The 71,303-nt window shown below is 49.6% G+C and overlaps 1 protein-coding gene across 1 annotated transcript; it reads left to right on the top strand.

The window, feature by feature from the left end:
• Positions 1-16,611: 16,611 nt before the first annotated feature.
• On the top strand, positions 16,612-55,706 carry RSPO4 (R-spondin 4). The gene is made up of 5 exons (XM_059898667.1): positions 16,612-16,690; positions 48,365-48,553; positions 49,256-49,396; positions 52,035-52,220; positions 55,603-55,706. Exons 1-5 carry the CDS (start codon positions 16,612-16,614, stop codon positions 55,704-55,706), a joined length of 699 nt encoding a protein of 232 aa, XP_059754650.1.
• Positions 55,707-71,303: the final 15,597 nt, after the last annotated feature.

The raw sequence follows: 71,303 nt of genomic DNA, 5'->3' as shown, positions 1-71,303 counted from the left end.
CCGCCTGGAATGCTCTTCTCCAAAGTTGTCACAAGGGCTCGCTTCCTCACTTCCTTCAGACTTCCTCTGCTCAAGTGTCACCTTGTCAGAGAGGACTTCCCTGACCTCCATCTTGCCTTAGTTACTCCCAACATTGCTCCCCGGCTTTACTTTTCTTTGCAGCACTTATGCCTCATGTACAGTGTGTATTGATTTGTTTGTTGTCTGCCTCTCACCACCAGAATATGAGCTCCAAGGGGGCAGGATTTTGTCTAGCTCCAAGTCAACCTAGAACAGTGATTGCGGGATGGTAGGCTCTCAGGAACTATCAAATAAATAGGGATTATCGGGTGGATTGGTGGATGGGAGGAGGGATGGATGAGAGAATGGTAGTGTAGGAAGATGGGTGATTATAGTTTGGCGGATGGGAGGGTGGGTTGATTGATTGATAGGTGGCTGGGGAAATGGATGGATGAGAGGATGGGAAGGTGGGTTGATGAGCTGATGGGTCAATAAGTAGATTGGAAAGAGCACTGGGTTTGGAATAAGACAGACCTGGGTTTTTGTTCCAATCCTCTCCCCACTCCTTATATTACCTTAGCTGAGTTACTCATGCTCGCTGACCCTCTGTTTCCGTATCTGCAAAATACACAGAATGAATCCTGCCTTATGGGGTCATCCTTTGCACCTCTATCTTCTAACAGAATGGGCAGAGGAGAGCTGAGGGTGGATCGGGTGGGTAAAAGCAAGGAACATCGGCAGAAAGTATTGCCTCTTCTGACTTTGTCTCCACGTGGGAGACCAGATGACCCACGATAAGAATGAAGTTGTGGGGCTGGAAAAGAGAAGAAGTATATGGCAAAAATATTGGGAAGGAAGGATGGGTAGGACCAGCGATTCACTTAACAGAGGGTCTGATAAAGGGTGGAGCCCACAACGGAACTGGAAACTGGAGGGAGAGTGGGACCATGCTCCCAGCAAGGGGAGATCTAAATCAAACCAAAATGATCCTGGATCCCCAGCCATGGACTATTTGTTGGAACTCTGTGATGATTCAGACAGGCAGCCCAGTAGTTAGGAGTAGCACTTGGAGCCAGAGGGACCTGAAGTTGAGTCCTAGCTCTGTCCCTGACTTGAGCAAGTTGCTTCCTCTCTCTGAACTCTGGTTTCCTCATCTGAGAAATGTAGATAATAATCATTTTTGGCCCTTAAGGATGTTGTGGGGATTAAATGAGACTGTGTGTAAAGTGCTTAGCATGGAACCCTTCACTGGGGAAATCAGTTGCCATGTAGTGAGGAGACTCAAGCAGCCCTGAAGAGGGGCCCACGTGGAGAGGAACTGAGATGCCCAGCCGACAGCCAGCACCAGCTTGATGGCCATGTGAGTGAGCCACCTTGGAGGCAGACCCTCTGGTCCCAGCCAAATCTTCAGGTGAGTGCTGTCCCAGCTGACATCTGGACAACAACCTCCTGAGAGACCCTGAGCCAGAACCACCCAGCCAAGCCATTTGCAAGTTCCTGGCCCTTAGGAACTGTGTGAAATAATAAATAATTATTGGTGTTTTAAGTCAGGGGTCAGTGAACTTTCTCCATAAAAGTCCAGATAGTAAATATTTTAGTCTTTGTGGGCCACGTGGTCACTGCCATAACTACTCTGTCATTCGAGAGCAAAATCAGCCATAGATAAATGCGGCTGTTTTCCAATAAAACTTTATTCATAATAACAAGTGGTGGGTCGGTTTCAGTCTCTGATCCATAGTTTGCCAACCCCTGCTTTAAGCCACTAAAATAAACGATTCATGCATTTCTCACGGTGTATAAAAATGGTCCCTTTCTTCTTAGAGATGATGGTCTTACCTGGAATGCCATCTCCTGTACGTCCTCTCCACGGGATTGCTCAGACCTCAAGGGAGGGTCTGTGCTGATTCACTTCCATGTCTTGACTCTCCCAGCTCTCAGAGAAAGTGCTAACCTAACTATTTGCCGGAGAAACAAACCACATAAAACTCAAGACACTATTTGTGCCACAAGTAGGAAGCAGACACTTAGGGCTGTGGGAACACTCCAAGGATTAATGTAGTCTGCAAGGCTTCCTGGAGGAGGTGACTTGAGCTGAATCTTGAGGGTAGGTACAACTCATTAAGCAAAGGACAATCATTTCAGACCAAAGGGAACAGCATGAGCAAAGCGTGGAAGGGCAGACACATGTGGTGGGGTCAGTGCACTGAGGGCCTTAAAGGCCAGGCTTGGATGTCATCCTGGAGACCAGGGCTTCTCAAATAGGGGCTTCACAGATGGGCTCTGGGGAGAGACGCTGTCACTTTCATAAAATTCTGTGACCCAGAGACAATGGGTCCACTGGGGTAAGCCACTGAAGCCACTGAAGATTTGTGTTTTATTTTTAAACAGAAGAGGGTGAGTTGTTTTGGGTTCCCCGTGAAGCAGACACGGAGATGAGGAACCAAGCAAATGGTTAATCTGGGAGGTGATTTCAGGAAACACTGTAAAGAGAGGGAAGTGAGGCCTGGAAGGAAAGGCAACCAAAATAATCAAGCAGGTTGCTGATGTGGGCTATGACAGCTCAACCCCAACTGGACCTCAGCCGGGGACCTCTGGGAGACAGTGAGAGACATGACAAAGAGGCATCCCAACTGAGGGCTGGGAGCTGGGTATTCACCCATCAAATCCTATTAGTCATTGGCCAAAGGTGCTGGGGGACCCTTGATTCCCCAGCACCTCTGGCCTCGGGCAGAGAGTTGCAGATGTTTTGGGAAGGCTCCTTGGGCATGGAAAGGTGAGCACCAAGGGGACACTGACACCAAAGGGACAATGACAGCATGTGATATGGGTAGGGTGACACACGCAAAGCAGTGTGTTAGAAGGAGTAATTGAGCAGCTGTGGAAGGCAGGCGGCCACTGACAGGAGGAAGTCAGAGACTGAGACCCAGGGAAGTGGCCGCAGCAGACACTGCAGCCCAACCCTGCCGGGGCCGGGGGTGGAGGAGGGGGTACCGAGGACCAGGCCTGGCCCCACAGACCCAGTGAAGAGGTGGATGGGCCCTTCCCAGGGTCAGAAGCCAGGAGGGGAGGAGGCTGAGTCAGGTTCCAGACAACCCAGGTTTGACATGCCCACAGGGCTTCAAGTGGAGAGGACCAGCCAGGCGGATGGAGCCTCATGTCAGAGCTGGGGAAGGGGTTTGGGAGCCCCCCGGAGGTGGAGATAGGAGAACAGAGCTGAAAACTGACCCAGGAATGTAGCTAGGGGAGGAAAGAGCAAGAGGAGTTAGAAAAGAAGGAGAAAAGAGTACAGAAGGGCCATGGGAAGGGCAGCATTTCTGAGCTGATGCATGGCAAGAGCTTGGTCCCTGAGTAAACAGAGAGTGGAGAGGCCAGACCTCCAGAGAGGGTGAAGGGAGAAGGGGATGAGAAAGCAGCCCCCACACAGGTGGGCAGAACTTCTAAGATGTTTCATGACAAGAGGGAGAAGTGAAGTGAAGATCAGAGCAAAGGGGGGTGGAGAGGACAGAGACCAGAGACAGGCAGGTGGAGGGTGGGGAGGGGGAGGGCCCAGCTGGAAACGCTGAGAAAGGACCAAGGGAAGGAGGGAACTAGCAGAGGGGTTGGGATCCCAGAGGTGGGATTCAGGCTCGTTCAGGACCATGAGCAGCCATCCTTCCCTCCTCCTCACACAAAGAAGGACCAAGAAACAGACATGCAGAAAACAGGCAAGCAAGGGCTGGTGGCTTCCTGCCGGTGCCTGAGGCAAGGACCACCAGGCAGCCCCCATTCCCAATCTCCCTTTCTCTTAGAGAAAAATATTTCCCCTGATTTTTAGCTGAGCGCATGTCTGCCCTTCATGATACCACATTTGCCAGCCTCCCTTGTGACTGGACATAGCCATGTGGTTGTGGGCTGACCAGTCCCACAAGCTGGAGGATAGATGTGTTGGGGGCTATCTCGGGCAGCCCCCGGGGAGCCGCGCACCATGCAGACCCTGCACCAGGCTGCGCTGCTCACATCCAGGCTGCTGTGGGAGGAGTTACACTTGCACCTTATTTAAATCATTCTTATCCCAGCTCTCTGTTCTTACACGGGATCTAGGCACCCACTGCTCCCCCAGCTGTCTACTTTCTCTCTCCAAGTTCTTTTCCTCTGTGGCATTTTCCACAACTGGTGCATCATCTGCCTTCCTCCCCCAGCCCCTGTCCAACCAGATTATCAACTCCAAGAGGGCAGGGACATCACCAGACTCACAGCTAAACAAGGAAGCTGGCCAAGGGCCTGGGGCAAGAAGCCCAATGTGTGCAGACAAGGTCCCTGCTTTGGGGGGCACAGTCAGCATGACAACAGATCAACAAGATCAGTTCAGATGGTGGGAAAGGCATACAGGGAATGAAGCAGGCTAAGAGGATGGAGCATGGTGATGGGGGACCGGGTGTATTTGCTTGCGTGGTCAGGGAAGGCCTCCCTGGAGAGGTGGCATTCAAGAGGAGCCAGGGAGGACCAGGATGAGCTCATCATTGGAGATTTGGGGAGTGTTCCAGGCAGAGGGAACAGCAAGAGCAAAGGCCCTGAGATGGTAATGAACCGGTGTGCTTGAAGAGCAGGAAGGCAACCAGTGTGGCTTGGGGCAGAGAGATAGAGAAGCGGTCAGCGGGGCTGGATCCTGTGGGCCTTGTGGGCCGTGATAAGGGGAGAACCAGGCGCAGCCATGGCAGGTGTTAAGCAGGAGAAGAAGATGAGCTGGTTTTCTTTATATCAGATCCCTTTGGCTTCTTGGGGCAGGGTGGGAGTGGGGGTCGGGGTAGAGGGCAGGGGTAAAACCAGAAGACCACCTGGGAGGCCTTTACATGTATGCAGTCAGGGGTGCTGGATGCCTGCACGAAGCAGGCCGTCCCAGAGGTGATGGACAGAAAGGGCTGGTTTGAGAGCTATTTCACAGGCAAAACTGACGAGTCATGGTGATCATCTTAGCAGACCTGGAAATAAGAATTCAAGTGCAAATTGGTTACTTGGGAGTGGACTCCAGAAAGCAAGGAAGTGAAGGAAGACAGGGAAGGAAAGGAAGTGAATGTAAGGAGTGAAGATCAAGTTGGGCAACCTGGCTTCAATCCCACTGGGAAGTCTGGAGACAGAGTCATCCCCCCTAAGGGGCGAGGAAGCTGTGGGCTTATCCACAGCTCCCAGTATCATCTTGGGGCGGGGCGAGGAGGAGGTGTGTTAACTTACCAGCACTCCCAGCCTGCCCGGTGTGTGGCTGGAGCCCTGGGTTCTGGACAGCAAGTACCTGAATGATGAACACCAAATGGTATGGGCAGGGCACCCACTGACAGAGCCGGAGAGATGGCAGGACAGAGAGACTTGCGACTGGATGCCTTTGCCAAGAATTCTCAGGAGCTGAACTGGTCAGAAGTCATGAGGGATTGGAGGGGGACCATTCAGGTCCAGGTAAGGACTGGGATTAAGGGGCTGAGGAAGAGCAGAAGGTTGGTGCCTATCATTTCCTCCTCAGCCCAATTTTGGCTGAGCTGGCTGAGAAGCAGGTGGCTGAGGACTCTGTAGGCTGGGGGAGGCTGTGGGTCCTGAGGATCCTTAGGGCTGGGAGTCAGACGCCAGAGAAGACAATGGGGAGCTCTGGGAACCAGGGCTCGGAAGCTAGAGGCAGCCAGATCTGTGTTCTCTCCGTGTGACTCTCTGGGGCCTCCATTTCCCCACCTGTGAAATGGGTCGTTATGAGAACTAAGGACAGAGTGTGGAAGGACCCAGAACTCCAGGCTTTCTAAGGCCAGTGTCTGACCTTGTCCCTCCCCAGTCCTCCTCAAGGGCGGCAGCTCCTACTTCCTCTCTTCCCACTCACCCCCAGCCACCCACCCCCTCCCCATCTCCTTGGGAATACACTCAGACAAGGCCACGCCTGCCCCAATCCAACCACCCTTGCCACTGCTCCGCTCCCCTTCCTGCACACCCCCTCGCTCCCTCCATCCTAGCCACTCTACCTCCCTTCACTGCCTTGACCCCAAGTTCATTCCCACCTCCGAGCCTTTGCATCTGCTGTTCCCTCTGCCTGGAATGCTCTCTCCAGATCTCCACACAACTCGCTCCCTCACTTCATTCAGGTCTCCGGCCAGTGTCACCTCTCAGAGAAGCTCTCCCTGACCACCCCTTGTCACTCTCTGCCTCCTCACCCCACTTGTTTTCTTCACAGCACTCGCCCTCACCCCTGCTGGGCTGTAAGCCCCAGGAGGGCGGGATCTGGACCTGTCGTGTTGTTGGTTGAGTCCTCAGCGTGTGGACCAGTGCTCAGTAAATATTTGTTGAATAAATGAATGTTTAACTTCTGGGAGCCCTTTAAGACTCAGTTCAGATATCAGCTCTTGCAGGCCTCCTTCCAGCACCTTCCCCGGGGTCTCCACCACCCCTCCGACACGCCTGTATTTTAGAATTTATCCAACTTTGTTGTAATTGCCTGATTTCCCTCTCTGCTCCCCACCAGGCCGTGAGGACCTTGTGTCTTTAACTCTCACCGCTCCCTGGCACACAGTTGGTGCTAGGTAATGAATGAATGAATCAATCAATCAATCAATTATCCGATTCCTAAAGGTTGGAATCGAGACAGGGGATATGGGTCAAGAAAACTTGGGGGCCCAGTGTCCCTCACTGCACTTCATGTGAAGTAATTTTTCTATCCCTGAAAGCGGCACATAATAGGGCTGCATGAAATATTTTTTGAACAAATAGTAATAGCTAACACTTATTAGGCACTTACAATGTGCCAGGCACAGTTCATTAACTCATTTAATCTTCACAATAACTTGATTACCATCCCCACTTTACAGATGAGGAAACTGAGGCACAGAGGAGTTCAGCAACTTGCCCAAGGTTACATAAGTAGTAAGTAATAGAACCAGGACTTGAACCCAGGCAGTTGGATGCCAGGCTCCATGTATCACCAAGCTCTACTGCCTCTCAGCTGACAAACAATGGATATAAATAATAATGATGGCACCAACTGCTATAATTTGCACCTTCCCAGGGTCAGCACTTGTCTGGGTGCTCTGCAGTTATCTTTTGATCTCCAGAGTGCTCCGTGGGCATGTATTATCTCCATTTCATAGATGAGAAAAGTGAGGCTCAGATTTAAGGGTGCACAGAAAAGTAAGAGGCTCTGGCTCTCAGCTCCTTCCAGAGTGGGAAAGTTCAGAGGCCTGAACCTTGGCTTTTTCCTCCACCTTTCTGCACTCAGTTCTCCCCCATCTTCCCAGAGCCAAGGCTGGTCCCAGCACCCCTGCCCCCAGCCCACCAGAGACCTGCCGTCCCCAACTATGCAAAACTTCTCTTCATCCTTCCCTTCTCTCCCCCAGCCAATTACTGACAGATGAACTTGATTGTGAACATGTTTTAGAAATATTTTCACTATTGTTTGAAACATTTTCCCTTTGTTTGAAAAAGTGTTACAACTTCAACAGCAGGAACAAGAAAAACCCTATCCTAGCGGACAAGGGCTGTGAGTGTAAAACCAGGAACAACTGTATTAAATAATCAGAACTGAAAACCACCCAAACAATAGAACTCCTCAGAGTTCTGGCATCAGGAGGACTTGGGTCTTTGAGGCTGCCCCCAGGCGGGGTTACGGGGTTTGCAAACACAGGAGAGGATATGGGGGTCTTGCCTCCAGTAATAGGTTGTAAATCCTGCTCTAATGCCTGCACCTTCTCCAAAGGGTGCTGAGAGCAGTTTTCTTTTCCACCCTTTTCTGGGAGATGGACTGAAGCCTGGGGAAGATGGGAAATTGGATTCATACAGCAGATCCAGGATGAGGCTAGAGCTGGAGTCCCAGGTTAGAGACCCCACTGGGGGCTCTGTCTGGGGCCAAAGCAGGGGCTCAGTATGAAACCAAGATCATAAGTCACTATGGGGCCCAGGGTATGACTCAGTCTATAAGAAGGATCAGGGCTCAGTGTGTCACAGGATCAGGGCTCAGTCAGAGTCTGGAGTCAGGGTCTACTGTGAAACAACATTCAAGGTTCTGACCGAAAGCAAGATGGTAGCTTAGTCTGGGACTCAGTCCATGATCAAGAATGGGGTCAAAGCCCCATCTGGGACCAGGATTATGATTCAGTCTAAGATCAGGGTCAAGTGTCGGTGTGTGATGAAGGATCAAGGCTCACTCTATGATGAGAGAATCAGGGTTCAATGTTACGACCAGGATCAGGATTCATCTTGGGTCCCTGAACCACCAAATAGGAGTCTATCACTTCCTGAGACCTTGGGTGAGTCAGTCCACCTACGAGGCCTCACTTTCCTCTTCTGTAAGCTGGGCTAACCATAATCCGTTTCCTGAATCCTTCCATAGTTAAATGTCAGGCCAGATGAAATAGCAGATGTCAGTAAGCTTTGCAAACTGTAGGGCACTGGGCAGATGTTTATATAAACACCCCAGAGGAAACCCCAAACAAGGCTTATTGTGGAAAAATCTAAATGTCACTAAGCCTCCTACTCCATCTTCTATCCCACTTTCTCTTCTGTCTGTAAAACTAATAATAGCTAACAGTTACACAGCATGGCCTTGTGCCAGGCACTGTTTTAAGAGCTTCATGTATTTTTAATCTAATCCTCAAACAACTCTATGAAGTAGGTATTAATATCATCCCATTTTCAGAGGAGGAAGCTGAGGCAGAAATAAGTAATTTGCTTAAAGTCACACTTAATACATAGGAAATCTCTGGTTCAAACCCAGGCAGTTTGGCTCCCAAGTCTATGCTGTGTATAGGAACTAGGGTGGGGGATGAGTCTGGGGGATTCTTCATGGAGCAGAGAGACAGGGGTAAGAGATGCAGGTCAGCAAAAGGCCTAAGGATGACCCATGGCCCCCAGCAGCCTGCCTGTGCCCAGGAGGCTGAGTGTCTCAGCAGACCCCACTCCTACACAGGGACATAAAAGGCTGGGGGGAGGAGCTGGCAGGTGGCATTAAGTCATCTCTTTAAACCTGTTTGTTTATGGAAAGAAATTTCGGGCCAGCTGCTGAAAACCTGTATTTTATGGGTAATTTTTCAATTTATTTCACACTGGTATTAAAAACAACAACCCAACCTACCATGGAGGCTGTGATTCCACTGGGGTTGGTGAGGGAGGGGTGGCTGACTTGAAGCAGCTCCTTTGTTTGCCTGAGCATCCCAGGGCCAAGGCTGCTTGCCTTCCCTCGGGAAAAACCAGACAAAGTGAAGAACGAAGACAGGGGTTGCAGAGGTTGTGATTTAAGAGGAGAACAAGATGAAGTCCGGTGGAGGAAGGTGGGGGGTTCAATGCCTCTCTTTTACGGATGATGAAACTGAGGTATAGACAATGGAAATTATTAGTGAAGATTTACTCTGGATTAGGCATTGCTTTTACCTGCACTACCTCAGAAGCAGTCAGGATAGAATTAGTAAAATACTGTCTTGGTTTGGGGTTGCTGAGAAGCAGACCCTGAGATACAGATTGGAGTTCAGGAAGTTCATCTGGGAATTGATCTTGAGAAACACAGGGCTGAGAATAAGGAGTGAAACAGGACCGAAAGGCAGCCCACAAAGGATGGGTCATCAAGATAGTTACCGCTGGGCACAATTGGAGCTCAACCGTGCTGGGGAGTTCTGGGAGACAGCATAGAACATGCCTCAGGCTCTCTCACTTACTGAAGGAGGGAGTGGGGGTATTTGTCCATCACTGGGTATCTCCACTCTGCTACTGAGTCTATTAGCAAAGTTTTTGGTTCAATTATTGTATTTTTCAGTTTTATAATTTCTTTTGGGTTCTTTTTTGTAACTTCTATTTCTTTGTTGAGATTTTCTGCTTCCATTTTTTTCAAAAGACTGTATAATTTCTTCTCAAAAGGTTTTTTTTTTTTGATGGCTGCTTTAAAATCCTTGTCAGATAATTCCAATATCAGAATCATCATGGTATTAGCATTGGCTGATTGTCTTTTCTCATTCAAACTATGGTTTTCTGGTTCTTCGTATGACAGGTAATTTTCTATATATCCTGGACATTTGGGCTATTATATTAGAAAACTCCAGGTCCTATTTAAATGTTTCATTTTAGCATGCAGTCTCACTGTTTAGGTATAGCATATAGGTTCTCACCTACTTTGGGGGCTGTAGTTGCAATGACCATTTGGTTTCCAGAGCCCTTGCAATTCTCTTCTGGCCTGCTTTGTTCTTCTGGTGTTACTGGGGTAGTATTATCCTAATACCAAAACCAGACAAAGACAGTACACAAAAATATATAGAGATCAATATCCTTCATGAATATAGCTGCAATAATCCTTAATAAAATATTGTTCAGTAGAATTCAGTAATATATTAAAAGAATCATAAACCATGGCCAAGTCGGGTTTATTCCAGGGTGGAAAAAGGCTGATTCAACATTCAAAAATCAATGAATGTACCATATCAACAGGCTAAAGAAAAATCACATGATTATATCAATAGATGCAAAGAAAGCATTTGACAAAATCCAACACCAATTCATGATAAAAACTCCCAGAAAAAATAGCAATAGCAATAGCAGTAATAGAGAGGAACTGCCTCAACTTGATAAAGAGCATCTACAGAAAATCTACAGCTAACATCATACTTAATGGTGAAAGACTGAATGCTTTCCCACTAAGATTGGGAACAAGGCAAGGATCACTCTTGTTCAGCCAGTGCTGGAAGTTCTAGCCAATGCAATAAGGCAGGAAAAGGAAATAAAAGGAACATAAATCAGAAAGAAAGAAATAATAACTTTTATTTTATTTGCAAGTGACATGATTGTCTATTTTGAAAAGCCCTAAAAATCTTTTTAAAAGTACTCCTAGAATTAATAAGTGAGTTCAGAAATGTGGCAGGATAAAAGAGCAACACATAAAAATCAGTTGTATTAACCCAATCAAAAATGGGCAGAAGACCTAAACAGACATTTCTCCAAAGAAGACATACAGATGGCCAATAGGCACATGAAAAGATGCTTAACATCGCTAATTATCAGAGACATGCAAATCAAAACTACAATGAGGTATCACCCCACACCAGTCAGAATGGCCATCATTAAAAAGTCTACAAACAATAAATGCTGGAGAGAGTGTGGAGAAAAGAGAACCTTCCTACACTGTTGATGGGAATGTAAGTTGGTGCAGCCACTATGGAAAACAGTATGGAGGTTCCTTAAAAAAATGAAAATAGAGTTACCATATGACCCAGCAGTTCCACTCCTGGGCATATGTCCAGAGAAAACTCTAATTCGAAAAGATACATGCACCCCAATGTTCATAGCAGCACTATTTACAATATCCAAGACATGGAAACAACCTACATGTCCATCAACAGATGAATGGATAAAGAATATGTCATATATATATCTGAATTTGCCATAAAAAAGAATGAAATAATGCCATTTGCAGCAACATGGATGGACCTAGATTTTATCATACTAAGTGAAGTAAGTCAGACAGAGAAAGAGAAACATCATATGATATCACTTATATGTGAAATCTAAAATATGGTACAAATGAACTTATTTACAAAACAGAAACAGACTCACAGACATAGAAAACAAAAATTATGGGTACCAAAGGGGAAATGGGGGTGGGAGGGATAAATTAGGAGTTTGGGATTAGCAGATACAAACTACTATATATAAAACAGATAAACAACAAGGTCCTACTGTATAGCACAGGAAACTAAATTCAATATCTTGTAATAACCTATAATAAAAAAGAATATGAAAAAGAATACATATATATAACTGAATCACTTTGCTGTACATCAGAAACTAACACAACATTGTAAGTCAACTATACTTCAGTTTTTAAAAAATCAGTTGCATTTCTATATGCTAGGAATGAACACATGGGGCAGCAAAACTAAAAATACAGTACCAATCACAATTGCTTCTAAAAAAAGGAAAAGAAATACTTAGGTGTAAATCTAATAAAACATATGCATATGCTGAAAATGACCAAACATTGATTTTTTAAAAAATCAAAGAAGATCTTAATAAATGGAGAGACATATCATGTTCATGGATTGGAAGACGCAACATAGTCAAGATGTCAATTCTCCCCAAATAGATATACATACTTAAGGCAATTCTGATCAAATTCCCAACAAGATTTTTTGAAGATATAGACAAAATTACTATAGTATTTATATTGAAAGGCAAAGAAACTAGAATAGCTAAAACAGTTTTGAAAAAGAATAAAATGGGTAGGATCAGTCTACCCAATTTCAAGATTTCTTATGAAACTACCAAAATCAAGACAACGTGGTATTGGCAGCCAGAACAACACATAGTTCATGGAATAAAATGGATAACCTAGAAACAGATCCATACAAATATACCCAGTTAATTTTTAACAGAAGAGCAAAAGCAATTCAATAGAGGTAATACAGCCTTTTCAACAAATAATACTGGAGTAACTGGACATCCACAGGCAAAAAAGGAACCTTGACTTACACCTCACCCTTTATACAAAAATTAATTTGAAATAGATCATGGACTTAAATGTAAAACAATATAACTTCTAGAAAAAAATAGGAGAAAATATTTGAGACTTGGGACCAGGCAAATGTCCTTAGATTTAACACCAAAATCATGATCCATAAAAGGAAAAATTGATAAAGTAGACCTCATCAAAAGTAAAACCTCTGCTCTATGAAAGACATTGGTAAGAGAATGAAAAGACAAATTATGGACTAGGAGAAAATATTAGCAAATAACATATAGAATAAAGAAGTCTTAAAATGCAACAATAAAAAAATCTAATTAAAAATGTGCAGAAAGACATGCACAGACATTTTTGCCAAAGAGGATACACAGAAACTTGTATACAAATGTCCACAGTAGCTTTAGATTTAATAACCAAAAACTTGAAATTATTCAAATGTCTTTTGGTGGATGAATGGTTAAACAAACTATAATACATCCATATCATGGAATACTACTCAGCAATAAAAAGCAACTATTAATACATGCAATAACTTGGACAAATCTCAAGGAAATTATGCTAAGTGAAGAAAGACAGTCTCAAAAGGACACATACTGCATGATTCTGTTATATAACATAAGTGTAACAACATAATTATAGAAATGGAGAACAGATTAGTGGTTGTTAGGGGTTAGGGTGGAAGGGAGGGAGTGGGTGGGATCCTAAAGGAAAGCATGAGAGAGCGAGTCTTGTGATGGTCCAGTTAGGCATCTTGATGTGGTAGTGGCTACGTGAAACTATACATGAGATAAAATTGCATCCCAGGAAACTCTTCAATCCCTGGCAAACCAGGAAAGTTGGTCACTCTAGCAGGGGTCATCCAGCAGCCCTTGTAGCTCTGAGGAGGAGTTTGGGCTTCACCTGGAAGAAAAGCCAGGTCCTCTGGCTGCTTAGGAAGAAGAGCTTGTAGGGGCCAGAACTGACACGGCCAGAAGCTACTACATCAATGCGGCCAGAGTGGCAGACTGGCCAGATGTTCACCAAATGTTTGTTTTCCCCCTGAGCACATGGCTAGACTACATTTCCCAGCCACCTTTGCAGACAGATGTGGCACGTGACTGAGTTCTGGCCAATGAGATGTGGGGGGACATGATCTTCGCCTCCAATATGTGGTCCTCCATGCCCTGCCCCTTCCTCAGTGAGCTTTAAGCCATGTACCAGAGAGCAGAGCACAAGCTGGAAGGAACCTCGGTCCTGGCTATCCCACAGAGAAGGATTTGCTGATCAGGAACACGCACTGCGAGCATAATGCATTGCAGCCATTATACCCATCTTCATTTATTTGTGACGGTGTCCAGTAGTTCCTTAACTGATGGCCCCTGGTGTGTACACCTCCTATTCTGCCATCAGCACCACTGGTCTTGATGTCCTCCCTGTGCACCTATGTTGGGGGAAGGCAAATGGATGGCAGGCTGGGATTCCCAGACAGCCCTCTACAGCTACAGAGAACCCAAGACCCTCTGAGCAGCTCAAGGTTGGGTGGGGGCCTGAGTTCTGGCTCTTAGAACCCTGGAAATACCAAATTCTGAAAGGATTGGAAGGGCTCTCGGAGGACACAAAATCCCATCTGTACCACTGAATGAATGGGGAAACTGAGGCCCTGAGAGAGAATAGGAGGTAGTTGACGTCCCACAATGAATGAAGGGATGAGTGAACATTCATTCATTCTTTTATTCATTCCACAGATATTTATTTAGCACTTTATGTGTCAGGCACAAGGATAAAACAGAAGATTCCTGCCCTCATGGAATTCACAAACAAGCAAATTACAAACATGAACAGGCCTGGTGGTGCTCGGTACTACGGACAATAAAGCAGGACCAGGGGATAAAGGGCACAGGCATCTATCTTGTCTGGAGTGATCAGAGAGGGCCCCTCAGGGGAGGTAACCTTGAGTGGAGACAGGCCCTGAGGATATCTGAGGAAGAATTTTCCAAGCAGAGGTAACAGCAAAAAGCCCTACTGGGGACACATGGCAGAGTTTGAGAAGCAGAAGAAGGCGGGGGGCGGGGGCGCGGTGTAGGTGGAGCAGAGGGGGTTGGGGGAGAAGAGGCGAGAGGCTACAGGCTGCAGAGCTCTGTGGCTACTAAGTGGCCCCAGCCTCTGCCTGACGCCCATGCACCCTGCCCTTCCCCAGCCCTGCTCACCTGGGGGATGGCCTGCTCTGGACTCTGGAAACTTCAGGGCCGGTGCTGGCTGGGTAGGGGCTGACTTTCAAACTTCTTAAAGTTTGAACTTCTAGGGTCACCTCATTTCTCCAAGTACCCAAATTCCATGTATAAGCTGGGAGACTCCTGCATCTGGAGAACTCATTCATTCGTTCATTCTACAAACATGTTGCATACCTGCTCTGTGTCCAGCATGAGCTAGGTTCCAGGCATCCCAATATGACCTCATCTCTGTCCTGAAAGAGTTGACAGTTCAGAGGAAGGGACAGACACATCCATAGTTACCACCTGGTGTGATGCAAGCTGTAATAAAGAGATTGTGGGAGCCCAGAGGAGGCACTGGACCTGGCCTGAGAATCAGGGAAGGCTTCCTGGATGAGGGGCATATTCAGGACTGGGTCCTGAATGAGTCAGTGGGGATGGGGGATGGGATGTAGACCAACATTCCATGGAGAGGCCACTCATGAAAGGCTCAGAGGTGTGAGAGGCTTGGAGGTGTCTGTGAAATACTGCAAGGAGTTGAGATCTGGGATTAAAGGGGTGAAAGGTGGGGTAGAGGGGAAGACGGAGATCAAAGAAGTCAGAACAAGAGGGCTTTGTAGGGTCTGGTGGATGGGGACCAATCTGGGACACCTGGGTGCCCATCCCACCTCTGCCTTAGACTTGCTGGGCTTCCTGAGCTAGGCACCTCCAATCCCGAGGCCTCAGTGGCCCCATCTGTGGAATGGAGCCATTTTGGGGAGGTGGCTCTGACATCCCACCAAGACCCCTAGGATGTTGTTTGTCAGTGTTCGTGGAGCCCTACAGAAGAAGAACAGCCAGGGCAGAGTTGCCTCACTCTCTGTGTTTCCCTCCCCCGACATGCCCTCAAATGTCCTCATTATACTGGGGGCCTCACTAAGGATGAGGACAAGGGGCTGGAGAAGGAGATGCCGGCATTTACCTTCCTTTTTTTTAAATCAAACTACACACACAGGATAAAGGAAGGATAATTGGTCATCAAGAGACTGTCAAGGGTAAGTTCCTCTGTGCCCCAAGCAGTAGCTAAAAGGGTGGACACTGGACCCAGAGAAACCACTGACCTGCTGTGTGGCCTTAGGCAAGTCACTTGGCCTCTCTGAGCTTTCCTTTCCTCCCCTGTAAAGTGGAGCTAATCAGAATAGAACCTCGCTGGGTTGTTTTGAAGATTATATTATGTGTAAAAGTGCTTAGAACAACGCCAAGCACATAGGCCTCAAAGTGATAGGCAGTATTATTCTTACTCTTACTGTTTTTAGTGGGCAAGGTGGCCAGAGGCAGGAGTGTACCGTTTGTTGGGGAGAAGGAGGGATTTGGCTCTGAAAGGGTTAAAATTGTACCAGCTGCTCCCATCCTGTAGACAAGGCTGGAGGAAACACAGTCCAGGTCCTGGGCCCCTTCACTGGCTAATTTATCAGGTGCTGGTCACTTTGGGGCTTAGGAGAAAGAGGAAACAGAGAAAGCGGAAAAAGAAAATCCGAGGCGGAGAGTGGGGTGGAGGGAGATGCTGAGAGGACGGGGTCACCTGGCGTCCGCGCGTCTGTACCTCTGTGTGTGGCGTGGAGGACCGTACCTGTGTATGCCGCGGGACAGTGCCGGGCGCGGGAACGACGCCAGAGCGCGCACGACGTGACAGACCAACCTGGCCGGGCGACCCCCTCCACCCCCAGTGCGCGCCTTCCCCAAGCGGGTTAATGCACCGCCCCCGCCTCGCTGGCTCCTCCCTGCCCGCCCCTCCCAGCCCCGCCGACGCCCTCACTAGACCTGGAGGCCGGCCCCTGGGCGGACTGCGGGTCCCTGGCTGCGGGATCTACCCCGCACTCGCTGATGCGCCCGGCGCGCCCTGAGCTGCCCCCGCGCCCGCTGTGCCGCCGCCGCCGGTAGCCGCTGGGCCGTCGGGCCTCCCAGGGAGCCCCGCGCGCCCGCCCAGACCAGGCTGCCCAGATGCGGGCGCCACTCTGCCTGTTGCTGCTCGTCGCCCACGCCGTGGACATGCTCCCCCTGAACCGAAGGAAGAAGCAAGGTACGAGGGGCAGCCGGCAGGGTGGCCGGAAAGGCGCAGCAGGATAGTCAGGGGGATCGCCCTTGGGGCATCTGCCTGCTGCCTGAAGCCCTGGGCTGTTAACTCTTCCAGACTGCTGTCAATCCCACTTTACAGATGGGGAAACTGAGGCCCCAGGGCACCCGTGGGGCAAGCTGGACCAAGAGGCTCTCCAGGGAGGGAAGGAGCTGGCAGGGCTCTCTCATTGCCCCCGCTCCCTATAATCACAGAATTGCTGGGGGGAGGGCAGTGACTTTTGCAGAGACAGGAAGCCTCAGGTGGCAGGCTAGAGGTCGCAGGGCCTAGGGGACAGAGTTAGTGGCTCAGAAATCATCCCAAGCATCCATACTGAGCCAGGAGGTGACATAAAGAGCCCCGAGCTGGGAGTCCAGATGCCCCAGTCTCAGCCCCATTATAGACCCTGATCCCCCGCATCACTTTCAAGAAGCCAGTAATATTTGGTGGGTTCCCCTCTGGTGAGGGCATGAGCTGCATGAGCTCAGAGAGACCTGAGTTTGAAGACATTTATTCTGGGATGACCTGGAAGATGTCCAGCCCCTCTAAGAGCCTCAGTTTTGCCATCTTGACCTCCTAGGGCCACTAGGAGGATGAACCAAGGTTCAGACCATAAATGTACCTGGGGCACAAAGCCAGGGGCCCCTTGCACTCTCACTTCGGGGTCCTGTGCCCCAGCCCTTCCCCGAAGGAGTCAAAACATCCTCAGGAGGTGGGTTTGAGGCTGTCCCTGCAGAGCCAGGATTGGCAGAGCCTGGGGGGCTGAGGAAGGTGAGCGAGTCCCATACCCGAGCTGGCAGCCCTTTGGCCTCTGGATGGCAGTCTGAGAATCAACAACCAGCCACTGTGCCCAGGGTTTTCTAGTCAAGGAGGGAATCCCCACTACATCCTCGTGGCATAGGGCTTATCCCATTCTAAAAGCCAGGTGCCAAGGCTCAGACAGGCTAAGTAACTTTGCTCGGTTGACCAGCAGGTGAATGAAGACCCTGTGTCTTCTTTCTTTGCAGCTCTGGTGTGAGGTCTGAGCTTGGCTACATGGGAAAGAGAACGAGAGTCTGCCCTCTGGGGGTTTCTAGTCCACCTGAGTGAAAAAGCCCTAAATAGACACAGTCACTCCTCGAGTGAAACAGGAGGCAGAGAGAGGCTGTGGGAGAATTGGGGGTGGGATTGGGTGGGACAGAGAGACTGTGGCCTGAAGGACTCCAGCTCCAGGTGTGACTGGACAGAGGGATCCAGGAAGGGGAGAGGTGGGTGGGCTTCACATGAGCTGGGGGGCATCTGGGACCTCATGGGGACACTGCTCTGTGAATGGCCCTTGTATAGTAGTTACGGTCATGGACTCTGGAGTCAGCCTGCCTTGTTCAAATCCCTGCTTCCCCAGTTACCAGCTGAGTGACCTTGGGGAAGTCACTTTGCCTCTCTGAGCCTCAGTTTACCCATCTGACGGTCTTTTAGAAGCTCTCTAAGATCTTTCTCAGTTCTTAAAAAGACCAAAAAAATAGATAAATAAAAACTGTCTCCTCAGCGACTCCTCTTTAAAATAGGAATAATAATCCTCTGTATCCAACTCACAGGGCAGATGTGGGGAAGACTGAATGAGTTAGTGTGTACGTTACATGAGTAGCCAAGTACAATAGTCATTCTCCTTTCCTGTCCATTGCGTCCTTTGCCTCTCATAACAGCCTAGTGGGGCTGGGGGGATGCTTATTTTCTAGACGAGGAAACTGAGATTCAGAGAGGAAAACTGATTTGTCCAACGTTGCACAGAGGGTTAGTAGCAAAGCAGGCTTGAATCTCAATCCGTCTGACATGACGCTGAGAAGATATCTCCTGAGCTGTGTTGGTCTTCTCTTCTCAGAGCCTCACTTTCCCCATCTGAAGAGGAGCTGGTTTAGAAGATCTTTAAGATGCTTCTCAGTCAGTTCTAAAAGACACACACACACAAAGAATAAAGAAAAAGAAAACTTCCAGTCCCTCCCCCCATCCCCAGTTGCTCAGTGAGGAGGTCAGGCGTGGCTGCGTCTTACATAGCCACCATCTGGTGAAGGGGCTATTGGCACCCCTCCCCACGGTAGGTGATCTCTTGCGTCTGGGACACGTGCATGTCCAGCGCAGCATCTTCAGAAAGAGGCTTGTGGCTCCATTTATCAGTCAGGGGCAATGGAGATAGCCTTGGATTTCAGTTCAACCGCCAACCCCTTTGGGTAAGTGGATTCCCCCCCCCCCACCCCACCTGCCTGCTGCCCACAGCCTTGGTTTCCCCATTGGCACTGGGGTGGAGGTGGGGGGGGGGTAGCAGAAGGCTTCCTGTAGCATCTTCTGCAAGGTGACCATAGGAGTCCTGGCCAAATAGGTATGAGAGATGCTGGCTTTAGCAAATTTCTTAACTGTGGGACTTATCAGAGCATTCATAGAGAAGAGGCTGAGGATAGAGAGCAGGACCTTTCCCAAACCAGTTACATATTAGAGACCATTTTTCGTAAGACAGCTGCTTGGAAAATTTCACATGAGATCCCTGAGGGTCTTACCAGCTTTGACATTCTGGTCTAACTTTGGCAGGAGAATGTGTCCTGAAGGCACCTAGGTATTGGCAGTGTCTTTTCTTTCCTTTCCTTTCCTTTTCTTTTTTCTCCCTCCCTTCCCCCTTCCTTCCTTCCTTCCTTCCTCCCTTCCTCCCTTCCTCTCTCTCTCTCTCTTCCCCTTGTTCATTCAACAAGCATTACAGGGCAGACCGTGCGCCGGGCTCTGTGCTGGGAACTTTGGGAGTGCCGAGGTGAACAGACCTGGGGCCTGCCCTTGAGGAGCTGCCGGTGTCGAGGGATGCCCTTCCCTGGCCCTCTCCTACCTCCCCTCCATGCCCGAGTGCTTGGCCCAGCCTTTGGCCTACTCTGCAAGGTCAAGAGGAACACTCGGTGGGCCCAGCAGCCGCCCAGGCTGAGCTGTCACCCTTGGGGCCTGGTTCCCACAGACCCATGCTTCCTCAAGCTCCAGCATCACTGTTTTTTGATGAAACCTAGTTTTTCTGTTTCCAAGACAAAGACTAAAAGAAAAGGCTTGAGAACGGTTCTTGGATCTCAAGTGACTCTTACAAAACATGTTGATTAATTAAATATAAATGAATCAGAACCAGATGGGGATGTTTCTCTTGAAACATGCTGGGGTGTCCCGGCAATAGGACAGTCGGGCAGGGTGAGGGGGCCCCGGTCTGTACCCGTACGTCAATACGGAGCTTCATTTAGGCAATGAGGAGAGGACAGGCCATGACTGACTTTCCCCAGCGTCCAAGGCCTGCTGGGGAAGGGGCTTGGTGGAGGCAATTGTCACCCACATTCACATGGTGCCTTTAGATCCTTCTAGACCTGAGGCAGCAAAGGGCAGAGGGAGGAGCTCGGAAATTCAGGGCCCTCTCCTTCCCTGGATGTGTGATTTGGGGCAGGCCATGTACCTTCTGCATTGGTTCCACATCTGTGAAATGGGAACAGTTGTACCTACCTGTTTGGTGTTTGGGACGATTCACCACAGTCCCAGAGGGAAGGTGTCCAAAGGCATAGAGTAGGTGCTTCATGAGGACTCAACCACTTCCCCCTCCCATTTTACAGCAGAGCTGGATGCTCCCTGGGCTGGGGGAGGGGAGTTTCATGCAGGTTGAATCTCACCTCTGCCCTTCTCCCCTCTCTGAGCCTCTTTTTCTTTATCTGTAAAAGGACTGTGGCAGCGCCCCCTCCAGAGGCCTGTTAGGTGGACTGAATATAATAATTCTCTGTAAACTGAAAAGCCCTATGTGGATGGCCAGGCCGGCAGCACTGTCCCCTGTACACAGACAGAGAAGCTGAGACACAGCAAGCAAGTACCCGAGGCAGGGGTGGCGATCGGGGAGGACCCAGGTTTCTAGTCTCCAGGTCAGGGCCATGGCTGGGCACAGAACAAGGTGTATCCCACCTCCCTCTCCCATGGATGGAGACCACCCCACCCCTGCCCAGCCACCAAAGGAGACCCTTGAGGCCACTTGGGGCCAGCCACGTGCCGGGAGCTCTGCACGTGGGTTTCGACATCTGACTGACTATGGCGCTGCCTGTGTTACACCTATTTCCTAGACGAGGGGTCTGAGGCTCCGAAAGGGGCAGGGACCTGCCCAGGACCTCCCAGCAGCTGAGCTGGTACGTGGACCCAGAGTTTTGGAGGCTCCAAAACCTGTGCATAGAAAAAGAAATGAATTCTGCTGGAGGCGTGCCCAGGGCTGCAAGGAGGAGGCATCTGAGAAGAGCCCCATCAGAGGGCTGCAGAGGTGGCAGCAGCATAGGAGCTGGGGACTCTGGCAGGAGGAGGGGAGGGTCTGGCCGGATGGGAAGGGCCGAAGGGGCTGTGTGGCAGAGGGGGTGGAGGTCCGATGGCAGACAGGGCCAGAGCCCAGCATCTCCTAGGGATGTCAGGAATGGATCCATCAGAAAAAATGACATGGACAGGATCCCGCTGCTCCTCAGTGCAGCCTAGCGAGGCTGGTCGGCGGCAGTCCTAGTCTCAGCTGAGGAATCTGAGACTCAGAGGTGGGACGTTACTTGGCTGAAGTGTCACAGGACAAGGGGACCTTCTTCCCTTTGTTCCCCTGCCTCCTCTAGTCCATCTGTCAGTCCACTGTCTCTTCATCCATCTTTCCATCCTTTCATCTAGTGAAAAAACTGAAGCTCACGTTGATGCAGTTTTTCCATCAGCAAATGAGGGAGATAAATTTAGTAAATGCAGCTAGCATTTAGAATGCCGAAATGAAGTAGAATGGATAAAACAGAACAGAATAGTATAGAGTAGAATAAAATAGAGTGGGGTCGGCAAACTGTTTTTGCAAAAGGCCGTATAGTTACTATTCTAGACTTCATGGGACCTATTCTTCCTGTTTTGTTTTGCTTTTTTACAAGCCTTTAAAAACATTAAACCATTCTTAACCTACAGGCCATACAAAAAGAGGCCATAGCCCAAAGTTAGCCCATGGGCCATAGTTTGCCAGCCCCCTTTTTAGAAAATATCAGAGTGCATTGCAAGTGTTAAGGTTAATTATCATTTTGAGAAATGGGTTTCGGCTTACATATGTATGTGAATGTGTGAGTGGGTGCATGTGTGTGCACATGGATGTGGGTGTGTGTGGGAGTGTGTGAATGAGTGTGTGTGTACTCTGTGTACTGTGTGTGTACTGATGTAAAAATGTAATTTTTACCATTCCCCAAAAAGTGTGGAGCTTTTGGCTGAGCCCAGTGCAGTGCTCCTGACAGCTCTGAGAGGCGGGTTCTAGGGGATCTCCCAGTATTGCAGATGGGGAGACAAAGGCCCCATGGGTCACACAGCCGTAGGCGTGTGAACCCAGAGAGTCTGGCTCTGGAGCCCCAAACAGGACACCGAACTGCCTTTATAAGTAGCAACTGCCCTCGACACATTTTGCAAACCTCTATTTCTTATGCTTGTTTCTAACGGCTCAGAATCTGGCGGCCACGTCCTTCCCAAGGTGTTTTCTTTTCCCAAGGTGGATTTTAGCCCTAGGACCCATTGGAGGCCTAAATATCCCTCCTGCATTAGACACCCTCAAGCAGCCAGTGAGCGCCGGACACTGCATGTTCCTTTCTCATCGACCCTCCCCCAACCCTGCCAGGTGGATATGGTTGCCCCTCTTCGTTTACAGAAGAAGCAGGCTGGTTCAGAGAGAGAAACTGGCTTGTCCAAGGTCACATAGCCAATGTTCCTGATTCCAGAACCACAGGAGCAAATCCCGCCTACTATAGACCACTCCAGAAAGTCCATCTAATGCTGCCATTAACCACCCTGTCATTTATATAGCACTTTATTGTTTGCAGAGCAGTTCAACTTTCATTTTCTCTCTGGAGTTCTGGAGAAGGTAGAATAATGGAATGTTAGGACTGAAAAGGCCAGTTGAGACCTTTGAGACCCACGCTTGTAAAAATGGAGCCTCAAGTGAGGAAGTACCTCACCCAGGATCATCCAGCCAGGAGTGGAGGTGAGGATGCAGGAAAGCGAACGGGGGTGGTGAGGGTGGCCTTGGATAGGCAGAGGAAGGCAGCTTGCTCCAGGGCCTGAAATCTGGTTTAGAGCTTCTCAGAAACTGAGTCTCTCAGTTTCCCCTGTGTGACTTGGCAATGCTCAGTCTGCTTTGCCTTTCTCCCAGGCCTAGAAGAAATGTTAGATGAGAGGATGGAACCAAGAGGGCTTTCAGAGCTTGAAGGCTGTCTGCAGAGGTTTCTTAATAACCAGAGGCCAGCCTGGGGTCCTGGAGCCTCATAAGGGCCTCCGGAGTTACCTGAGTGCCACATGGGGTCTGTGGCCTGGCTGTGTGGTTCCATAAGAGGGACCTGGTGGAGGCCTGGGCCCCACACAGAACTACCATGGCCTGGAGGGCAATCCTTCCATCAGAGCCCCAGGCTGTGGACACTGTCAGGACGTAGAACAGCCCCAGACTCTGTGGACACCCAGGAGCACACGCCTCACGTATATATCCACACACATATATGTTCCTAAAAACATCTATTTGTTTTTTTTAAAGTACTTAATTTTCACTGGCACCAAAGGTTTAGAAAAGTCTCTTTTTGATTTGGTTTTATGGTTGAGCATTTACTCTATGCCAGATGTTACCTGTGTTGTTTTATTTTATTTTTCAATGTCAGGTACTATGCATATAAACTGACTAAATTCTCCTAATAAACCTGTGATGTGGGTACTATTATTATCCCTATTTTACATATGAGAAAACCGAGGCACAGAGGGGTTAAGTGACTTTCCCCAGGACACACAGCCAAGTTCAAATCCTTCCTAGTCCCAGAGCCAAGCTCCAACTACTGAGCTCAGTTGCCTCCCACCCTTATTTAGTCCTCACATCAACTTGCAAAGGGACTGTTACTATCCACATTTTACAGAAGAGGAAACTGAATTAAGAAGAGAGGAGCATTAGTTGAAGTATGTGAAACTGCCATTTTTGTAGGTTGAAAACAGCCAAATATTAACGATTTCATATGTTCCAGTCCAATAGCTTGGCAAGTAAGTTTGGCAAAGCCAGGATCTAAACCCAGACAATTGATTCCAAAGGTTGGGTGCATAGCCATCCTGCCTGGCCTTCTCCCAATTCATCCAGATAATATCCCACGAGGTGATTTGATCCTATTATTCTCCAGAGGCCCTCCAAGCACAGAGAGGGCAATCGACTTGCCAGGGTCACACAGCCAGGATGGGGAGAGGTTGGAATGTGACCCCCAGGTCTCCATAGCCAGAACCTCCTCTTCTCAGCCCTGTGCAGCAGTCAGCGCCACTCGGGACACATGAGCCCTCGGCCCCACCCCTGGGGATTCCTCCAGGGTCCTGAAGGGAATGGTCTGGTTCCCATTGCCTGGGTGAAGCTCACTCGTCTTGAGCACTGCTGCCTCAGGCTAGGCCATTACTGCCTGCCCCTGGGATGATTTCTTGTAATGCCGCGTGACTCATAGGGCCCCTGCTCTGTGGCCCGTGGTGGGGACTCCTCTGTGCTGCTGTGAGTGAGGGGTTCTGTTTCAGCAGCTGAGAAGAAAGGCATTCTCAAGCCTGGGGGACCCAGACTACATAGGGAAACCACTCCCTTTCCCTGCAGCCTGACTGCTGTACCCACATCCGCAGGGGTGGAGACACCCAGAAAGGAATGTCACAACTGCCCTTCTGCAGCCTGCTCTGGTGTTGGCAGGCAGGCACAGCTGTCTCTAGCAAGTGCCAGATGAGCAGTGGGAGACTGGCTGTCTGTCACGAAGGCCACGGGCTCTACTGCTCACCAGCTGAGTGACCTTGAGCAGGTCACCTCTCCCCTCTGGGCCTCAGTTGGCTAATTTGCAAAATGGGGCATGAAACGCATCCCTAGCACATAGTGAGTGCTCAGTTAGTGACTATGAAGAGTGTCCAGTGCCAGGCAGTGGGTGTGGGATTTGGGCTGTGACAGGCCTGGGCTCAGCTCCCAGCTCTGCTACTGCCGTGCTTGGGTGAAAATATTTCACTCCTGAATCTCATTGTTGTCTATCAATACAATGGGGACGATAATAGCATCTACATCATAGGATTGCCTTGAAGGTCAAAATTGTGCATGTAACCCACCTGGGAGACAGTAGGTGCTAATAAATGGTGGTCACAGTCATGCGTCATGGGAAGGTTGGCTCCTTCTAGCATCCAGGACTTTCCAGCCTGATGTCAGACATGCCCCTGCCTGTGTTTGAAAGTCCTCTGTAGACCTAACTCTCCAAAAGAAGGTTATCTTGGGGAGCCCAGATTCAGAGGATAGGGAGGTCCTAGGTGTTCTGTGTCTATGGCACAGTGACTCACCCTCTCTGAGCCTCTGTTCACTCCTCTGTGAAAGGGAACCTCAGAGAACAGCAGTGAGGATGGAAGGATGTGTGTGTGTGTGTGTGTGTGTGTGTGTGTGTGTGTGTGTGTGCTGCTGGCACATTATAAATGTATAAATGATGTGATGGCTATTTGTGGATGAGGCCATGATGGGGCCTGACATCCTGCCCTCTGCCCATGGCAGGCTGGAAAAACCCAGTCAAATGCTGCCTTTCAGACCTGATTTTCCTTCCTCCTCCCCTGTTGCCCCACTTCTGACAGGCATTTGAGTCAATCAGACTTAATTCATAGCACATTATCAGCATCAGTCGAGCTGATAGTGCTCTTGTTTTGTATTATTTTATTTCTCTTTCCTTATTTTTTAAATGGTTACAAATTGCCAATTTTTAATTTTACTCAAAATTTATTTCACTTATTTAAAATTTTTTCATTTTTATTTTTTTTAAACATTTTAATTTTATTTTTAAAGTTTTAATTTTATTAATTTTAATTTATTTAAATTTACTTTAATAATGTATTTTAATTTTATTCTTACATTTTATTTTTCTAAGTTTTTTATTTTATCATTTAGTTTTAAAATGCCATTTTATTTTAAATTTTTTATTAATTTTAGTTATTTTTTATTTTAAATCTTTTAATTTTACTTTTTGGTTTTTTTCATTTTAAAATTTTTATTGTATTTTTATGTGCCCACTTTTTTATTAGGTTTTCTGAATTTTTCTTGTCAGTTTATAGTACTTCTTTGTATTACCTACATATTAATCCCCTGTTGGTTTTGACATGGAAGACATGTTTCTTCAGTCTGATACCCAGCTACTAACTTTGTATGTCCTTTGGAGAAGAGAAATCGTTACTTATAATACTGTTCATGTGATCAATCCCTTGAAGGTTTTTTAGGTAGGAGGGCGTTGTTTCTGCCATATGTTCTGGGCTTTTTGATTTTACAAAAAGTCCTCATAAGGTGGTCTCATGAGAAGGGTGTGAGCCCCCGATTCTCTGTCCCTTGAGCGGATCACCCTTCCCGCAAGTGATTCTTCCCTGACAAGTGTTGACAGTCCTGATGCAGCAGCCCTCAGCCCTTCCTGAGTACATTCCTCGAACTCAAATTCAGGTGACGCTTCTCTGTCCACCCTCATTCCTGGATGTCCCCTGAGTCATCGCATTTCAGCCAGCACATGTCTGTTGAACACTTGCTGTCAGCTGGCGCCTGTCCTTGGGGGCCCCAGACTGATGAAGGTAGCAGGCCCAACAGAGTGAATAGGAGAGGTGTCAGCTGGAGACCCCCGCCCCTGGGACCGGGGACGTTGGCTTGACGTCCTCCCTGCGAGCGGAGCATCCCCACAATGGCTGACGTTCTCCCAGGGCTGCTTTGGCTGAATAGCTTCAGTTCGTAGACCATCTTATTCCCTTGCATCAATAACCCTCCCTCCAACCACCTCCCCCATTAAAAGAAAAAGAAAAAAACCAAGCACTCAGGACATCTCTGGATAACACAGACTTTATTGAAGGTCTGGGGATGCTGCTAAGGGCTCCATGGTTTCCGACTTAAGACCACTGGGTTGTTCCTGCAGCATCCCCTCTTCTCCTCCTGTCTGACCCTGCACACAGCTCAGGGCCCCTCTTTGGCCCTGAGAGACGTATGACTTTCAGTGGCACTTCTCTACCTTTGGAGAGCCACTGGGCATTAGTCAGCAGGGAGGGGCTGACAGGCCATCAGGGAGGCATGGCTCCCAGCAGTCAGGAGCTAGGATTCTGGTTTGCATCCCACCTGACTCTTCACTGTGGGTTCTTGGGTCAACCACTAACCCTAACCCTAACCCTAACATCTCTGAGCCTTAGTTTTCTCATCCATGAAAATGTGTAAATGTAGCCCAGCTTTGCAGGGCTGTGATGGGTTTGCAGTGATTTAACACAGGACCTGGTAGCACAGGATCCTGCATGCTGCAGACGGCATCAGCCTGATTCTCCCCATCTGCAGACCTGGTCCCTCAGAGGATCTACAGGAGCTCACAGAGACCAGCACCTCTGGCTGTGGCTGCTCATCTTGGTTCCAGCCCTTAATCCTGGTTTTACCTGGGCAAGAAGGATTATGGTTCCCATTTTGCACATGAGGAAACTGGGACCCACTGACAGTGGTTGTAGAATTTCCAGGCCCTGCAAGCCTAGGTCCCTCCAACTGGCTGGGTTTTGGTGTGTTGGAGACAGTGCCCCAGGACCACGAGAGGTTTCCAAGGTAGAGCCCCACCATATACTGTGCCTGTGTCCCCTTCTTCCATTCAGCTCCTCCCTACTGGCTTCACACCATTTCTTGAGAGCCTACTATGTGCCGGGTGATTTTTGTGCGCATTAGTTACCCACAACCCTAGAAGATAGGACCCATTTTACAGAAGAGGAAAGTAGAATCCAGATAGGTGAAGCCACTTGCCCAGGTTTCCACAGCCCCCATACAGTCTGGGTTGGAAGCCAAGGTGGGGCTCCGAAACCAGAGCTCTTTTTCACTGTGCCAGGAATTGGTGAGCAGAACCCAGGGCAGAGCATAAGGACAAAGTTGGCTCCCATGTGATGAGTCCTTGGCATATGAGCTGGGCACAGAGCCAGGAGCTCTGCAGGTTATTACCTCCCTTTATCCTCCGGGCACCCCTTCGATAGCATCATTCTCAATTTGCAGCTGAAGTGTGAGGCTCAGAGAGGTGAAAGGGACTTCCCAGAGTCAAGGTGGCAGAGCTGGGATTCATACCCAAATGTGTGTGACCTGGACTCCCGCCTGCCCAGCACTGCCTCCCTCCCATCTCCCATTTCCTGGGCAGTTGGTCTGGGGGCCTGGCCCGGGGAGATGTCACTGTGACTCACCACCTATTCTCACCTTCGAGAATGACTTAGGGAACCATCCAGACAGGGCCTCGGGTTTCAGTCCAGCTTGGGGGCGGCGGTATACAGCTGGTTTAGGGAGCAACTGAACAGCAGAGCGGCTTAAAACAACCAGAGGGAAGCTTGAATGAGACCTTGTCCCGGTGGCCTGCGAAAGTCCAGAGGCCACAGCAGGTCAAAGAGGCACAACCCGAGCCAGTGACAAGGAGGAGCAGAAGCGATTCAGGCATCTCTGGAGGAGGCTGCGGGGCAGACACAGTCATGGGATTCTTGGATTAGGTCCCTTTAGAGCTGAGGACGGGCAGCTGAGATCTGCTCACACCAGCTACCTGCTGCCCCATGGACTAGGCCACTCACCTTTTCATTCTCATAATAGCCCACAAGCAAGACTTGTCCATCTGCTGCTCACAGCCGGCAGCCTGGTCCAGACCCCCTAGATGACCACAGGCCTCCGCCCCGGGCTCCCAGCTCCCACTCCTGCCCCCTACTGTTCATTCTGCTCAGCCCCAGAGGGAGCTTTCGAGATGGCAGACGCTCCTTGGCCTGCACCACGCAGGGCCTTCCCATCTTGCTTCCAGGAAAACCCAGCGCCATCCACACTCCTGCTGAGCCTACCACCCAGGTCTGGGCTGATCCGCCATTCTGACCAGTCCCTGTGCTCTGGCCTCACTGCACTCTTGCATGCTAAACCCCTGGACCTTTGTACCTGCTGGTCCCTCTGCCAAGAATGCTTTCCTTATATGTCTCAGGGGGTCCTGTCTTGTGGCCGGGACCCTCCTCTCCTCTCCTCACTCTGTTTACTGTCATTCACTCACTGTCACTATCTCAAATGAACTCTCTCTCCTTTAGGATGCAAACTCCCTGAGGGGAAGGGCTGTCTTGTCCACTGATGTATCCCCTGTGCCTACAACAGTTCTTGGCACATAGTAGGCCCTCGAGCACATTTGTGAAAGGAACAAGCTTTCCAGTGAGTGGGTGATTGCCTCTATCTTACATATGAGCAAACCGAGGTTCAATAACGGGCCCAGGGAGTGAAGTGTGGAGCTGGGATTTGAAGGGGGGGTTGTCTGATCCCAAGCCTTGGGTTCCCACCTCCACTCTTTATGCCTCACTGCTGAGCAAGACTGATTGGGAGCCTCATCTATTGTGGGGAAGGGGTGACAATAGATGTGTCACCTGGAACAGCAAGGGCCCAGCCTCCTCAGTCCCAAAGCAGGTGCAGCAGTGGGTATAGCAGGCCTGGCCTCCCCAGTTAGAGGCCAGGGACCAGGCTGTTCACAAGGCCAGACAGGGAGAGCCAGCTGGCTGGAGATAAAAAGCCAAAGGCACCCGTCCAGAGACCAGGGTTCCAGCCCTGCCTTCCAGTGACCCACTGTGTGGCTCTGAACAAGTGCCTGCCCCTCTCTGAGCCTCAGGGCACCATTTGTAAAATAATACTACTATCCATATACTACAGAGTTCAAACTCTAATAGACACTGCCCAAATCCTTTTTTAAAGTGAGCACTGGATGTTGTCAGTCTTTTAGTTTGCCTTTCTGGTAGGTCACAAGCAATATTTTGTTCTTATTCTAAACATCATTTTGAAAATTATTAGTGCAATGTAATAGCTCTTCCTGAGGTTACTGGCCCATTTGTCTTTCTTTTTTGAATTACTTGTAATATTTTTGCCCATTTCACACCTTGGGTTGTTGCTGTTTTTCTTCTTCTTGATTTCTAAGAGCTCTTTGTATATTAAGGATGGTAATCCTTGGCCTTCTTTCGTGAGGCATAATGATCAGAGTGGACATGTAACAGAGGATCACAAACATGACATTTGCTTTTTTTTCTCTCTCTCTCTAATTCTGTTATATCTCTAAAACCCAATCCTTAATAACTTTGGGTAGATCTCAGAGTTTCTGGTATTAAAAAGCTCAGTTCGGTGCTAAATTTTTAAAAACACAGGTCTAATTCAAAGCTGTCTCCTTCCCCATCACTTGCCTCCTGACGCCATTGATCTGCCCTGTCGGGAGATGTGTCATCCTCCCTCCCTTCCTCCCCTGTGTGCTGGGGAGCAGAAGAGGGATGGGGACAGGGACAGCTGTGTCTTACTCCTCTGGTGCTGCTGTGGCCTCACAAGTCCCAGCAGTGAGAAAACTCAGGGCCGCATCACCAGTGAGCACAGGGAAGCGGTTGGGTCTAAACGTTCCTATACCTCCCTCCATACCCTCTGTGTGTGGCAGGTGCCCTACCTGTGGCATGGCTGTGACTTATTGGGGGGGGGAGCATGGCCTCGACCTCTTCGTATATTCCCAGCTCCCTCACTACCCCATGGTACCCCTACAGCCCCTTTGGGTTGGAAATTTTGGATCAGGTTCAACAGCCTCCTTCAGTGTCCACGTGATCTGGACAGAGAATTGGACAAATGGTGGCAGCGCAGGCTTCTGAGAGACTGACCCCTCCCCTTCTGCATCTCTCATTCATTCTCCCCCCTCCCCCAATAGACATGGGAAGGATCAGCAAGTGTGTGTTCAGTCAGGGGATGAAATGCCCATTTCCATGTCTTATCGGGTTCCCTCCAAACTGTGAGTGATTCTCTTGCCACCCCACCTGGGTTTAGGGAATTGGGGAAGTGCCCTGCCCCACCGCAGCCCCTGCTAGACAATCCTTCCTGGATCCTCTTCAGACATCGGTTTACACCAGCTAGTAGGCAGTGGAGGGGGAGAGGATGGAGGGTGCAAAGATATCTGGCCTCCCCCTTGCTAAGTTCTGAAGGGGGTGTCTGGCTCCAATTCCATACTCATGAGGCAGATTTCTTTAGAACACAGTGGTAAGGGGAGGGGAGGACTCAGACTTTGTTTCCACCCTTAGTCACAAGTTTTGGAGCAGCAAGATACATCTTGTTCCTTCGTTCACCCAATGGACATTTACAGAGCACCCAGTGTACCCCGGCACTGTGCATGGCACTGGGAGGCGTGGGTGAACAAGACAAGGTGCCTGGGAAATTTCCCTTCCTGATCTAGTATCATTTTGCGCATCTTTCTAAAATGTTTCCACAGGTCTGTGATTTGTCTTTTAACTTTGTCCAATAAATCAAATAAAAGAAAAAGGTTTTTGTTTCTTGTTTTCACTGGAGTCTAGACAAGGGCCTGGTATATTGTAGGCATTCAAGAAACACCTACTGAATAGATGGACGGATGGGTGGATGGATGGCTATTGGGCCCTTAGAAACACTGAGTTTAACCATCCATTTGACAGATGGAGAAACTGAGGCCCAAAGACAGGGAGGAACTTGCCTGAGGACCCACAGAACCGGGATAAGAGTCCATATCTGGTGCTCTCTCCCTTCTACAAGGTTTTGAGAGGGGGAGGGAGCCTATGGGGAGAGACCAGACCCAGAATAGGGTCCCTAAAGATGCTCACCCCATGTCTGGAGGTCCAAACTGGATTCCCAACTCTTTGTCACCTCTCGGAACCTCCAGTTACCCCGGGTGCTGGATGAGAGGGGCTGGGGCTGTCCCTGGAACACCAAGAGGGTCCAGTGCTGAGGCCCAGCCCCATTCCCTGATGCTCACTGGCGGCAGAGCCCCAGGTTTTCTCTGCACTGGGAGCTGATGCTATATCCAAAGCTTCCTTAGGGCTTAATTGTAAGAGGCAATGAGGGTGTTTACATAGGACATATTCTAGGGGCTAGGTTCTCCACAATACTTAATAATAGCTACCAGTTACTAAGACTCCCTGGCGTTAAATCCCAGCTTGCCACTATGTGATCCTCAGCAAATTACTTACCTTCTCTGTGCCTTAACTTCCTTGTCTGTAAGAGGAGATAATAATACCTCGTAGGGTTGTTGCAACAGAGTCTGGCCTTGTAAGAGCTCCACACTGCTCACAGCTACCCCATTGCTGTGCACCTAACATCTGCCAAACCCTGTTCTGAGCATGTCAGACACATCAACATACTGAACCTTCTCAGCAATGCATGAGGACAATGATTATGCCCATTTTACAGATGGGGAAACTGAGGCTTAGTTTGCGATTTAGACCCAGGCTGTCAGCCAGCAGAGACCAACTTAACTGCTACACCATGCTGCACTGCCTCTCCTGCCATTAGTGCTGAGGGACTTCAGGGCTTGAAAGTCTTTAGAGATTATCCATGCCCTTAGGGGATGCCCCCGGAAGTGAGCAGAGGAAACCAAGAGGACTGGCTCGAGATCCTCCCCCTCACCCTATGCAGGCCTCAGCCAAAGCAGCTCAACTCTTAGCTGACCTATTAATCGAGCTCCCAGATCACATCCTATCTTGGGAAAAAGAAAGCTTCCTTGGCTGAAAAAAGTTTGAAAGTCCTCTGTCAAGACCAATCCCTTGTTTTTCTGCTGGGGAAACTGAGGCTGCCAAGGTCACGCAGTGAGCCTGAGTCCCAGCTGAGACGGGAAGCACGGTCCTGGCTCCTAGCCCCGAGCTCTGTTCACTGCGGGTCTTCAGCATGATGGGGTGAAGGGGTCATTTGTGGAGCAAACTGCGAGACCGGGTACCTCTCAGTCGAGTGCATGTTAGGAATCACGTGCTCTCAGTTCCTCTTAGGAAGTTCCCCCACCTTTCCTGGAATCCTGGCACTCATCCTCCCCACGGCTCATGGGGGGCTCCTGGACTGGATTAGTGGGCACCATCCCCCCTACCCCCGGCCTGTGGCATCAGGTCTCCAGATTGGCTGGACGTGTCCCACCAGGTCCTGACTGCTGCAGCATCCTCCCACTCAGCCAAAGCTGAAGCTTTCACAGCCTCCCAAAGAGCCACAGGAGGCCTCCACAGCCCTAAAGAGCCCAGGAACCGTGAACTCCCCACAGAGGGAAAGGGAATTAGCAGCTAGTGTTTCCTGCCCCCAGTGTTGCCAGGTGCTTTATACACAGCTCTTGGGGCGCTTTATAGCACCCAAGGCAGGCTCAGAGAGAATCAGAGAAGCAAGAGACCTGTCCGACGCCACACGGCAAGGCAGCCCCACCATAGGCAAAGCCAGAACCTGTCTGAGTCCACTCCCCAGCCCACAAGTTCTCACTGAGCACCCACTGTGTACCAGGTACCGGTGCTACAGACGTGAACAAGTCAGAAACACCTGCCTCAGAGAGATTCCATTTGTGTGTGTGTGTGTGTGTGTGTGTGTGTGTGTGTGTGTGTGTGGTGTAGCAGGGCCTCTTGAGCACCTACTATGTGCCAGGCACTGTTTCGAGCATAATGCATTTTATCTGCAAAATAGCCCTGTAAAAGTCAGTAGAAGAAGAAACTGAGGCACAGAGTATTTCAGCAACTTGTTCAAGGTCATGCACACAGCAAACCTAGCCTTCTAACACAAAAAGAAAAGGAACTGTCCTCTCCGTATTTTTTCAGAAGAATAGCAACTGCGCGTACCCAACACTTCATGACAGTTGTACATGTAGGACAATAGCAAGACAATTCCTTACATAATTTCACATACTTGACACTTTCACACGCAAGAGAGTTTTGTGACAGTTCCACAGACAGATGGATTTTGCAACAGGTTCGCACTCCGGGCAGATTCGTGACAATTCTGTTCATGGATAACGGCGTGCCGAGCTCTGGGGACATGGATGCAGCGGAAGCCAGCTGGGGGTTGTGACTGCCTCCCCGGTCCTGGTCTCAGCCGCTGCTCCTACCCGCCCCCTCACCCGCCGTGCAGCTTGCCGAATGATGAGGAATCCAGTAACAGTTCTTTTTTTTTTTTTGAATTTTATTTTATTTATTTTTTTATACAGCAGGTTCTTATTAGTCATCAATTTTATACACATCAGTGTATACATGTCAATCCCATTCGCCCAATTCATCACACCACCACCCCCACACCCCCGCGGCTTTACCCCCTTGGTGTCCATACATTTGTTCTCTACATCTGTGTCTCAATTTCTGCCCTGCAAACCGGTTCATCTGTACCATTTTTCTAGGTTCCACATATATGCATTAATATATGATATTTGTTTTTCTCTTTCTGACTTACTTCACTCTGTATGACAGTCTCTAGATCCATCCACATCTCAACAAATGACCCAATTTCGTTCCTTTTTATGGCTGAGTAATATTCCATTGTATATATGTACTATATCTTCTTTATCCATTCATCTGTCAATGGGCATTTAGGTTGCTTCCATGACCTGGCTATTGTAAATGGTGCTGCAATGAACATTGGGGTGCATGTGCCTTTTCGAATCGTGGTTTTCTCTGGGTATATGCCCAGTACTGGGATTGCTGGGTCATATGGTAATTCTATTTTTACTTTTTTAAGGAACCTCCATACTGTTCTCCATAGTGGCTGTATCAGTTTACATTCCCACCAACAGTGCAAGAGGGTTCCCTTTTCTCCACACCCTCTGCAGCATTTGTTGTTCATGGATTTTCTGATGAAGCCCATTCTAACTGGTGTGATGTGATACCTCATTGTAGTTTTTTTTTTAGAATGCAGTTTTTAATTTTATTTATTTATTTATTTATTTATTTATCTATGGCTGTGTTGGGTCCTCATTTCTGTGCGAGGGCTTTCTCTAGCTGCGGCAAGCGGGGGCCACTCTTCATCGCGGTGCGCGGGCATCTCACCATCGCGGCCTCTCCCGTTGCGGAGCACAGGCTCCCGATGCGCAGGCTCAGTAATTGTGGCTCACGGGCCCAGCTGCTCCACGGCATGTGGGATCCTCCCAGACCAGGGCCCGAACCCGTGTCCCCAGCATTGGCAGGCAGATTCTCAACCACTGTGCCACCAGGGAAGCCCCCCTCATTGTAGTTTTGATTTGCATTTCTCTAATAATTAGTGATGTTGAGCAGCTTTTCATGTGCTTCTTGGCCATCTGTATGTCTTCTTTGGAGAAATGTCTATTTAGGTCATCTGCCCATTTTTGGATGGGGTTGTTTGTTTTTTTAATATTGAGCTGCATGAGCTGTTTATATATTTTGGAGATTAATCCTTTGTCCGTTGATTCGTTTGCAAATATTTTCTCCCATTCTGAGGGTTGTCTTTTCGTCTTGTTTATGGTTTCCTTTGTTGTGCAAAAGCTTTGAAGTTTCATTAGGTCCCATTTGTTTATTTTTGTTTTTATTTCCATTACTCTAGAAGGTGGATCAAAAAAGATCTTGCTGTGATTTATGTCAAAGAGTGTTCTTCCTATGTTTTCCTCTAAGAGTTTTATAGTGTCGAGTCTAACATTTAGGTCTTGAATCCATTTTGAGTTTATTTTTGTGTATGGTGTTAGGGAGTGTTCTAATTTCATTCTTTTACATGTAGCTGTCCAGTTTTCCCAGCACCACTTGTTGAAGAGACTGTCTTTTCTCCATTGTATATCCTTGCCTCCTTTGTCATAGATTAGTTGACCATAGGTGCATGGGTTTACCTCTGGGCTTTCTATCTTGTTCCATTGATCTATGTTTCTGTTTTTGTGCCAGTACCATATTGTCTTGATTACTGTAGCTTTGTAGTATAGTCTGAAGTCAGGGAGTCTGATTCCTCCAGCTCCGTTTTCTTCCCTCAAGACTGCTTTGGCTCTTCAGGGTCTTTTGTGTCTCCATACAAATTTTAAGATGATTTGTTCTAGTTCTGTAAAAACTGCCATTGGTAATTTGATAGGGATTGCATTGAATCTGTAGATTGCTTTGGGTACTATAGTCATTTTCACAATATTGATTCTTCCAATCCAAGAACATGGTATATCTCTCCATCTGTTGATATCATCTTTAATTTCTTTCATCAGTGTCTTATAGTTTTCTGCATACAGGTCTTTCATCTCCCTAGGTAGGTCTATTCCTGGGTATTTTATTCTTTTTGTTGCCATGGTAAATGGGAGTGTTTCCTTAATTTCTCTTTCAGATTTTTCATCATTAGTGTATAGGAATGCAAGAGATTTCTGTGCATTAATATTATATCCTGCAACTTTACCAAATTCATTGATTAGCTCTAGTAGATTTCTGGTGGTATCTTTAGGATTCTCTATCTATAGTATCATGTCGTCTGCAAACAGTGACAGTTTTACTTCTTCTTTTCCAATTTGTATTCCTTTTATTTCTTTTTCTTCTCTGATTGCCGTGGCTAGGACTTCCAAAACTATGTTGAATAATAGTGGTGAGAGTGGACATCCTTGTCTTGTTCCTGATCTTAGAGGAAATGCTTTCAGTTTTTCACCATTGAGAATGATGTTTCCTGTGGGTTTGTCATATATGGCCTTTATTATGTTGAGGTAGGTTCCCTCTGTGCCCACTTTCTGGAGAGTTTTTATCTTAAATGGGTGTTGAATTTTGTCAAAAGCTTTTTCTGCATCTATTGAGATGATCATATGGTTTTAATTCTTCAGTTTCTTAATATGGTGTATCACATTGATTGATTTGCATATATTGAAGAATCCTTGCATCCCTGGGATAAATCCCACTTGGTCATGGTGTATGATCCTTTTAATGTGTTGTTGGATTCTGTTTGCTAGTATTTTGTTGAGGATTTTTGCATCTATATTCATCAGTGATATTGGTCTGTAATTTTCATTTTTTGTAGTATCTTAGTCTGGTTTTGGTATCAGGGTGATGGTGGCCTGATATAATGCATTTGGGAGTGTTCGTTCCTCTGCAATTTTTGGGAAGAGTTTGAGAAGGATGGGTGTTAGCTCTTCTCTAAATGTTTGATAGAATTCACCTGTGAAGCCATCTGGTCCTGGACTTTTGTTTGTTGGAAGATTTTTCATCACAGTTTCAATTTCATTACTTGTGGTTGGTCTGTTCATATCTTCTATTTCTTCCTGGTTCAGTCTTGGAAGTTTATACCTTTCTAAGAACTTGTCCATTTCCTCCAGGTTGTCCATTTTATTGGCATAGAGTTGCTGGTAGTAGTCTCTTAGGATGCTTTGTATTTCTGCAGTGTCTGTTGTAACTTCTCCTTTTCCATTTCTAATTTTATTGATTTGAGTCCTCTCCCTCTTTTTCTTGATGAGTCTTGCTAATGGTTTATCAATTTTGTTTATCTTCTCAAAGAACCAGCTTTTAGTTTTATTGATCTTTTTTATTGTTTTCTTTGTTTCTATTTCATTTATTTCAGCTCTGATCTTTATGATTTCTTTCCTTCTGCTAACTTTGGGTTTTGTTTGTTCTTCTTTCTCTAGTTCCTTTAGGTGTAAGGTTAGATTGCTCATTTGAGATTTTTCTTGTTTCTTGAGGTAGGCTTGTATAGCTATAAACTTCCCTCTTAGAACTGCTTTTGCTGCATCCAATAAGTTTTGGATTGTTGTGTTTTCATTGTCATTTGTCTCTAGGTATTTTTTGATTTCCACTTTGATTTCTTCAGTGATCTCTTGGTTATTTAGTAACATAGTGTTTAGCCTCCATGTGTTTCTGTTTTTTACATTTTTTCCCTGTAATTCATTTCTAATCTCATAGAGTTGTGGTCAGAAAAGATGCTAGATATGATTTCAATTTTCTTAAATTTATTGAGGCTTGATTTGTGACCCAAGATGTGATCTATCCTGGAGAATGTTCCCTGCGCACTTGAGAAGAAAGTGTAATCTGCTGTTTTTGGATGGAATGTCCTATAAATATCAATTAAATCTATCTGATCTGTTGTGTCATTTAAAGCTTCTGTTTCCTTATTTATTTTCATTTTGGATGATCTGTCCATTGGTGTAAGTGAGGTGTTAAAGTCCCCCACTATTATTGTGTTACTGTCGATTTCCTCTTTTACAGCTGTTAGCAGTTGCCTTATGTATTGAGGTGCTCCTATGTTGGGTGCATATATATTTGTAATTGTTATATCTTCTTCTTGGATTGATCCCTTGATCATTATATAGTGTCCTTCCTTGTTTCTTATAACATTCTTTAATTTAAAGTCTATTTTATCTGATATGAGTATTGCTACTCCAGCTTTCTTTTGATTTCCATTTGCATGGAATATCTTTTTCCAACCCCTCACTTTCAGTCTGTATGTGTCCCTAGGTCTGAAGTGGGTCTCTTGTAGACAGCATATATATGGGTCTTGTTTTTGTATCCATTCAGCAAGCCTGTGTCTTTTGGTTGGAGCATTTAATCTATTCACGTTTAGCGTAGTTATCAATATGCGTGTTCCTATGACCATTTTATTAATTGTTTTGGGTTTGTTTTTGTAGGTCCTTTTCTTCTCTTGTGTTTCCCACTTACAGAAGTTCCTTTAGCATTTGTTGTAGAGCTGGTTTGGTGGTGCTGAATTCTCTTAGCTTTTGATTTCTCCATCAAATCTGAATGAGATCCCTGCCAGGTAGAGTAATCTTGGTTGTAGGTTCTTCCCTTTCATCACTTTAAGTATATCATGCCACTCCCTTCTGGCTTGTAGAGTTTCTGCTGAGAAATCAGCTGTTAACCTTATGGGAGTTCCCTTGTATGTTATTTGTCGTTTTTCCCTTGCTGCTTTCAATAATTTTTCTTTGTCTTTAATTTTTGCCAATTTGATTACTATGTGTCTCGGCGTGTTTCTCCTTGGTTTTATCCTGTATGGGATTTGCTGCGCTTCCTGGACTTGGGTGGCTATTTCCTTTCCCATGTTAGGGAAGTTTTCGACTATAATCTATTCAAATATTTTCTCTGGTCCTTTCTCTCTCTCTTCTCCTTCTGGGACCCCTATAATGCGAATGTTGTTGCGTTTAATGTTGTCCCAGAGGTCTGTTAGGCTGTCTTCATTTCTTTTCATTCTTTTTTCTTTATTCTGTTCTGCAGCAGTGAATTCCACCATTCTGTCTTCCAGGTCACTTATCCGTTCTTCTGCCTCAGTTATTCCACTATTGATTCCTTCCAGTGTAGTTTTCATTTCAGTTATTGTATTGTTCATCTCTGTTTGTTTGTTCTTTAATTCTTCTAGGTCTTTGTTAAACATTTCTTGCATCTTCTCGATCTTTGCCTCCATTCTTTTTCCGAGGTCCTGGATCATCTTCACTATCACTATTCTGAATTGTTTTTCTGGAAGGTTGCCTATCTCCACTTCATTTATTTGTTTTTCTGGGGTTTTATCTTGTTCCTTCATCTGGTATCTTGTTCCTTCATCTGTTCCTCCCTCTGCCTTTTCATCTTGTCTATCTTTCTGTGAATGTGGTTTTTGTTCCACAGGCTGCAGGATTTTAGTTCTTCTTGCTTCTGCTGTCTGCCAACAATTCTTTTTTTAAAGCAGCGATGATTTTCTGAAGGTCTCTGGCAGATGCTCTGGGCTGCTGAGGGCCCCCAGTGCTCCCATCAGGAACACAAAGGTGACCGCCCTTAATGAATGGCTAATGAAGGCAGACCATATCTTGTGGGTCCAGGGTGGGTCGTTAAGGGATAAGGAAGCAGAGATTTGGGTTGATGTGGGGAGGGATTCCAGGCACAAGCAGCCCGCTCTGGACTGTCCACCCTCCCCCGCCTAGCAGGAGGGCTGGGCAGGGGCAGCACAGCCAAGGCCTTCTCCGTGCTTCAACCTCCAGGCACTAGAATCCTTTTGGTATGGGTCTCATCTGTCCGCACACACCTGCCACTGTCTCAGAGGCACACACATGCTCAGGACACACAAACCCAGCCCCTCTTCTTCTTGCCATGCTGGGCTTGGCAGGGACTGTCCTCCACTTGCGCCACTTGGGAAAATACCCCTCCTATGAGTGGTAAGAGGGGTCAAGTTGCCCCTTCCAAATATCAGCCCAACCTCTCATCCATCGTCAGGCCAGCAGGGCCAGGCACTGTGACACAGTAGAGTTTGGGGGCTCTGCCTAACTCTGTGACTTACAGTTGTTGGCCTTTGAGCCTTAGTTAGCTCCTCAGTAAAATAAGAAATAATAACAGCACCTGCCTTCTTGCTTCTTAAAATGAGGTCTGGGGGCCAGCACCATCAGCATCCCCCAGAAGCGTTGTACAAAAGCAGAATCTCAGGCCCCAGCCCAGACCTTTAGCATCAAAATCTACACTTGAACCCAAGGTCCCTGGGCACTTTGTGTGCTCCTTAGAGTTTGGGAAGCCCTGGCTGACCTCACAGAGTGGTTTCTGAAAATCACACGAGTTCATACACATATGACACCAGGCACACCACTGTACACGTTAAACCAACAGCATATATTGAGGGATGGAGGTGCCTCTGCTTTTAATAAGCAGCCCCAAGTGATTCTGATGTGGATTTAAATCTCAGGATCACCACTGGCTGCGAAACAGCAGATGTGGGTATGAACCCTGGCTCCACTACCAGCCTCCATCTCCCCACCTCCCCAGCCCATGGAAGCCGATGTCTGAAAAGGATTCTGTGTGGATTTCAAGCAGGGGCTGGGGCAGGGCACTTCCCCACCTCCCCAGGCCCAGGTGGGTGGCAAGAGAATCACTTGTAGAGAGCTTAGAGGGGACCTGAAGGACAGGGAAATAGGCATGTCACCCCTGATTGAACACGCAGGTACTGATCTGCCCCACATCATGGAAATGAGGGGAGGTGAGCACGGGCTGAGGGGAAAATGAATGAGAGATGCAGAAGAGGCAGGGTCTGTCCTGGGAACACATGTACTGCCACTGTTTGGCTAATTTCCTGTCTCAGTCAAGGTCAAATGGACATTGAAGGAGGCAGTAGCCTTAGCACAGCACTGGGAACCTAGCAAGGCCTTAGCAAGGGGACCTGTTATTCTGTGTGGAGGATTAAAGGAGGTGCTGTGATACACTGGCAGCTGGGAGGCCGTGTAGCCTCGAGATGAAGCCTTCAGGTTCTGCAGTCACACCGCCTGGGTCCTCTTACTAAGTGACCTCAGGCAAGCAGCAGCACTGCCCTGGACCTCAGTTTCCTCCTCTCTGAAATAGATATGATAATTATACCTAAATTAATTTCGCAGCATCTCTATATGGAATGGTAAGCAGCTCTAAAAAAGGATGAAGCAGTGATGTGCAACATTCGCCAGGATAATTTAAGTGAGCAAAGCATGGCGCTGAAGAGTCTGTGGAGCGTGCTGTGGTTTATCCCTGCCCTCCCGGAGCTCACCTGTCAGTGGTGGGACAGAGACACCAAAAATTCAAACAGACACCTCACGTATCAGGTGGGGATAAATGCCAAAGCAAAACAAAGCAGGGTGAGACAAGGATGCAGGGATGGGTGCTACTTCAGGCGAGGTGGTCAGGGAGGTCTCACAGAGAAGGGGACGTTCCAGCAGAGACCTTAAGTGGGGTAAGCCCTGAGGATGCATGTGGGGAGGGCATTCCAGGCAGAGGGAGGGGCAAGTGCAAAGGCCCTGAGGAGGGAGTGGTCTTGGCATGTTTGAGGAACAGCAAGGGTGAGGCCAGCATGGCTGGAGCAGGGCAAGCGATGATTGGGAGGGAGGGGGAAAAACGTGTTGGTGCAGACCAATTTCTGATAGATTCCATGTGGGACAGGAAGGCAAGAAAAGAGGCAGGGTGACTCCAAGAATTCTGACCATGAGTGGAGTAGCCATTCACCCAGATGGACAGGAGAGGCAGGTTTGCGGGGAAGGAGGGGAAAGGATTACAGGTTTCCATTTTGGATGTGTGCCTATTGTTACTATATTCTGAGGGTCCTACCCATTAACCGCTTGGTGTCATGTACAGACACCTTAGCAGGGATTCACTGTCTGCTCCTTGCCCAGGCTCCCTCCCTGCCACCAATTTATATACTGTCATATACTCACCTCTCTTAAAAACCTTTCTTTCTCCCACACAGACTAGTCCTGCTCCCGTCCCCACATCTGCCTCTCCAGAAAACCATCCCTGATGACTGCCGTCTGTGCCCAGCCCCTGGCTCTGAGCTCTGCTGGGCAGACATCATCAGCTTTCTTTGCAATGTATGGGCCTAGTTCTCCCAACTAGACTGCAGCCTCCCTGAGAACAGTTTTTGAGAACTTTTATTAAGCCATCATTCATTCATGCATTATTCTTTCTTTTAAGAAATAGTGGGCACCTACAATGTGCAAGACTGTGGAAATTTGAAGGAGAATGAGCCAAGCTGGGCCCCAGCCCTCAAGTGAGCACCTCGGGGTACCTCTCATGTATCTCCCATGAATCAAGTAATAAAATAATGCTCATTCATCAGCCATGAGCTGTGCTAAGTACTTTGCATGGATGAGCTCACAAGTGCCTGGGAGGTGATTGCTACTACCATTGTCCCCATTTTGCAGAAGAGGAGACTGAGGTTTAGAATAGTGAAGCCACTTGCCTAAGATCACGCAGCCAGAAAATGGTGTTTTGTCATGCTGCAAAGCTGAGATCATCTCAATGTCCCCACACCTGCAGGAGTCTCCAAACCTGGAGTCATCTCTAGGGCCCGTGCCTTGCTGGGGATGGTGCAATCTGCCCCCGAGGCAGGAATGTGCCTGGGGTCCTCTGAGCCAGCCTCCAGTGGCAGTGACTGCCTCCCATATGTGGCGGTCTGAACAGGCAGACGGGAGCCCAGATGTTGTTTATTTCCTCTGGTTATCGGTGACATGCATCCCACACTGCCAGGCAGGGGTCGGAGAAGGCACTGCCCATCACTCTCTGCATGGGGTCCCCCTACATGGTTCTGGATCCTTCTCAAGGACATAGCAGGGCCCAGGGCAGGGCCTGGCCCTCCTCAGGTTGCACTGCCTTGGGGCAGGGAGCAGCGGTCTCTTTTTCTTCTTCCCCATCCTCCTCACCCACAGGGAGTCCTTTGGGACAGCTGTGTTAAATCCTTTAGTCCACCATGACACACAATGTTCTCATGCAAAACACACTTCCCTGGGCACATCCCAATTATGAAGAAACTCTACCCCAAAAATGTTGACATCAAATTAAAAGTTCTGCACTGATTGCCAAAGCAAGTCCAAGATCACAAACACCAATGGAGGCGTGGCAGGTGGCGACAGTAACATTACTGAGACCCTTGTTAAGTGTCAGGCCTGCTCAGGTCCTCAAGGTTCTGTAAGGTTGGCCAGTATGATTTCTATTTTACAGATGGGAAAACTGAAGCACAGAGAGATTAAGGCACTAGTTCAAGGTCACATGGGCAAGGATAAAGGGTAGAGCTGGGGTTTGAACTCAAGCAGTCTGGCTCTTAATCCTACTCCACTTTAAAGTGGGAACCTGTTAGCAGTGCAAATTCTCAGCCCCCACCCCCAACCCCAGACTTACTGGATCAGCAGCTCTGGGGGAAGGCCCAGCAATCTGTGTTTTTAACAAGCCCTCTAGGTGAATTTGTTGCGTGCCCAAGTTTGGGAACCCCTGCTCTACATGGCCTTCTAATGTGAATGAATGAAGCAGGTACAAGATAAACAGCAGCTCGAGGGGAATAATACATGGCAGCTGACCTTTGCCCTCAGTGTCAGGGGCAGCAATAGGGAGTGGTGGGGACTGGCAAACTGGAGAGCACATGCCCCATCTATGGAACTCCAACCAAATGTTGCCCTGCAGGAATGCAGGCCCAGTGTTAGCAGGTATTCATACCTTTTCCAGAGAAGTCCAAATTCCAGCTTCTTATGTGAAATCTGATTTTTTTAAATGGTGGCAAATCTTTTTTTTTTTTTAGTTTTTTTTAAGTGTGTAGCTGGAGTTCTTGGCTTGGGTACTGAGGATTTTTCATTGGCAGACTCACTGTGGACTGCTGAGGAGGTGAGCCTGTCTGGGGAAAAGAGGTAATTTTCAGGGTCCAAGATGTCTCCCTGTGCCTTTTGACCCCCTCAAGAAAAGCTCTGCAGAGTGAAGGTGGGTGGGAGGCATGATAATGCAGAGATGACCCTGAATCCACTCAAATCCCTAAATGAAAAAATATAGAGATCACTTGCAAACACTGAACCATTGACTCCTATCTAAACAAGGGGCTTGGGGTCATTCTCAGGCTGTGGATGACTCTGAGGTTGGGAACCCTCGTTTCAAAGAGCACAGGTCATTCCCTGATCCCAACAGAAAGAAAAACCTGCCCTTCACCCAAGACCAAATCTGCCTCCTCTGTCTCTGCCCTGAGCCCTTCACCACCCTGAGGATGAAAGACCATCTCCCTGGAGACGGTGGTTGGTGGCTGTCCTCCACCAATGCCTCTGGCCTCCGTCTGCTCACCAGTGAAAGGGGAGGAGGGTCTGAATGTGGGCTGACAATCCCACCATGTATCGTGACAGTGAGGGAACAGGAAAGGAACTTATATTTATGGAGAAGGACCTACTACATGCCAGGCACTTGCTGCTTGCACACACCTCATAACAAAACGTGTGGGAGTAGGGGTTGTTGCCACAGTTTTTCAGATGGGGAAACTGAGGCCCACATTGATGAAGGTACTTACCCAAGGTCAGTCAGTGGGTGGTGGAGCCAGGATTTGAACCTGGGCACCTGGACCATAATACATGTCCTTAGGTATTTGAGGGCAGAAAACAATATAATAACAAGATATCCAATTTATCAGAAGTCTGCTGCCAGGCTTTAAGCTAAGAGTTTTCCATGTACCATCTCCTTTCATCACAACAACACTGCAAGTTAAGCATTATCCCTCCTTTTACAGCTAGAATAACTGAGGCCCAGAGAGTTAAAGTACTTTGCCCGTAATCACACAGCTGCTGCCACATTTCATAACCATCGAGCCCCCAGCACGGGACCTCACAGAAAGTAGGGGCTCAGTAACTGTTGAATGAATGGATGGATGGGTCACTTAACCTTGGGCTAATGCACGTACTCAGAGTTGTTATAAGCCTGCATCCCTTTGTAAACTGCCAACCCCATTGTCATTCTCCATAAAATGGACATCCAAGTCTCAGCTTATCCCCTGGGTGCTTGGGGAAAGACAATATCACTCAGATGTCATTCCAAGCCCCTCCAGCTGCTGGAGCAACACAAGGCCATCCTTTTTGGTACAGCTGGCACTTTGACCAGGGGAGGATGGTCTTAATTATGGGAGATACTTATTAAGGGAAATCACAGGGGGTGCCATCCCCTCTGATGCCCCAGGAAGGCTCGGGGAACTTGCAATCAGAGCTCAAATACTTCATTTAGAAATGTGCATCAGAGCCGCTAGAGGGCAGCAAAGAAGTCCAGCATGCAGTTGAGGTGTAGAAGGAGCCAGGGGTTTTCAAACTGTGCTCCCTACAACCCCAGGGTCCCTTGGTGTGCCATGGTCAGGGTGGGCAGTGCTTCAGGTCCCTCGGCCTTGCTGAAGCAGAGCTGCTCCACCATGATCTGTTGGGCTCCACCTATCTGGTGAGATACATCATTTTGATTGTAACTTGACAGGAGGAGAGCTAGCTCAAGTGAACTAGTGACTTTCTTTGGAGCTATGGGGTGAGCCAAGCCTTGGGGGACTGGAACCTGGGCTTGGAAGATGGTCAGAAACTCTGTCTGACCATCTAGGGCCCATGAAGTTTCTGGTTGCTTTTTTTCTCTCCCTGCATCTGATTTATTTTTTTTCTCTCTCTCTGCTTCTGTGTAGTCAGGAGTCTTTCGCTGCACGTGACAGAAAACCCTACTCAAAATGGCTTTAGAAAAGAAGAGACTTTATGGACCCTCCCAGGGGTGGATCCAGGTGCACAGACAGTCTCTTGTGTGGCCTCCATTCTCGGGACACTCACCCCGCATGCGTTGCCCACCAGCTCTGGTCTACATCTTCTCAAATCCAAACAGAGTGTAAACACACACACACACACACACACACACACACACACACACATACATGCAATCCGAAGACTAGCTCTAGTTGAAACATGTGCCTATGTCTGAACCAATCACTGCAGTCAAGGGGACCTGATTCTCTGACTGCCTAATCCCAGGTTAAATGCATCTGGACAGAGATGGTTCCACATGAACCTCAAAGTCAAAGATGGGACCTCTGTTAGCAAAGAAAGGTGCCACAGATGCTAGTGCTCACCAAAGCTTCTCACACTGGCCACCCTGCCCTCCTACAAATGTCCTTAGGTCAAGAGGCCATCCTAGACCATTGTCTGTCGGCCCACCATCAAAATTCTCAAGAGAGATGGTCTAATTGTCCCAGCCTGGATGAACTGTCAGGCCCTGGTACAGCCTGTCCACCACTGGCCAGGGGACAGGGTCATGCAGTACAAGAATATTTGCCACGTCTGGTTCTCAGGGAAAGGAGATTGTTCTCAGGGAAAGGAGATTGTTGAGCAGGGAAGACACTCCCACAATGCCAATTACATCTATTTCGGTCTTGTTTAAATGCACATCCCTGGGCCTATATACTTTACAAGCCTCCCTGGGGATTCTTATGCACAGTCAAGCTTAAGAACCATCAAGTTTGGATCTTTCTAAAGCAGCATTGTACAAACTCTAGTTGTCATCACTTATTATTCATAAAATTAGCATTCAAGTCTCTATGCCCGTGACCTTGGGGAAGTGGGAGGAACATTACTGCTCTTTCTAGTGAGTTAGAGATATGATGAAAAGCCTGAGTGAGGCCATCAGAATCAAAAAGTCAGAGGTGCCATTACAACATGGAGGCACTAGAGGGCACCCTACCAACTGCCGGGACCAAGGATGCAGCAGGAGGCAGAAACAACTCTCTACAAAAACCCAGTGATGAATGATGCTAGTTGAGACTCATCACCTGTGCGCGCGTGCACACACACACACACACACACACCACACCCTCCGAGGTCAGGGGAGGGTCCTTGTTGGGTTCTTTTTTCTGCAGCATGTTGAAATATCACTCTACAAATAGTGCTGTAGCTCTAATTGGAATTTCTTTGCTGTTTGGCTACCTGACCTTGGGGAAGGCTGCACCTCCTCTGGCTTCAGCGTCCCCAGTGAAGCGGCAGGGGTTGGGCTGAGTGACCTCTAAGCTCTTCCAAGAGACAGTGGTTAGTAAGAGTTTTGCTTTGTCACCATCTGCGTTGCTATTACAGTCGCTTCAGCCCTACTACCAGGCGTATCTGATTGGCCAGGTTTTGGTCAATGCCCACTCACTGTCGACTTGAAGAAGGGCCAGGCCTCCGTGGATTCTGTTCCTGGGGGCAGGCACCAGGATTTGCCCTTCTCCAGGGCCTCTCACAACAGGGAATTTCTCTGAAAGGAAGATGGGGCACCAATAGGAAGGGGGTGGGGGTGAGGCTGGAGAGTCAAGAATGTCCCCTGCTAGGTGGCCATGGGCTCAGGTGAGCCAAAGTGTATAAGTAGTTTATTAAACAGGCTGACCTCGATGGAGTATTAACATACATGAAACAGCTTCATGTTTCCCTAATCGCTGTGTCTAAGAAGCTACCTGGTCCTCTTCTGTCCCTTAATGACATCTGGTCACTTTCTGACTCTCCCCAACTACCATCTACCCCCGATGGTCTGCCCTGCTGCCTCTTGCTGGGGCACCTGCCAGCAACCAGTCTTCTTGGGGAGGCAGCAGCAACAGCACTTAAGCCTGGCTACCCCTAGGGGGCCCTTGCTGCTGAGAACCCCCTTGCTTGCCATGAAGGATGTGCAGGTTCTTCTGCTGCCTCCCCCTCCCAACTTGGCCCTTCTCTCTCCTGGCCTCTTTTCTCTGCTCAAAGAGACGTTGGATGGGGCAGACCTGCAGAGCTGCCACACAGGTTCATGTCCAACCAAGGCATGAGGTGCTGGTCACCCCTTTTTGCAGGCATCCGTCTCTGTGAGGGGTACCCTTGCATCTCCTCTCTCTTGGTTTGGGGGTTGGGAACAGAGGGAAAGCCACAGCACTCCCCCTTCCCCGGGCTGACAGCTCCTAAGTCCCCTGAGTTCCCCTCTCTAGGTGGTCAGCTTGATCAGGTGGTGGTCAGACAGCAGAGACTCCCTATAAGCCTTGGAGAAGCTCTCTTTCCAGGGTATTTTCCACCTCTTTCTTCCCAGTTTTGGGCCCTGGTTGCCAATTCTGGAACAAGAAAAAGTTCCTTTCCTCCACTTGCTATACTTGATGATTTTGGGAGCCTTTGATAATGGTGGCAGTGAGGAATGGGGTATTGCTCAGAAAGGCAGCAGGAGGGTGAGGGGCTCCCCCACAGACATGTGCACCCTACACACAGTCAAAAATACACACTGTGTTAGTGAAGATCAAGTTTGTCTGTGAGTGACAGAGGACTCCAAATAACGGTGGTATGAACAAAATAGATACTGATTTTTCTCTCATGTAACAGTCTGCACAGGCAGAAGAGGGCTGATGCAGCACTTCTACCTTCCTCGAGGACCCAGGATCTTTTTACCTTATTTCTCCAGTATCCTTAACACATGGTCTCTATCTCATGATCCAAAATAGATGCTCATGCTCCAGCCATCATGTTCACATTCCACCCAACAGGAAGGATGAGGGGATGACAAAGGGTATGCCCCTGCCCTTTAAGCTCTCTAGAAGTTGCACACACTGCTTTACCTCATAACACGCTAGATTTTGGTCACATGACCACATCTAGTTGCATAGGAAATGTAGTCATTTGGGTGGCCACGTGCTCAATTGCTATACCAATGAGACAGTCTGAGCTGCTCACGCATATGGTTTGACTATCTCTCTCTTCCTTTCCCCACCCTCCACCCTGGTCTGGCTGGCAGTGGGCACTGGTCTGGGGGGCAACTGCACAGGCTGTGTCATCTGCTCAGAGGAGAATGGCTGCTCCACCTGCCAGCAGAGGCTCTTCCTGTTCATCCACCGGGAAGGTATCCGCCAGTACGGCAAGTGTGTGCATGACTGTCCCCCCGGCTACTTCGGCGTTCGCGGCCAGGAGGTCAACAGGTGCAAAAGTATGTGGCCCCTCCCTTGTCCTGTGCTAGCACTGTGCTCCTGAGCTTCTCTGGCCCACGTCCTACCTCTAGCCCAACGCAGCCCCAGGGGAAGTAGTATATGCCTGAGCCCAGACTCTGAGATACTTGCTTGCTTTCAGGCTGGCTGTGAAGCCCCAAGCAAGTCAGTGCCCTCTCTGGGCTCAACACTAAGGGGACAGGGGACCTTCACTTCTACCCTAGTTTGGCTGTGTGGCCTTTGGCATGCTACTCACTCTCTCTGGGCCTAGCTCAATGGGAACAGGAGCCCTAACTCCTAACTCTAATTTTCACTGTGACCTGGACAAATCATGACCATCTCTGAGCTTTGATGGAAATGGAGTAGGGAGTCCTCGCTCCCAGTCCAGATTTACTGTGTGACTTTAGGCAAGTTACTTGCCCTCTCTGAGCCTCGGCTAAAATGAGAAAGGGAACCAAAATAACCATGTTACCTTGGACATGTCACCTGCCCCCACTGAGCCTCAGTTCAAATGAGAACAAGAGTTCTTGAATGCAGCCCAGTTTGACCCTGGACAAGTCTGGGCTTCAAAGGACACACTGAATCCAGACCCCAGCACTACAGAGCTTGGGCTATTCAGAGGCCCTCCCCAGTCCCAGGCAGTCCCAGAGGATCCCCTCCCTGGGCAGCCACCCTCACCAAGGGTGGCCCTGGCTGTATTACAGAATGTGGGGCCACATGTGAGAGCTGCTTCAGCCAGGACTTCTGCATCCAGTGCAAGAGGCGGTTTTACCTGTACAAGGGAAAGTGTCTGCCCACCTGCCCGCCGGGCACCGCGGCCCAGCAGAGCACACGGGAGTGCCAGGGTGAGTGGGGGCATCCCCACCCTGCCCTGTCCCCTCCCTCCCTGGAGCAGGGGCTGGTGAGGGGTGTCAGGAGACCTGGAAGAAATCATAGGAGAATGTCACGTGGTGATGGGAAGCCCAACACCATATCAGGCACACATATGAACCCTTCAATACACTAGACCCATCATAAGCACCACTATCATGATTACTATTACTACCAACATCTACATCAGTAATTATTGCCAAGAGAGGCCACAGAGCACAGAAGAGGAGCATTGATTTTGGAATAAGGCCTGGGTTCAAATGCTAGCTCTAAAATTCACCCATTAGTGACCTTGAGCAAGTCAGTTAAGCTCTCTGTCCCTCAGTTTCTCCAAATGTTAAAAAAATTACAATAGAACATAGAACCTACTTCATGGGGGAGGGTTGTTGTAAGGGGTAAATTAATACAATTTAAAGTACTTAATACAGTAACTAACACAGCAAATGCTCAATACATGTCATTATTATTACACATCATATTAGCTGTCATTACTGTTCTGTTTTCCCACCACTCCTTTTTAGACTCCTGTGTGAGCCCCTCTTCTGTGATCTGTCCTTACACAAGGCTATTCTCCAGTGTTCTCACCTAAATCACATATCTCTGCCTATACGTTCTCTCTGGGCACATGTTCACGGTCGTTCCAAAAGCTGATGGCTCCTAACTCACTGTCCTCAGCTGCATTTCTCCGTGGGCAGCAGACTCACATCCTCACCTGCTCTATGGATGCCTCCTTCCCTCCCTCCCCATCCCCAGCCTGGTGCTTCCTCTGGGCTTCCTCCATCAATAACCAGCTCCGGCCATCACTGTGGGCTCTTCTCTCTCACCCTACATCCAATCCAATCTCGTTCTTTCACTCAGGAAATATTTACTAGAGCATCTTCTACGCTCCAGGCACTTTCAGAGTTGCTGGGGACATATCAGTGAACAAAACACACAAACTTCTGCCCTTATAGACGTGACATTTTAGTGGGGAGACAGAAGACACACAAAAATAAATACAGATGTTAGGTGGTAAAAAGAACTCTGGGGAAAATGAAACAGAATAAAGCTCCCAAACCTGCCCCACCCCTCCTTCCCCCTTTTCCCCACCCCATCCCCACACATCCCTTTCTCCCCACCCTCTGCCCATTGCTGGGATCTTGGCCACAGCCTCTTGCCTACCTGCCTGCCTCTGGTCTCACTGCCTCTAGCCCAGCTGGCTCATTCCAGAAGCAAGAGTGATTATTTCAAAATGACAATCTGATCAGGCTTCTCTTCTGCTCAAGGCCCTTCAGTGGCTCCCATTGTCCTCAGGTAGAGCCCCCAGGCTATGGGCAGTCTGGTCCCCATCTGCCACCTCTCCACCCCTATCATTTTTTTCCTTCTCCATTTGAGTCCGTGCTCCAACTTCCCCATGGAGGGCAGTGTCACACTGGGGATTTTGTTAGGGTTATTCCTTTCACCTGGAGCTCTTCTCCCTCCTGCCCCTCCCTGAGCCTGGCTGACCTCCCCACCCCTACTTCAAGACTCAGATCAGGAGTCTCCTCCTCCAGGAAGCCTTCCAGGTCACCCAGGCTGGGACCCTCTGGTCTCCCACAGCTGCCTGTTTTTCCCCATCACTGTAAGAGCACCCTGCCTTCCAGCCTGACCACTCTAGACAGTGAACTCTGGGAGGCAGACCCAAGACCAGCAGACAGACCGGCAAGGTCTGTCTTGTCCCTGCTGCACCTCAGCACCCAGCACAGCATGTGCACACAGTAGGTGCTCAGTCTTTGCTTCCCAAATGAATGCATCTGTGAAGGACCATCATTCTAAGGTCTGGAGAGCTGGTTTCTGGGCCCAACTAGATCTTAAACACTTGCAGTTCTGTTTTGTGAGCTCCTTCTCTGTTCCCTTAGCAAGCCCCTCACCTGCTCTAGACCTCAGTGTCCTAATCTGCAAAATGGGGTATTAATAGCTGCCCTATTCTCTGCCTACCTTTCAGGGACTCTTAAAAGAATCAAATGTGAAAGAATACTATATATGTTCATATATTTTGAAAATTTCTCCCTACTAAGACCTTTTATGTCCATGACTTCATTTTTCCTCACAACAGCACAGTGTAGCTCCCACCTCGTACAGCTGATCAAATGCACACGATCAAGTTCAAAATCCAGGTCCTGGCCCCAGGGCCTCCCAGCTGACCTTGTAGCCTCATCTCCTGCCCCTCCCCTCCTGAACCTTCACTCCACCCCCAGTGTAGCTTCCTCGTCCCTCACACAGGGTGGCCAGGCCCCCGGGCTGTGCACAGCTACCCCGCATGCACTTCCTTCCATCACCACCTGATGAAGAAGCCCTCTCTCCCTTTAGCTCCTTTGTCACCTCCTCAGGGAAGCCTACCCCTTTAAAGCCACACAACCGGTCCCTCAGGCTTCTGGCCCGCAGCAGCCTGTGCTTGCTCTAGTACAGCTCTCATCCCAGGCTCTTACAAATAGCTGCTTAAACGTCCCCCTCTGCTCCTTGTAATAGCCTGTGACTCCTTTGCATGAGGAGATGGTGTCTTCAGGGAACTGAACCGCTCAGACCCTGCCCTTGATCTGAGGAACACTCACTGCCGGCTGACCCCATCTGTCTGTCTGTCTCTCCACCTCACAGAGGAGTGTGAGCTGGGCCCCTGGGGCAGCTGGAGCTCCTGCACACACAACGGGAAGACCTGCGGCTCAGCCTGGGGCCTGGAGACCCGCCTGCGGGAGGCCGGCCGGGCCGGGCGGGAGGAGCCAGCCACCTGCCAGGTGCTGTCTGAGTCAAGACAATGTCCCATTCGGAGGCCCTGCCCAGGAGGTGAGCACCAGGCTGGGCACGGGGGGGCAGCAGCAGGCAGGGCCCAGGGTGGCTCTGAGTGGCCTTGGGACACAGCCCCCACAAAGAGTCCCTGTAAGGCTGCCTGAAAGCCCCCCACTAGCCACACCTTTCTGTGCCTTGAGCATTGCCCCCTCTGGTGTCCTCCTACTGGGGTCAGTCCCAGACCCCTTGGGAAGATCAAGCTTGCCCTTTCCAGCGGGAGTTTGCGACCCTTTCAGACTGACACCTCCTGTCAAAGGACTTGGGACACCCTCTTTACACTCTGAAACAAAGTCATGGATGATGTGACCCACTTGCACTGGTCTTTTTTTAAAAAATCAGTATGGTGCCTAACTATAAAAGAGAAATAAAAGAAATTTCATTATGGCAGCGCTTGGGCCCAACACACCAGAGAGTACTGACCGAAGTCAAATCACGGTGAAAGTGGTAGCCATCCACAGTCAGGGCCTCATGCACGGCTGTGTTGCCATAAGAGACGCAAATTCCCAAATGGCGACCAGCTCTTAGTAAAGTCCAACAAAACTGTCTGACTTCTCGATTGACACCACGCTGGCAGCCCTAGAATATTCAGTAATGGGACAAGTGTTCGCAAACACTTGGCATTCACACACGAGACAGAGTTCAACTCTGAGGTCCCTGCGTGAGGCTGGCGCAGCCATTAGAGAACTGGCTGGGATGGGGCCTTCTTCCTGGGGGACTGTCCCACGCAGCACCCCCCCATCCCCTTCCACTGAATGCCCCTGGGACCCCCTTCGTTGTAACAACTGAGATCACCGCAGAGTTCCAGAATACCCCAGGGGCTATGAAGAACCACTGATTTAAATAGAAGAGAGGCCGCAGAGTGTGTGGGTAAGATGTAAACAGTGAGTAGTAATAATGTGGCATTAGCTAATGTTAACTGTGCACCTACTATGCACAGGGCACTGTGATAATTCTCTACATTCATTAAGTCATTTAATCTGCACAATGACACTATGAGGTGGGTATTGTTATTATTCTAGTTTTACCAATGAGGAGATTAAGGCCCAGAGAGGTTGAGCCACTTGCTCAAGGGTCACACAGCTAGGGAAGGGTGGACCTGAAATTCAAACATAGGTCTGTGTGCAAAGAAGAATCTACAGCCACGGTAAGGGTGAGGGCCCTGGAGCCAGGTCACCTGGGGCTCACTGGGTCAGGGTGGAGTCAGGACTCAAACCCAGGGGCACCCCTGGTTTCAGAAGGGCTTGTGGTGTCTGGGTTGGGAGTGCAGATAACAGAGATGGAGGCCCCTCAGGGCCATAGTGGGCAGCTGGGGACAGAGGATGACTTTGCGATGGGACCAGAGAAACTAAGAGACCCCAGACCTGAGGAAGCACCCACACAGATGGACAGGTCTCTGTAGCACTATGGCCACATCTCTCATGGCATCTGAGAGCTAGTGGCTGATTGGCTGTGGAGGGATTGAGAGAGGACAGCTGTTCCCCCAGATAATAACAGTAAGAATAATAACAACAATAGCAACAGCAGCAAACATTCATAAAGCGCTGATCACATGCTGGGCACTGTGCTAAGTGCTTTGGAAATATGATGCCTTTAATCCTCACAACAGCCCTGCTGTGGGCTCCCTGCGGCATCTGCTCAAATGTCCCTCCTCAGAGAGCCTTCCATGAGCTTCCCCCAACCAAGAGTCACTTTCCATCATATCACGTGACAGCTCTTAAATCTTCCTGAAAAGATCATGCACATTCTTTACTTGTTTAATGTCTGTCTTCCTCGATAGAGTGGGACCTCCAGTGAAAGCAAGTTCTTTGCTTTATTTCCAGCTCCCTCTTTAGCACCTAGAACAGGGCCCGGCACATAGTAGGTGCTCAGTCAACACTTGTGGATGGCAGGGTGGGTGGGTAGGCAGGCCTAGGGAAGGGGTGGGGACCCAAAGCCTCTCACCCCATTTCCCACCTTCACAGCTGGCAAGGGCCCCTCAGGCAGCCCCCCACCCCATCCCCCAGATGCTTTCCTCCCCTGAGGGCTGACACAGTCAGCGAGAGCCTAGAGGGGCGCCTGGCTTCAGCGCCCCTGAAGGGCCCAGGAGTGGGTGTAGGGGGCCCCAGAGCAGGCAGCCAGGTCTCAGGGGATGACCCTGAGTCTACCCTGAGAAGGGAGGAGCCCTGACTCCAGAGGAGGCAGGCACACAGCTGATACTCAGGTAATAAAATTGCCCTCCCCTTGCCACTCCCAGCTCTCTAACTGCCTCACCCTGTGACCTTGGGAAGTGGTTCCCTGAGCCTCGGTTTCTTCATGTTCAAGGGGGCACACGGCTCCTGTGGGAGAAGAGTATTGGGCCAACGATGGGTGAAAATGGCCTGGATGTGGAGACACTTTTAAAACAGAAATTTAGGGCTGGCCCTGCTCCCAACCATGCCTCAGTCTTCTCACCTGTTGATAATAATAATGACAAAAAACAACGGGAAGAGCATTCCAGGCGGAGGGCAAAGCCAGTGCAAAGGTGTGGAGGTGGCATGAACCTGCCAGTGGCCAGGACGGTGTGAGCAAGGGGGCTGGGGCGGGTGGGGGGGAGGCCACAGAGACAACGTGGTCTTTTCCTCCAAGTGAGTGAGGAGTCACTTGAAAGTGATGCCCAGAACTCCAGCCCAGGCTGTGCCACTGAGTTAAGCGAGGCCCCCCCTGGGCCTCAGTCACCTCACCTGAGAAATGGGACTTGATAAGATGTTTGTGTTAGAAACTCACCCCAGCTCCACGGGGCATGGGGAGTGGGGCGCAATGGGGTCAGGATCCCGAGGCAGGTCTGGGGTTTGCATCCACTCCCCACGGTGGGAACTGGGTGAGGTACAGACCCCGGTGACGGCATCAGATGGGGCAGTGGGCCTGCGCCTGCTTGCCAGCTGTTGTGAGGGTGACGTACTCAGCGGGAGCGTCAGCTAAGTGCTGACGTTACTGTTGCCGTTCGGAGGGCAGAGCTGGGCCCAAGCTGAGTGGGAAGGTTGGTGCCGGGACCCAGGTGAGAGGTGTTGAGTCTCCAGCGAAGAGCCCTGTAAACCGCGCAGTGGGTGCACGTGGGAGTGTCATGGGCGCCCCCTCGAGGCCACCCTAAGTCCCAACTGGGGTCCCAACAGTGGACCTCCAGGCCTGTTGGGGCAGATGCCCAGCATGGGTGGTGCTCAGCAGGTCAGCGCCCTCCCCGCCCCCCGCCGAGGAACTGAGGGGAGTGTCCGGTTTGGGGTAAGTGATGCTGCCGTCCCAACTCCGAAAAGGAGGGATTGTCGGGTCAGCACCCCCATGACATTCCGAGCCTGCTGCGGGGAGTGGGGGGCACCCTCGTCTGTCAGGATGGGCTCAACAACAACGCCCCGCGCTCTCGTTGCAGAGAGTAACCCCAGCCAGAAGAAGAGCGGGAAAGATCGGCGCCCGCGCAAGGACCGGAAGCTGGACGGCAGGGGGGAAGGGAGGCCCCGCCCAGCGCCCGCCTAGGCGCGCCGCCCGCGGCCAGACCGCCAGCAGCCGCGAGCTTTCTCTCGCGCCCCTCGTTTTCTTGCTGCTGCTTCTTCTTTCTCTCTTCTCTTTGTTTCTCACCTACCTCTCCTCTCTTTTTTTCTTTTATTTCCTGCATTTCTTCCACTTCTGTTTTCCCCTTCTCCCTCCCCTGCTTTCTCTTCTTTCTCTCTTTCCTTTTATCTTTTTCTTTCCACCTGTTTTTCTTCTCTTCTTCACTGCGTCCCTCCCCCCGACACACATGCACTAAGACAGAGACCGACTCCTGTGCACTCCACCCCTCACCCCCCTCGCTCTCTGTCTCCTCCTTAAAGAAAGCAAACATCTTTTTCTAGGCCTTTCCCGGACCCTCCCTGACCCCTTTGCAGACAAGGTGTTTCTAAGAGCAGGGCCCAGGCCACAGCCCAGGCAGGCTTACTGAGTCCTGAGAGACCCGCTTCTGCTCCAGAGGAGACCCCAGAACCCGGAGCTGTGGGTGCCTCCAGCTCTGGCCAATCCCTGGAGGCATTTCCACAGCCCTCAGCCACCAGCTCCCCTGGGAACCGCCTGGAAGAGTCTCAGGGCTTCCTGATGCCCCAGCTGGGACTTGATAAGATGTCTCCTCACGGAGGAGCCACGACAGGGCCTCTGGCTGGTCAACCAGCCCCGTGCCCACCTGTGGCACAGAGTCACCCTCCTGGGAACTGCCTGCTGCCCTCATCAGTGCTCCCTCAGCACCCTCCCTCTCACAGTTCCCTGGCCCCTGCTTCCTGAGCCCACGGTACACCCATGTCCTGCATCAGGTGGGGCTGTCATCCCTGGAGGAACCACCAGCCCATCCTAGACGAGGCCATGGAGGCTGAAAGGAACGTTGAGATCATCCAGGCCACTCTGTTCGCCCCTGGCTCCTCCTGCCTGTTGTACCGCTGGGGAAACTCAGGCCTGAGAAGGGACTTGCCCAAGGTCACACAGGGAACCCAGGGGCTGTGCCTTCCACCTGTTGGTTGCCCCGCTCAGCACACCCAGAGCTGAGAGGAAACTTCGGGAGCCCTTGGGGAGGTGAGGAAGGAAGTTGTCGGATCAGGAGCAGGGAAAGATTCCCCCACTCACCCACAGCACCCCGAGACCCCAGCCTGCGACCCCCGCACACCAGGCGGAAGAGCAGGAGGAGGCGTCTCCTCACTGCCTGTCGTCCCGCCATCAAGTGCCTCCTTCTTCCTTTGCTCCCCTGACTCCCAGGAAGCGGTGCTCCCAATTCACATTGGCGTTTCCAGCAGCCAGGACCAGGGAGAGCGTGAGACCCCAGGGGCCCGGGAATTGGGGCTGTCAGCTGGCTGGAGGAGAGGCTAAAGGTGATGCAGTAGCACATCCCCACCCGAGACAGCGCCCACCCTCAGGCCTCCCTCCGCCTGGTGCATGGGGATCCCCTAGCACTGCCTCCAACAGATTCTGAGGAACCTGCCCTTTCCCAGGCCTCAATCCCCCTCTCACCTCCCTGAGGTCAGCAAGAGCCCCTTGCCTGGCCAGGCCACCAGCTTCTGTTCTGCAAAAGTTTGTGCCTCTGAAATGCTCTGTTGTTGTTGTTTCAATACCCCACTATTTTTTTTTTTTTTTTAATAAAGTGAAAAGAAAGAAACTCGCAAATGCTTCTTGGGCATCAAGCAGGTGTTACGAAATCATGATGCTGATGAGTTTGGAGTAGCCGAATCTAAATGATGTGGGGTGGTTTTCTCTGGAATGCCCGGGGCCAAGAGGGCCAGGGTGTGCCAGGGACTGGGTGGGGGGCGTGGGGGGAGAGGAGAATTGGGCCCTCAGCCCCTCCAGGCCTCCTGTAAGAAGGGGGCTTGGGGGGCTTCCCTGGTGGCGCAGTGGTTGAGAATCTGCCTGCTAATGCAGGGGACACGGGTTCGAGCCCTGGTTTGGGAAGATCCCACATGCCGCGGAGCAACTAGGCCCGTGAGCCACAACTACTGAGCCTGCGCGTCTGGACTCTGTGCTCCGCAACAAGAGAGGCCGCGATAGTGAGAGGCCCGTGCACCGCGATGAAGAGTGGCCCCCGCTTGCCACAACTAGAGGAAGCCCTCGCACAGAAACGGAGACCCAACACAGCCAAAAATAAATAAATAGATAAATTTAAAAAAAGAAGGGGGCTCGGCCAGAGGCAGAAGAGAGCAACCCTGTGCTCCCCCCACTCCTGTGCCTTTCAGCCCCAAGATTACAGGAGAGACCCCAGGAACCTATCTGTGTGCTATATGACATGTCTGAGGGGTCAGGGACACCTAGGAGGTGTGACAATTCCACAGAGCCGTCTAAACTTCCTGGGCTGCTGGTGAGAGGGGCCTCAGCACTGGGAGGCACAGGTCCAAGTCCCAGCCTGTCACTGGCAATCTGCGGGGTCAAGGCCAAATCATTTCCTCTTTCTGGGCCTCGGTGCCCCCGTTTGGTGGATGAAGAGGAGGCATAACTGGATTAAATCCATTGCCCAACCTGGGTGGCCCAAGAGCATCCTCTGGGTGCTTCCTAAAAATTCAGATTTCAGGGCTCCGCCCAGACTTACTAATTGTGAACAAATTAGGAACAGACAGTGAGAGCAAACGTTCATTCCAAGACAAGATCAGGGGAGAGGGCAGCTCTCAGATGACTTCCAGTCCCAGATCACTGGGTCTAAATTTGAGGGGGCTGCACTTTTGATTCTGACCTCAAGGCTCAATAATCTGATTCTACAAAGTTTATATTCTAAATGGAGTTTTCTGATAAGATTCAAATTCTAGGATGCTGAATGTTCTAAATTCCACAATTCTAAGACACAAAGATAGGAATGGAAAGTTCCAGTCCTGCAATCCCCTGGCCATGTTCTTTGCCTCAGGGGGCCTGGTCCTCTGCCCCAGTTGGGGGCTGTGGACAAGATTTTTTTCTAAATGTTTTCAAATTAGGAGATAAAGTTTCTTCAGAGCCTAAGCCCCTCCTATAACCTTTGGATCTCAGATGTTTCCCTGACCCCCAGCTCCTAATCCTTACCAATCCCAGCCTCTCCCACATTCTCCTGGGGATTTAGGCCCCTTACTGGGAAGGAGACCCTCCCAGGTAACCACCTCTTAGAGGCCAAACTCAGAAACTGATGGGGCCACCCAGCAAGAGAGGACTGTCAGGCAGAGTACGGGGGAGGTTCCGGCTTCTGGCCCCTCCGGATGCTACCCCAGTGGGAGAGAACTAACAGCTTAGCCCAGATTTAGGAGCTCCCGCCTGACCCCTCCAGCGGCCCACTCCAGCTAGGCCCGCTAAGGCCCTCTCGCCCCGGCTCCGCATCCGCCTGGGCTCACTCCGCACCTGCTTGACGGGGCACCACGGTGCCTGTCCTACCCACGTCCTGTCACTAGAGGGCGTCACCCAACCAGGAACAGGCTCATAACCGAACAACACCGCTTGCGATGGTGGCTTCGGATGACTGGCGTTCGCAGCACCGCGGAGAGGGTCAGACCTCAGAAGTCCAGGGCCCAGGCCATTTCTTGCACAGAGGGGAAACCGACCTAGCGGAGAACCCCCGCCCAACATCCCATAGCCAGTCTCCATGATGGCGGCAATTATGGTCCTCCTGCCAAGACACACAGCGCCCCCGCCCCCCACTCGTGGAGCTTCATATAACTCCTTTTCCACGTATATGAAAACCATCCTATATGGTCCCTCTGGCTCAGGAAATGTGCATTCTTATAATAACAAAAATAATAGTAATAATGATAATGATGACTAATAATGCCAGACACTGCTAAGTGCTTTAGGGGCAGTATCTCATTTTCCTCGCTTTTCTCTCCTCAGTATACTAACTCCCATTTTTCTGACTGCTTCCTATGCACGTACATTTTCACATCCTTTATTTCCTGCCACCTTCACAGCATCCCTGAAAGCCAACTTATAGAAGAGGAAATTGAGGCTCAAGTTAAAGTCATTCAAAAGTCATTGATCTCATCTCTTCATCCACTCAATAAATATGTATAAAGTGCCTGGGACTGTGCTGGGTGCTGGTGATAAGGACCCAGACCTTGTCCCTGGAGCTGTCACTCTGTGGACAAGTCAGTACAATGGTGTGATAAGGCCCCGCACAGGGGACGGGATATAGGAGAAGGGACAGCAAATCTGCCTACAGCCTATGGGGATCAGGGAGCTCCACCCCCAGCACCAGAGAGCCAAGCTGGGAACTGAAGAATGAGGGAGTGTGAATGAGATGGGTGAGGAGGGTCCCAGCTTGAGGAAACAGCAGGTGCAGAGGGGCCTAGACTTTCTAAGCCTCTTAGGCTGTCAGACCCTGGAACAGGGGGACACAGCCTTGGGGTCTGCTGGCTCCCTACCCTGCCGTCCATGACTCCCAGCCTCACCTGTAGAAGTGCTTTTCCATTCAACCTGCCACCCACAAGGCAGAATAGATCATCCAGCCAGACCTGCCGGTAAAGAAGCCATCTCCGGAGTGGGTCTGCCAGCCCTGGCCTTTCCAGCCCCAGCTGTAGAATCCTCCTAGCCAAGGCCCCAGCAGAGATAAGCCGGGCCCGCTCTGCCCTGTCTGGACTCTGATCCTCAGAACTCATGAGCACAATAAAATGGTTGTTGCTTTCCGCCTCTAAAGTTGGGAGGTTTTGTAGCAATAGACAACAGGAGCAGGGGTTGACAGTGGCTCCTTTCTCCTAGGGTGGAGGGGCAGATGGCAAGGCCACAAATCCCATCTCCATCTCTGACCTTCAGGCAAGTTATGAGCCTTCAGGCAAGACCCTGTACTCTCTGTGCCTCAGTTTCCTCATCTGTAAAAGGGGAAAATAAGAGTATCCCTCCTGTTGTCACTGTGAGGTTTAAATAAGTTAATAAGTTAATATATGAGCAATAAGTTAATATATGAGCAAGGGTTTATATACACAGTAAATACTCAATAAATTTTTTTTTCCTTTTTTTTTTAATCAGTCATCAATTTTATACACATCACTGTATACATATCAATCCCAATCGCCCAATTCAGCACACCACCATCCCCACCCCACCGCAGGTTTCCCCCCTTGGTGTCCATAATAAATTTTTTATTATGACATATATTTTGTTTATTCACTCAACTAACATTTCTTATGCACTAAGTCTGAGCCAGGAACTGTGCCAGGCACTTAACATTAAAAACTTAAATTCATCCTAGGTTCCTAGAGCCCTCTGAAGTAGATTTTATTATTATTCCTCTTTTTTACAGACAAGGAATCTGAGGCTCAGAAAGTAAGTAGTGGAATGGGAACTCAGACTTTTGCCCTCCACCAGGCGGCCACTTCATTCATGCACAGACACCCATGGAGGCATGTCCCACTCATCATTGCTCCCTTACGGCAAAAACATTCATCCAGAACAGGAATTCCAAATGGCTCTTACCTACACACTGGAAAAGATGGTCCACCTCACTCAAATTAAATGACAATAAAATTTCACAGAGCTACTATTTTTCACCTATCTGATTGGTCAAGAGCCAGAATTTCAAACCACAGGGCCTCAGGCAGGCTGTGGGCGAGCCTCTGGGGATCTCTCCTACCTTCCTCAGGGGAGGACATGGCCCAGCCTCTACAGAAGAGAGTTGACGACCTCTATCAAAATTACAATGCGCGTGTCCCCGACCCAGCAACCCACTTCTAGTGATTTATCCTCTAATTAGCCTCGTTCACATGCAAAGTGACAAGTGTACATGGTACACGGCTGTTCCCTGCAGCCTGTGTGTGATCACAAAAATGTGAAAACATCCTGAACATCTCTAGGAGATCTGTTTACCATATAATCGCAGAGCTTGTGATGGAATGCCACGCAGCGGAGAAGCCTGAGGAAGCGGATGGTGTGCTGGCCTGGAGCAATCCCAAGATACATTGTTACCCAGGAAAGGCCAGTTGCACAACAGTGTGCAGTGTGCACCAGGGCTGGGGTTGAAGGGCATGGAAAGGAGACTTGCTTTTCTCTTTTGTTCCTTTTGACTTTTAAGATATGGGAATATATTACCAAGTCCAAAAAATAAAAATGAAATACTTTGGAGACATTTTGCAAACTGGTCTTTAAATACTCCTAATAAAAATTCAAATGGCTTTGACATACGTTCTGAAATGAAGCATTTTTCAGACAGTGTCTTGGAGACACGTCCTTGAGTTCAGAGGGTGAGGCCCCACCTTTCACCCACAAGTGTGGGCTCTCCAGCTGCCTGCCAAAGAGCGAGAGCCAGCTTCCGAGGCGAACCCCTGCACACCAGCCCACAACGAGCTTCCCCCTGTCTCTGAGGGTTCCATTTCCATTACTTGTGCAAACCTGGTGTGAAATTCTGCTAAGGAGTTTTTCAGATACCAAGATTCAGGAGTGAATTATGCCTGGGCTCACTGAGTTCTTTGATCCACCCTGAAGTGGGGATGATTGAACATACCAGCAAGTTACACAGACCTGGGTGCGGATCCCAGCTCTGTGCCCGGCAGGCTGCAGGACCCTGGGCGTGTCACTTTGACCCCTGAGTCTCCCTTTCCACAGCTGCAAATGAAGCCAAAAGCAGTAACACCCATTGCCAGGGTGGTAGAGGATAAAATGATATCAGGTATGTAAAGTCCTGACACACAGAAGGGCTTAGTGATGGTAGCTTTTGATAATATAACTCCATACAATCTTTCATTCGCTCATCAATATCCCAGACTCCAAATAGTATCTCTCCTTCAGCATACATGCTCCTCCTCCAGGAAGCCTCACTGGATCCATCCTTCCCCAACTGGAAGTCCCCTGCCTCTTGTGACGCCCTCCTCCTTCCCTCTTTCCACACCCTTTGTCTGATACCCTGGAAGTGGCCTGAGTCCTATAACTGTTTTGGCCACGAGAGGGCAGCACCGCCCAGGAAGACAGAGGAGCAAGGCCCCGACTTCTAGGGCCAGTGGCTGGAAAGCTCACACCTATGAAGCTTGACTAAGTGCCAGCACCGCGCTGAGTACCCTGCCCGCTTTATCTCGTTGCAGGAAGGTGTTGCTATGGCCATCCTTCCATCACGCCCATTTTATCTTCTTTTTCATTTTTTTTTACAGTGTGGGTGCCGAGGAAGTTGCATTAATCATTCTCGATTCCTGCAAACCCCTCTCTTTCTTTTTAATTTCCCTCTTGATGTTCCTGCCCTTCCTCTTCCCCTCCCACACAGGCACCCACTCTCATGAGTCCGGTCTGTGTCCTTGAATACTCATGAATCCTTGTGAACCACATGGGGATGTTTTGTGGTTTGTGTGGTTTTTCATTTACAGAAATGGCCTCGTGCTACAGATTTCTATCTTCTTTTTCCCCCTCATCCACCTGGTGTTTCTTAGCTGCACCCCTGCACCTCACTTACCCTGGCCTCAGACGTAGGTTATCATTGACTGCCCCCTTCTTCACGTCTGAGCACAGGAGAGAGACCCATCGCCTCTTAGTGTCCCCTCCTAGGCCTGCGGGAGAATCTCTCTGGGTTTTATACTCAGGAGAAGGGTGGCTGGGTCTCTCCTGCTTACTGTCCCTAGGTACTGCACCAGTCCAAATGCCAGCAGAACATGAAACTCCCATCTCCCACACCCTCACTATCTTGAGAGTTCCTGACTTCCTAATTTTTGCCAGTCGGGTAGGTATAGGCAGAGGGGATGTGCCTCTTACCATTTAACCTGCATTTCTGTGATTACTACTGAGGTTTACGAGCATTTATTCACACACTTGTTTGCTACATTCTCCCCCATTTTACAGGTCATACAATTGAGGCTCAGGTGCCTAGGAAGTAGAAGGTGGAGCCCTGCCTTGGGCCACCTCTCTAACAATGGCAACAATGCATTCATCGCCCACTCAGTCAATGAATGTTTGCTGGTTCCTTGATGATCTTGCGGGACTGTGGTCAGGGGCGATGGCTGTGTTAACTCAACAACAGGCAAGAGGATCAAGGAGCCTATGAAAAGAGGGTGCGGGGAGGGTGGGCCTCACTACTGGATGAGCGGGGCGGGTGGAGGGGCACCGGAGGGATCTAGGGACGGCCAACGTGTCCATTGACGTTGACAAGAACAGAGGAGGAAGCAAGAGACCAGGAGCCAACCAGGAACAAGGATCCGGAGGGCCCCTTGCGCTATGCCAGGGCTGGTACAAACAAGCTCACGGCAGCCACAAGGCACAACCTAATCAGCCCCCATGCCCCCTCTGACCTTGTCTCCTGCCCTCTTGTCCTTGCCCACTTAAACCACACTGGTTTCCTTTGTTCCTTAAACACACCAATCTCATTCTGGCCTCAGGGACTTTGCACTTGCTAACCTCTCTGCCTGGAATGCTCTCCCTCTAGATCTCCACATGGCTGGCTCCTTCTCTTCCTCTGAGTCTCTCAGTTCAAATGGCACCTCTTCAAAGAGGCCTTCCCTGATACTCTTATCAAAATACCATGCCCCCCCCAAACAAGTCATTCTCTACTTAGTACCTTTGAAATTTTTCTTCATAGCCTTTATCGTGATTTAAAGGATCTTGTTTATCTAATTCTTGACCTCTTTACATCTTCCCCCTCACCTGGATTCTGACCCAGTTTCAAAAGGCTGCCACCAGACTTCCCACTTCTCCCCCTCCTCCAGACCCCCAAATGCCCCTCTTCCTCCTCTTCCCCCCATCACTGTTGCAGACCTAACTGTACATCAGTCACTTTACACATATTCTCTTGAATCATCTTGCCCACTTTCGGAGGCTGGGTAACGGCCCCATTCTCCAAATGAGGAACCTGACCGCAAGACAGAATGAGTAGCCGGTGGCTGCAGAATTTTTGAACCAGGCTCTGAAAGGCCCCACCCCGATCTTACCCCTCACCTCCTTCACACAGCTGTGCTCTCTGCCTGCAGCCCCCTTCCCCCTCCTCTTCGCCTAGCTAACGCCATCATCCTAGAGGTTTCAGCTCTGATCTGCCTCCTCCTGGAAGCCTTCCTGACAGCCCCCCAGGCAGGCCAGGTGCCTCTCCCATCAGCTCTGCTCCGACTTCCCGGTGAGGTTCCTTGCTCTATGTGTCTGTCTCGCCCCTAGACTGGGAGCCCCATGAGGGTAAGGCCTGGGTCTGACTCAGCTCTGAGTCAGCAGCCACTGCCTGTGCCATCCATGGGTTGCAGCAGATCAGCGTCCAGCCATGGCCCTAAAGCCCCAGAACACAGCCTCGTCTGATCAATGAACCCCCGCTTCCCACCCCCTACTGCCCTTCAGAGCCCTGCCCTCACTCACACTAGGAGAGTAAACAAACCAGTACGACCTCTATCTCTGTGGGGCATTTGGAAGTACTTATTAAGTTTACAAACATATGTATGGTCTCCTTAAATATTTTTCAGTACTAAACTATTCAATATTGAATTTATTACTGTTTTGTTGGAATATAATTTATTCCAGTAATAAAATTCATCCCTTTGAGATGTAAAGTTTATTGCGTTTTAACAACAGATAGTCATGTAACCACCACAACAATCAGGATGTAGAACTGTTTCATCACCCCAGAAAGTTCTTTCCTGCCCCTTTTCAGTTCATCTCCTCCCCCCTCCCCCACCCACCCCGGGGAAGACACTAATTGGATTGTTCTCTGTCCATTTGGTTTGCCTTTTCCAGAAGGTCATGGAAGTGAAATCACGAAGTATATAGCTTTTTAAGTCTGGTTTCTTTCACCCCACATCTTGCCTGTGAGACTCATCTGTATTTTTGCTTGTATCAACAGTTCATTCCTTTTTCATGCCGAGTAGTATTCCATTTTTTTATCCATTCACGGTTGGAGGACCATTGTTTCCAGTTTGGGGTGATTATGAGAAAAGCTGCTATAACTATTTGTGTATGATTTTTTCACAATTTTAATTTCTCTTGGGTAGATATCAAGTTTGGGTAGTATTGCTGGGTCCTATGGTAATTGTAGGTTTAATTTTATAAGGAACTGCCACATTGTTTTCCCAAGTTCCAGTTGCTATGTACCCTCATCAGCCCTTGGCATTGGTGGTATTTTTAATTTTAGCCATGCTAATAGGTGTGTAGTGGTATCTCATTGTGGCTTTCATTTGCATTTCACCGATGACTGATGATATTGAGTGTCTTTTCATGTGCTTATTTGCCATCAATATCTATATTTTGGTGAAGTATCTTTTTCAATCTTTTGCCCATTTTTACTGGATTATTTGTTTTCTCATTATCCAGTTGTGCAAGCTCTTTATATATACATTCTGGATACAAGTCTTTTATCAGATATTACTTTTGCAAATATTTTCTCCCAATCCGTGGCTTGTATTTTCATTTTCTTAACAGTGCCATTAGAAGAGAAGTTTTTAATTTTGATTAAGTCAAACTTTTTTTTTTTTTTTCTGATTCATGCTGTTTGTGTCTTGTCTAAAAAATCCTTGTCTAACCCAAGTTCACAAAGATTTTCTCCTACTTTTTGTCTGGATATTTTATGGGTTTAAGTTTGACATTTAGATCTATGGCCCATTTCAAGTTTAATTCTTGTGTATGGTGTGAGGTATAGGTTAAAATAATTTTTTTTACATATGGATGCAGAATGCAAATGTATAAAGTGGATATTCAATGCAATTGCAAACTTGACTGAAAAAGTAAAATATTGGAAACAGCCTAAGTGCCCATCACTTGAAGACGGGTTGAGTACATGTTGACACACTCATGCAATGAAAACACTATGCAGACTCAGAGCTGGCACTAGCCACCAACACCGTACAGGTGTAGGGGCTGTGCACTGCTGGAATCCATTCCAATTTGTCAATGTCCATGCTAAATAGTTGTATGATACTTTGACTGTCACCTTGGTCAGGCGTCAAAAGGAAGGAGGTGCTCTTCATGGAGCATGTAGAAAGACCTCTAGAGGGAGTTTTAGATAACAAAAGGACAGTGCAGAATAGTGTGTGAAGTCTGCCATCACTGGGTAAAAAAAAAGAACCCCGTGTATTTCCTTACAAGTACATAAAATATCTCTGGGCAGAGTCACAAGAAATTGGTGACAGGGTTGCCTTGGGGAAGGAGAGTCTGGGTGTCTGGAGGACGGGGGTGGGAGAGAGACTCACTTTTCACTATGTCCCCTTCCTTTTGTACCTTCGAGATTTTGTACTATGGCTATGAATTATACATTCAGAAAATAAGTATGAATAGAAAATAAAAGCCAAACTCAATGTCCCTACTTTTCCAGGGGTGCTCGGTCTGGCAGATTCTGCCCCAGGTGCACAGCCCTTCACAGTTTGGGAAACCCTCTCATGCTCCTCCTCAGGTTTCCCAGCACAGGACATCCCTGCCAGGCCGGCGTGATGGAGAATGATTGCTGAGGGAGAATGCCTGCTTCTCAGAAGGAGAAACTGAGGCTCTGAGCAGGACCAACATTCCTGAGGTCACCTGGCCCAAACCAAGGTACGTTGTCAGGTATCTACCAGGACCAGAGGGGCTAAGAGCCAGGGAGGAGGACTGCAGTCTTGCCCCGCAGAGACCCAGACCGAGTCACTTAAGGTACTGCTCGGAGCGGAGCCCATCTGGAAGCCATTACCACCGCCCACCCCGGGCTGCAGCGGAGTGTGGGCGGGGCCCGCACTCTGTGTGCGCATCTGTTCCTCATCAAGGCTCAAGCTCTGGACTGGGCTCCAGCCCTGGAAATCCCACTTTCCAGCCAGGCCAGGCCACCCTCACACCAGCCACCCTCCCCACCAGGACCTGAACAGGGGTCCTGAGAGCAGCAGGAGGTGGGTTTCCAGTTCCAGGCTGCACGTCCCATTACCTCTCAGAGCTTTGGGTTCCTGTCGCTGTAAGGATTAAATAAGCCAGTTCATACAAAGCACTCGGCCCATCAGCGCTCAATAAACAGTAACTGTTCTTGTCTCCTGATACCCCTCCACATTTCATTCCTGTACTGTAGGTGCCCCAATAGCAACAGCTAATGTGCCCAGCACTGTTGTGAGCACCGTGTATGTACTAACTCTTCACAACAACCATCAGAGCTAGATGCTCCTACTAACTTGGCTTTTCTGATGACCCAGCTGAAGCTCAGAGATGTTGAATAACTTGCCCAAAGTCACACAGCCAGCAATGGGCATAGCCAGGATTTGAACCCCAGGCCACCTGGCTCCAGAATCCCCACTCCAAAGCGCTCCCTACACCACTTCTATGGACCCAAACCTCTTCTCCACTGACCTCCGACTCCTGTGGGCGCCTGTGACAGTGTCACCTGAGATGGAGATGAACACTGGTCTCAACCCATGATGGCTGACTGAGAGACGAGCGTCAACAGCACAGCCGAGAGAGGATGCTGGACCTCCAGTCACCTTGAAGCTAAGGAGGAGACCAGAGAGGCAGGGAGGCTGGGGCCTTCCAGGGTGGAGGGGTGGGGGCGACAGTCACCCTCACACACAGGCTGGGCGAGTGAGTGTGCCAGTCTAGAGCAGCCTGCTGGGGAGGTGGGATTTGACGGTACCCGCCCGCACGCGTTAAGAGCACGTCAGCCTGGGGTCCAGGGATCTGCCTTAGAGAAACGGCGCCCGTGTGGATAAAGAGGCACGAACGAGGGCTGACCCTGCAGCCCTTTCACCAGTGTACGGAGCTGGGCTGCAGCCCAGAGGTCCACCAGGGGCACTGGCCCCACTGACCGCGGCCCAGCCACACTGCGGCAAACTACACCGTGATGGAAAAGCCTGACACAGGGCTCCTGCGCTGCCGGAACTCCGTCCCAACCCCGCTGTGCGCTGGTCAAAGGGGCTTCGGGGCAGCGTGCGCTGGGAACAGCGGAGGGGTGGGGTCTGTGCGCACAGAGTTGGTGGGGGCGGGAAGGGGGCCGTGAGCGGGCCGACTGACAGGATTTTAACTCTGCTTTACACCCTTCTAGAACTTCCTTCACTGAATCAGTCATTGTTTTGTCAGAATAAGAGAGAGAGTAGGTGGCACTGTGCCTAATACACAGAGGAGGCTCAATTGAAACGGGCGGAGGCGTTCTGATCCCCTGGCGGCTGCTGAGCTGGGAGAGCTGTGAAGAGGGCCGGCCCTCGGCAGCCCCTCCCTGCGCTGTGGCCCCAAGTGCCTGATTGAGAGCTGGGTCTATGGAGGTGGTGAAATGGCCAAGATGAGGGGACAGCAGGAGTCTGAGGGCTGAAGTCTTATGGAGGATTTATCGACGCTGGCAGTGGGTCAGGTAAGGTTCTAAGCATGAAATCTTACTTTCTCATCCCCATTCTGCAGATGGAGAAACTGAAGCCCGGGAGTGACCCATGGGCTGCCCACCTCACCCTCCGCTCACACCCTCCGCTCACACCCTCCGCTCACACCCTCCGCTCACAACCCCTCCATTCACAGCCTCCATCCCCACCCAACCTGAGCACTGAGCCAGGAGTCTGAAGCCTGGCTTGTGATCCACTCTGGCCTCTGCTCCCTTGTCGGTAAGCCCCTTCCAGTGCTGGGTGAGGGCAGCCAGAAGCCGGTGGCCACTCAGCCAAGAAGACTGGGAGCCATTAGGGTCTAGTCGCATTTTTTGGACAGAGGTGCCTTCTGCATTTTAATCAAGCGAGGCATCAAGAGACCAGCCCAAGTTGCTGCTCTGCAGTGGGGCTGGGGCAAGACCCAGGGGAGAGAAGGAGCATCCCTTCAGGAAAGGGGAGGGAAGGATGGGAGGATGGGACTGCAGCCAGGGTGGGGGCAGGGAAGCTCAGAGAATGTGGGGAACCTGGTCCCCTGGGCCCTGACTAAGACCTCCCGGAGGCAAAGCTGGGCTTGGGGCTCATCTTCACTTCCTCCCTGCTCCCTCCAGGCTCTCAAGAAATTGGCCTGAATAGTCCTTTAGGCCTCAGGGATGATTTCTGGTCCTGACTGCTCCTCATGGTGGAAACAATCTTGGGTCCCAGCAGAAGGGAGTTGGGCAAGGAGAGTGGCAAGGCTGGAGCAGGAAGGGAGGGACTGGGTCCCTCTCGTGGAGAGGAGGTCAAGCCCCATTCCCCACCCCAACTCCAGGCAGAACATCAGTGAGGTAGGTGAGCACTGTCCCTTGACACTGGCTGAGGTGTGGAGGTATATGCAACAACCAGGTCAGTCTGAAAGCTGGAAGGGGCCTCAGAAAGGATCTGCATTAATATTAATAGCAACAATAACAATAGCAATAGAATGGTAAAATATAGTAATAATAGTCATTCCTAGCAGTTACTGCGCACCAGTCACTGCACATTTAATCCTCATCATAACCCTGGGGACTGGGCCGTCCTCATTGCACAGATGAGGAGACTGAGGCACAGGGGATTAAATAGCTTGCCCAAGGACAGACTGCTGGAAAAGAGTGGAGCCAGACCAGCCCCCTCCTCAAACAGAGGAGAAAAGGGAGGCCCAGAGACAGGCAGAGACAAGCCCCAGGTCACACAGCAAGTTAGAGGCAGGGCAGAGGCTATGAGGGCTTGACTCTCAGGGCTGTCTGTCTCTGTCCTCTGCTCCGTGTCAAGATCTCCAGGAGGTCAGGAGGGTGCCCCTGTCATTCCAAGGGCCTGTAGATTCAAGCCCGGGCCTCATTTTCCCAAGGGATCCAGCCTCCACATGTGACAAGAAAGAGAGAGCAAGAGAGAGAAGTCAAGTGGAGTAGAAGAGATAAATTTGGGCTGAGATCCTGTCTTCTCTCTTCCTTTGGATACGCCCTCCCTGCAACCCCAGAGCTGACACCCAGATGAGCCCTTCCAGGGGAGTCCTCTACCCGCCCCCACCATTGCCCACCCAAACCCGTCCTTGGTCCCATCCCAGGCCGCTCCACAGCCTCATCAACCCCTCCCTCTCCTGCTCACTCCACTCAAGCTGCACTGCCTTTCTTTCTGTTCCCTGAAGGTGACAAGCTCATTCCAGCCTCAGGGCCTTTGCACTTGCACTTTGCAGGTGCTGTTCCCTCTGCCGGGACACCCTTCCCAGATCTTCAGGGGGCTCACTCCTTTTGCTCTCAGCTCAACGTCAGGAAGGTTTCCACTGACATTGAAATTCAGGGCACTACCTCCTCCCCTCACCCACCCACATCTTCCTGACTTACTGTCTTCCTGTTACTCATCCTTATCTGAACTCATCATTTATCTATTTGCCTATGTGTTTATTGCTTGTTTTCCCCATTAGGGTATCAGCTCCATGGGGTCTGGGATTTCCCCCTATTTTGTTGACTGCTGTGTCCTCAGCTCCATAAATATTGCCTCTCACATAATGAATGAAGGCACAGGCTCCAAGGAAAGGCCGTGCTGTGGGAAGGAAGCTTATCTCAGAAAAATACTGCACTCCAAAGATGCTGCCCTTTGCAAAGTGTCCTGGGATGTCCAATGAGCTTCCATTTTCTCATCTGTAAAATGGGGCAGTGCCTTCCTTGCTGGGTCATCATCATGAGGATGAAATGAGATCAGGCTTATGAAGCAGTGAGTCCAGCGCCTGGCAAGCGGCAAATGCTCTTGAACACTGGCAGCAACTCTCATTATTGTGGTTATTAGTCTCTCACCCCGACTCCAGGCTTGACGTCATGGGCTGCTGTCTGGCGGTCAAGGGAGGAAGACCCAAGGAGAGTCTGGTCTCAGCACAAACCATGTGGTCACCGCTGGCTCCTTGGGCCTCCTCACCTGCCCCCCAACTTCACTG

The sequence above is a fragment of the Balaenoptera ricei genome, chromosome 15 (assembly GCF_028023285.1).
Source record: "Balaenoptera ricei isolate mBalRic1 chromosome 15, mBalRic1.hap2, whole genome shotgun sequence".
Classification (NCBI taxonomy): domain Eukaryota; kingdom Metazoa; phylum Chordata; class Mammalia; order Artiodactyla; family Balaenopteridae; genus Balaenoptera; species Balaenoptera ricei.
This window is presented reverse-complemented; position numbering and strand designations above follow the sequence as displayed.

Excerpts from the sequence above, each read along its gene's own strand:
- RSPO4 (XM_059898667.1), top strand. The coding sequence starts at position 16,612 with ATGCGGGCGCCACTCTGCCTGTTGCTGCTCGTCGCCCACGCCGTGGAC. Across the intron at positions 16,691-48,364 it reads GAACCGAAGGAAGAAGCAAG|TGGGCACTGGTCTGGGGGGC; the intron begins GTACGAGGGGCA and ends TCTGGCTGGCAG. Across the intron at positions 49,397-52,034 it reads GAGCACACGGGAGTGCCAGG|AGGAGTGTGAGCTGGGCCCC; the intron begins GTGAGTGGGGGC and ends TCCACCTCACAG.